This window comes from Patiria miniata, unplaced genomic scaffold (genome assembly GCF_015706575.1).
Source record: "Patiria miniata isolate m_02_andy unplaced genomic scaffold, ASM1570657v1 HiC_scaffold_29, whole genome shotgun sequence".
Taxonomy (NCBI): domain Eukaryota; kingdom Metazoa; phylum Echinodermata; class Asteroidea; order Valvatida; family Asterinidae; genus Patiria; species Patiria miniata.
Genome location: NW_024037068.1, coordinates 18,813,110 through 18,885,198, shown reverse-complemented (window position 1 = coordinate 18,885,198; position 72,089 = coordinate 18,813,110). Strand labels below are relative to the sequence as shown.

At 39.2% G+C, this 72,089-nt stretch overlaps 3 protein-coding genes across 9 annotated transcripts in view; 1 reads left to right on the top strand and 2 right to left on the bottom strand.

The window, feature by feature from the left end:
• Positions 1-28,710: 28,710 nt before the first annotated feature.
• LOC119735943 (serine/threonine-protein kinase Chk1-like) lies at positions 28,711-42,766 on the bottom strand. Of its 7 annotated transcripts, XM_038209903.1 has the most exons (13): positions 42,701-42,766; positions 41,872-41,951; positions 40,571-40,670; positions 38,143-38,266; positions 37,796-37,930; positions 36,853-37,041; positions 36,172-36,276; positions 34,869-34,955; positions 33,765-33,864; positions 32,682-32,865; positions 31,672-31,803; positions 30,581-30,682; positions 28,711-30,097 (listed from the first exon to the last, which is right to left on the bottom strand). In XM_038209903.1, the coding sequence occupies exons 4-13, from the start codon at positions 38,249-38,251 to the stop codon at positions 30,002-30,004; spliced, it is 1,239 nt and encodes a 412-aa protein (XP_038065831.1). In that variant the 5' UTR covers positions 38,252-38,266; positions 40,571-40,670; positions 41,872-41,951; positions 42,701-42,766; the 3' UTR covers positions 28,711-30,001. The 7 variants fall into 7 exon arrangements, with proteins under 7 accessions (XP_038065831.1, XP_038065827.1, XP_038065833.1 ...); XM_038209899.1 differs by lacking the exon at positions 41,872-41,951 and having other exon boundaries at positions 42,701-42,747; XM_038209905.1 differs by lacking the exons at positions 41,872-41,951; positions 42,701-42,766 and adding an exon at positions 41,454-41,472 and having other exon boundaries at positions 40,460-40,670.
• Positions 42,767-46,426: 3,660 nt separating this feature from the next.
• On the bottom strand, positions 46,427-47,626 carry LOC119736283 (alpha-N-acetylgalactosamine-specific lectin). The gene has a single exon (XM_038210329.1). The coding sequence runs from the start codon at positions 47,521-47,523 to the stop codon at positions 47,017-47,019; it is 507 nt and encodes a 168-aa protein (XP_038066257.1). The 5' UTR covers positions 47,524-47,626; the 3' UTR covers positions 46,427-47,016.
• Positions 47,627-69,040: 21,414 nt separating this feature from the next.
• Positions 69,041-72,089, top strand: part of LOC119735685 — a 5,593-nt gene continuing 2,544 nt past the window's right edge. The window contains exons 1-2 of the mRNA XM_038209539.1: positions 69,041-69,354; positions 71,852-72,089. The exon at positions 71,852-72,089 is cut by the window's right edge and continues 2,544 nt beyond it. Of these exons, the coding sequence (XP_038065467.1) occupies positions 71,905-72,089 (185 nt within the window). The 5' untranslated portion in view covers positions 69,041-69,354; positions 71,852-71,904. The remainder of the gene's footprint in view (positions 69,355-71,851) is intronic.

The window sequence follows — 72,089 nt, the reverse complement described above, 5'->3', positions numbered from 1 at the left end:
TGCACATGATTCTTGTACACGCCACTTTTAGCATTGAACTTTCTCATACATCATTCAAATTAAACATATGCATTGTTCTTATGGCAAAGTTGTGTCCCGAAAAGTGACGTCATGAGAACGTAATCTTGGGTCACGTGACGTCATCACAAACGTGCATATTTTTAAGCCCTATATCTACAGAAAAGTCCGGTTGGGTTGAAACTGGGTGAAAACATGCGACATTCAAAATTATATTTGTATTTGGTTTGTTAGGTATTAATTTATGCACAAAACGTTTGAAAAATTTGAGACATCATCATGACGTCATCAAAAATGTAATTTTGTAAAACGCATATAAGGGAAGGTCTGATCGTCGTGAAACTTTGTGGGTTGGTAGATAATGGTACTAGTATGCAAAGTCCGAATGACGTAACGATGACGTCATAGGTTGATTTTTATAATCTTTTTAAATTTCAAAAGTGTATTCTGCTTCCAAAATTGTACACCTCTTTTCTTTGATTGACTTCAAATTTGGTACAAACCAAAATCACAATGACAAAATGTGCATTGACATGTGTTGTCAAGATATCAAAAATCTTCATTTTTTGAATTATTCTAAGTATTTGAACAACATTTAACTGTATCAAGCACTCTCAAAAGTGACTGAAAAAGGATAAACATCACATAAACATTTATGCGAAAAAGCCCTATGTTCTGTTCGAACAGTCATAGCTCTAGTTTTTTTTTCCTTTTCAGTCATTTTGCCCATAGCATTTGTACACATTTTTTGTTACTGGCACTTTGGGCACTAAAATCAATCCAATTGACGTTATACTTGGCACAAACTTAGACCAGCATCTGAAGTTGTGTGCCGATCATGGACATCATCGTGACGTCATCATGAGTCACGTGACGTCACATTATATTCGATTTTTCTGTTGTGACCATTTTCTAGCAGAATTCAGCTAGATCTGACAGATTGGGCTATATCTCCAGAACTACAGGTCCGATTGGGTTGAAAGCTGGTATGTACCTAAACCTGAAAGTGTTACAGATGAATATGTAATGGCGTCACGATGACATCATCATGCGAAATGTGACGTCACAATATAGTTGCATATTTTGAAGGCCAATATCTACAGCACTACAGGTCTGATTGGGTTGAAACTTGGTATGTACCTAAACTTGGATGTGTTATAAATGAAAATTTAAGTGACGTCGCGATGACGTTATCACATGACATGTGACGTCATATTAAAATTTGCATAATTTAAAGGCCAATACCTCGATGACTACAGGTCTGATTGGTTACAAACTTTATATGTACCTCAACCGGGGTGTGCATAAGATGAACATTTAATTGACGTGACAATGACGTCATCACGTGACATGTGACGTCATATTAAAATTGCATATTTTGAAGGCCAATATCTACAGAACTACAGAACTACAGGTATGTTGAATGTTGGTGTGTACCTAGACCGTGATGTGTTATAGATGAAAATTGATGAAACGTCATCATGACGTAATCACGTGACATCTAACTTCATAATTCAAAGCCCTATGAGAATGTAATCACCTATTATATGCCATCATTTATTACAAACAGAAGTACACATCCTTCCTTGATGGAACTTATACTTGAAATTTACATGTCACATCACAAGTCACAAAAATTACCGAAGCAGCCCTATGTTTGTCCACAAACATACTTGACATAAATCTATTTGGCTTTTTCGCCATCAGCGAAAAAGCCTTTGTTTTTGTTCTGATTTGTTTTCTTACTTCTTCGTCTTCTTGTTCTTCTATCCCAAATCCCATTGACTTTGCACATGTTTCATTCTGGGACCCCACATCAACATCAACAATCACCATCAACTTATCATCAATCAACATCAACGTCAACAATTAACAATTAACATCAACAATCATCATAAACAATCAACATCAATAATCAACATCAAGAAACATCAACAATCGACATCAATAATCAACATCAAAAATCAACGTCAACGATCAACATCAACAATCAACATCAACAACAACAATCAACAACAACAATCGACACTGCGAAAAAGCCATATGTTCTGTTGATTGAACGGACATAAACCTCTACTATTTCCTTTTTCAGTCATTTGCCCATAGCATTTGTACACGTTTTTTGTTACCGGCACTTTGGGCATTGAAATCAATCCGATTTACTCTATACTTGGCACACACTTAGACCAGCATCTGACGTTGTGTGTCGAACATTGACATCATCGAGACGTCATCATGAGTAAAGTGACGTCACATTATATGTGCATTTTCTGTTGTGACCCTTTTCTAGCAAAATTTGGCTAGATCTCCAGAACTACTGGTCCGATTGGGTTGAAAGTTGGTATGAACCTAAACCGGAATGTGTTGTAGATGAAAATTTCAGTGACGTCACGATGATTTTATCACGTGACATGTGACGTCACAGTACAGGTGCATGTTTTGAAGGCAAATATCTCCATGACTACAGGTCCGATTGGATAGAAAGTCGGTAGGTATCTAAACCGGGATGTGTTGTAGACGAAACTTTAATTAAGTGACGTCCCGATGACATCATAACGTGACATGTGACGTCACAATATAGGTGCATATTTTGAAGGCTTTTATCTCCATGAAAACAGGTCCGATTGGGATGAAAATTGGTATGTGCCCAAACTGGGAAGTGTTTTAGATAACAGTTTCAGCGACGTCGCGATGACGTCATCACGCGACATATGACGTCATATTAAATTAGCATATTTTTAAGGCCAATATCTACAGAACTACAGGTCTGATAGGGTTGAAACTTGGTATGTACCTAGACTTGGATGTGTTATAGATGAAAATGTAAGTGATGTTACAATGACGTAACCACAGGACATGTGACCTCATATCAAAAGTGCATATTTTGACGGCCAATATCTACAGAACTACAGGTCTGATTATGTTGAATATTGGTGTGTACCTAGACCGTGATGTGTTATAGATGAAAATTGATGTAACGTCATCATGACGTTATCACGTGGCATGTTACGTCATAATTCAAATCCCTATGAGAATGTAATCACCTACTGTATGCCACCATTTATTATAAACAGAAGTGCACATCCTTCCTTGATGGAACTTATACTTGAAACTTTACATGTCACATGTTACAAAAGTTACCGAAACAGCCCTATGTTTGTCCACAAACATAGTTGACAAAAATCTAGTCATCCTTTGTTTTTGTTCAATTGTTTCTTACTTCTTCTTCTTCTTCTTCTTCTTCTTCTTCTTCTTCTTCTATGCCAAATCCCATTGACTTTGCACGTTTCATTCTGGACCCCACATTTGACCCTGAACATACTTCAATATTAATGAAACTTAAAGTACACATCCTTCCTTGATGGAACTTATACTTGAAACTTTACATGTCACATGTCACAAACAGTTACCGAAACAGCCCTATGTTTGTCCACTAACATACTTGAAATAAATCTAGTTTGTTTGTTTTTTTGTTATTTTTGTTATTATTTTTTTTTTACAGACGGAGAGGACTCAAGCGGCACGGCAGTGGTACAGCATACACAGCTTGAAGACAGCAGCACAGCTACGACGGCTTACAGTAGTGATCCAGCTGAACTACACGCTGCTGACAGATTCGGGAAAATGTACATGACCACAGGTACAAATTCACAAATTGTCAAATGGGTGCACGGGGACACCAGGAAGATTTTAATGCCAAAGCTAACGTTGAGTCAGGCTGGTGATAAGACAGAGGCAAGGGCAATATCACGAAAATATTTCACTCAAGAAAACACGAAAGGGCAATCCAATAAAACTGGTCATTCTGAGTGGATCAGATGGTGAGCAAAAGTCCGATATTTTGAAAAACATTGCGTAATATTGGGCAACTGGCTCCAGTCCCTCACTCAATAACTTCAAACTTGTTACCTTAATGCAAACGGAAGCCCCTGAACAAGAGTCTGACCTTGTTGGCTCGATCTATGCTCAACTGTTGGGTCAAGACACAAATATTTGACAGAGATATTGACAGAGGTAACATATATTGGGTCGTATGTATAAAAACTAGTAAATGCTAGGAAGTTTAAGCAAAAAGTAAAAGCATTTACTTTGGAGTACAAGCATTAAGGAAAAGCACATGCTTAATTTCGTATGAATAAAAGTTTTCCTTTACTGTTCAGCATTGACTAGACAACAAATAGCAAATGCTTCTTACTGTTGGATTGTTTTCATGGACGAATGATTGCCTACAAAAGGGTTTATTTTGTGTGTACGAACTGCCGCATACACACACATGGTTTACACGTGGTGTAATAGTCCAAATCAAGGTGATGCATACAGTACATGTAGTAGTACATACAATTTGATCCTCAAATCCAGCAAAACTGATGACACTTTTCGGCAGTTGCAGAATACAAAAAGTATACTTTCATCATTCATGAAAATTGTAAAGATCCACAGTGTCATGTAGAGTGGGAAAACCATACCAACATTCGATACACAAAGAGTTTTGTTTGTTGAAATATTGAAAAAAAAAATAGTTTGCAAAGATTGGTGACCTAATAAACTAAACAAATGATTTCATTTTGTTCAGTCCCCAGGGTGTCGTTGGATAAAATTTATCCTTAATTATTCTGTGCCGCACTGAATTTTACGCTAACGCTTGTTATATCGTGAACAAAATGCGAAATTATCGTTTCTAATTCTAGTAATAAAATATATAATAAAAAAGTATTTAAATTACGCATAAATGTTAGTCAAAATACAGTGTATGGTATTATGTAGTTTATTAACGTTTTGTGTCAATTTTGGGGCGATTAATATTGATAAATGCAGCAGATTTCTTGCAGAAGTATTTGCTATATATTTTCAAGGTTGCCCAAACCCAGCCTTGAAAAATGACCAGTAAATGCTTGAAATCTGAAGCATTTACTCCTTTTTATTCATGCGAAATGAAGTAAACACTTCTAGTCTAGCGAAGCTAGCAAGTAAAAAGTAAATACTTTTAGCTTACAGCAAATGCTTTCCAGTAAAAAAGCATTTGCTTCATTTTTATTCATACAAATGCAATTAAATGCTTAAAAATTGGTAGTAAAAGCAAATGCTAGTTTTTATACATACGACCCATTGATAGAGGTCACTTGGAGTCATTTATTGACACCTACTCTCACAAAGTGCTTGTCCTCTGGGATGGGATTGATTATCAGCAACCTTGATGCAAGCAAAGTTGGTTCTGTTCTCAAACTGCTCGATCGGATGGCAGCAAAGGAAATATGGGAACTTGTAACCACATGTTCCTCTGACTCACACAAATTCATTAGCGAATCAATGGTTCAGGAACCTTTCACTCATGAGACAGCTTCAGACGTCACTCAGGTACAGATTGAAGATTATGTGAAAACAGTTCTTATTTCTCGATAAACCTGGTAAGGCTGAGGATCTCTCCGATTGGGCCAATGCAGCATTACCTGAAACAATATCACGCCTGTACAGTAAGGCAAATAAATACATATTTACACGACAGACAGACATGTCAATGGAAGCAATATCCAGAGTACTGATTGTCCTTGGTAAGCCTGCATTGGAGAGTCTGGTTTATCCTCAGCAAAGGTTTACATTTGAAGAAGAAGCGTTTAAGAAAGGAGCTCTCGAGAGGGTCCTAGATGCAGGTCTCTGTACTCGCAGGCGAGTCCATATTGGTTACAAATTTGTCAGCTACTGCATAGAGTTAAGTCATACGACAATTCAAGCATTCTGCCCTGCTAAACACTGCCATAGTGTATTAGACAGGGAGTCCCATAAGCTTCTTGATCAAATTGACCGCATGTGTAATTTTCAGTATTTGTTGCGCTTTTGCTGCGGCGACAATAAGCAAAGCTGCAGGTTGACTGAATGCATGCAGATAACGATAAACACCAACGTTACGACAAATTAAAGTCGCTCATGTGACTGCTGAAGCATGTTGCGGGCAGACAACGCTCTCTGGATACCTCGCTAATATAGGCGTCGTTGCAATAGTTAGCTGTGACCTGTCAATATTATGTTAAGTCGTAGTTTCGCGTTTAACCACAATGAAGAGTCTGTTTACACTGACTTTTGATGTATACAAAATAACAGTGTGTCCCTCAAAAAAATGTCAGTCTGACTGTTTTTAGAATAACTACAAAACCGTGAGGTCAATTTTGAAAATTGTTGGCTGTGCAGATACCCCTAAGCATATGGACCTCATGACTTTGTAGCTATTTTAAAAATAGTAAGACGGACACTTTTCACGACATGCAGGATTTTACATAGCTTACATAACACAGCAATGGAATCGATTAAGGCAAGGAACTTGGTTACAGTGTCCAAAAATGTTGTAACGAACAATTGATAATTGTGTAGTGATGCTTGACTGAAATCAAGTGTAACTCATAGGGGTTTAGGCCAAGCATATAATCTACAGAACCAAACATTTTTACAATTGATCTCATGGTTTTGTAGTTTGTTCCCCCCAAACAGTCAGACGGACCCTTTTTGGCAACACTTACTGTATCTTTTCGTCTCACTAGCTTGTTGAGGGTAAGAGCTGTGGTTTGATATCAAGAAATCAATACAAAACAAAAAAAAAGGAAAAAGAATATACACAGGGGCGGATCCAGATCACCATTTTCGGGCCAAGATGGCTGGAGTTCTTTTTTCTCCAACCATGCTAACGCATAATGCAAACACAGTCGTTCCTAATGCATACATTCTAGCAATGTATTATGACACTAAAATAATCTGTACGCGCTTTAGTTATGGTGCATTGACATTTTATTCATTTATAGATACTCCACCTGAGGATATCTTCAATTGGGATCTATCTGAACAGATTGGAACGCAATGGGAAAAATTGGCCTTAATCTTAAAATTTTCTGGAGTACAGATTGGTATAATTAAGGCTGATCATTCCAACAATATCGTAAGGCAGTGCTTTGAGATGTTAAGCACATGGTGGAGAAAGCAGGACAACTACACGGAAGCACAACAGACGTTGAAGAAGGCTCTGATTGCTTTGGGCAGGAACGACATAATTCGCGGCGCAGCAGGTATGCTCAGTATCTGATGACAGTGAGTTTGGAAAAATGTACACTTACATTTAACACAGATTAAAAGAAAAAACTTTGGTGCACGAAGACAAACGTATACATAATGGTCATCACATAATGTACTTTACCAGGTGTGAGAAACTAATGGAATTTAGTGGAAAGGGAAAATAATATTATTACTCATCAGGGATATCCGTTGTTGTGATTTGAATTAAGGAATGAGATGTGAAGCAGTTTTTGTATCGAAATTGTACGTGCGTGACGATATTTTCTTATAAATAAATATCATTGCGCGCGGTAACAAGGGACGAATTTTTTTTTACAGTTATCTATTAAAAGTCAAACATTTTTGGGGGCGAACCGTTGGGCAGTTTGATTATTTGTGTTACATGAACTACCATCTGTAGGCGAAATGTGCACCAAAAACTGCAGTCTATACGAAATGTTAAACATATATAACTAACTAAAACTGGGATAGAAAAAAGTTATAAAATAACTACATCCAACTAGACTCTATGAAGTCAGGTGAAAAGCATTAATTATGACAGTGAGTAATGTTCTCAGTACATGTATCAAAGGCCTGTACACTACTCTTGATGCACCTTAACACTTTATTATTCGCAGGATCTTACGATTTGTTCTGACTCCATATAAGAAGAAACAGAGCAGTTTACATACATTGGGGAATTGTAAGGTCAGGGAACCAGTCTAGCTGGCTTGTACCCGTTCATAGGTGTGTAATCGATTGCAAACAAGTGCGATGGTCAATTGGGGCCAGTATTTGAAAAAAGCCAGTTTTTTTTCCAACGCTGGTCGGCCGACTAGCGTTGGAAATTGATACAAAAATACCACTTTTCTTGAAAATGACAGTATACCAGGTGCCATGATTTTACAGGATGCTTTACACTGTCATTCAATAACAGTCCAGCAAGGTATATCCAAATCATTTGGTAGTTTTATTTTTTGGTGTTTGCAAATGTTGTATTTTCCCTTTAACTGACACCACGCTTTAATTCAATTAAGTGGAGAAATGGTTAGGCCCTATAAAGGAAATTCACAGCTATTATAGAGACATAATATAAATGCCTGGGAAGAAAATCCAAAAAAAAAGTATGACAAAACTTTCAAAAGTAAAGTGTACAAGTGATACATTTATACGAATATTGACGATAAATGTATTGTAAAACAAAATGAGTTTCATATACAGATCAAAGCTATGAGTTTGTTTGCTAAATTTGTTCAGCACACTGAGCAGGCGCGGATCCAGAGGGGGAGGGGGGGGGGGGCAACCCCCCCCCCACAGTTCTGTTCATAAAAAAATGTTCATACAAATTCCTAAAAAATAAAAGTCACCCCCCCCCCTGCTGTGACACCCCAAAAACATTATACTGGTATAATGTCAGCGCGTTTAAAATACGGTGCACCATTCTGTAATCTAGTGTTACAAATTGTCGAATTTGAACAGCGCCGTTATTGAAATATGGTTCCAGCCCCCCCCCCCCCCTCTTTTTGATTTTACGGAGGCCAAGTGTCCGGAGAAAAAAACCTGTGTACATTTCAGATTTTTTTGCCGATGAAACCCCCCCTCCGAAAATTCCAGGATCCGCCCCTGCTGAGTGTGTTCATTTATGAAAATGTCAGTCGCACAAATGAACAGATAATGAAATCATTTCAATGGTTTTTTTTTTTAATACAAAATACAAAATTACGTTGTTTCCTATTGCAACTGCATTTTCGTAAAAAAACAACAACAATATTTCTATCACATTTTCCAACTAGGTGCGAAATCAACAAACAAATTAATTTGCTTGAAAGAGAAATTTCGAAAACATGTTAATTTTAAAACTTTAAAGATAAAGTCCATCGTTTGTAATTTGTGCATTTTGTTCGTTTGAAGCAACAAAAGTGTTCAAAATCTAATGAAAGATACTGAACAACTAACCTGATGAAGTTTCAGCTCAGCTTCAGCCGTATATTCCAAGAAAAACAGCATTCTAGGATCTCAATTTCAAATCAAAAGTTGCTGAGTCATGTTTGAATTGTTTTGAATTGCAGCTATACGCGATGTCGCGCACTGATCCTACGGATTATAGCAACCGCGCGCCTGTGCGTCGTGCCAATGCTTGCGCTCGCTGCGCCGAATGACAAAACGAACTATAAATTTAAATTTTCCTACGGTGCGTCTTAAGACGCACCGTTGGAAAGGCCTTCTTTCGTTGATTACTTCTAAATGATAGCTTGCCAGAAAGATTAATTTCACAGGGAGTTTAGTCCACTTACTATCTTTCAACCAAGTATGTTTTTCAACAATAATACACCAGTTACTTTTTCGGATGGCTGCAAATGATGGACTATAGCTTTAAAAGAAATCAAATGCTCTAACTGTGAAATATAAGCCAAATCTTAGCCAAATTTCTGAAAGCTATCGAAAAGGGATGAACAATTGGTGTAATCGATCAACAGTTGCTAAAAATGTTTTCGCTACACACTATATGGTACTCAAAGCCTTACCAACCTTGCTGCCATAGCAATGCATCATGGTCATCTATGATAAAAAAGCAAATCGATTAACGCACAAACAAACGGGGGAAGTGAATTAGTCAAGGTTTAAATCATTTTTGATGTTGATTCATAAATTGATCATGAATTAAGATATCAAGAGTGGGTCCCCGTAAATATTTCATATTTAGTGTTCTCTGCATTTTTTTTATTTTTTTTTAATATGAAAGGACTTTGCAAGTAAGTAACCAAATAGAACTTGAACTTGTTTCAATGGCCCGTTGCCATTGTAACAGGCCATTTTGTGTTATGGGAATTTTTTTGCCAGTTTGAGGCCTCCACAACTTTGTTTGTCTTATTTAAAAAAAAAAAAAAAACCAGCCATAATGCAAAATGATATCACAAAATCCACTACATCGTTACAAAGTATCATCCTTGCCTTTACTTTAGAAAAAAAATGATTTAAATGTCACCCTTAGGCTATCTTGAAAAAAAAAAGCTAAACAAATTGTAAGTTTCTGGCTGGGTGATGTTAAAAACAGTTTTTGGCTAAGATTGCCACTAACACAAAATGGCCTGAACCATGGCAACGGGACATTGAAAAAAGATCTCTCCTTTGATTATTTGCTCACCACGTCCTTTCATATTAAAAAATATACATAACACATAATTATATACAAAATGAACGTGGATACCCACTCTTAATGCATATAATATATATGTGAAATGTATATAAGAAACCTAATAATGATAAATAAGATTGTTATATAAATTATACCAATGTAAGAAGACAATAATCTTACAATTCCCTACAAAGTGCAAGCCATCACGCTGCGAAGGTTGATTGTGATAGGGCAACGTTGTAGGCGTGAGCTTGAAACTTGATTTTATTGGTCAATATCATAATTTCCATATTTTGTCATTCAAATGCCTTGGGGTCAGTGTCAATCCAATGAAACAAGTTTTATACCTGAAGTTACTACCAGAGGGCGCTATGTACCTACTTTTTGGGCACAATCATCTTCATTTGGGACTTAGTTTAAACTTAAGTATCATGTAATTTACATAATTAATACTGCTATCCCATAACCAAAGCCTGAATTTGATACGACACTAGCGTGTCGAAGGTTAAGGCCTATGTGCGGGTGTGTGTGTGTGTGTGAAGGATTGAAGTTGACTAAACTTTCAAAGCTTCAAAAGGTAAAGTAGGGCCCAGGCTATTAATACGTACAGAATCATCTTTTGTTTATTGTAATAAACACTTCAACTAGATAATGCTATCAATAAATACCTGACTGTGCTATGAGTCAGTGTGGCGTGATCTGTCTCGTGTTGGGTAGGGCCTAGGTGGAGAATCGCGTAACCTGTTTGCATCAGAAGATCTTGACTTCTTACGTTTTGACTTAGTGTACTCACTGGAATATCAAAGATTTGCATAGAGACAACACACAATTCAGAGGATTTGAATATAGAAAACAAACAAGACTGTGTTTCAAGAAAAACCCAACTTGTGGAATAATGCATTGTTGTTGGTCACTTGACCATTAAATGTATTGGTTTGGGCAGACAAAACATAGTATGACCAACGGTATCACAACCCTCTCTCCTCACCCCCCCCCCCACCCCCCAAAAAATAAAGCAACGAAAAACATTGATATAAAATGCCCAAAGTTCACTTCAACTATTGTTTTTAAATCAGCTTCTATGGTAACAATTGACACCCCACGGAATTTGTTTTTCTGCCATACTGACCCTTGAAATGGATTTTGGAAAGTGGTTTCACTTGAAGTCGATCGACCGAAGCGTTATAAATACGGGGCTATCAGAACAAGTTTTACAAAGGAGCAGATTTTGCACCCCGTTACAAAAACAAACAAACAAACAAACAAACAAACAAAAACACTATAACGCATGCACGGGTGAAGAATGAGGATTTTCAACAAAAAATGTGTTTCATATAGTTAACCCTAAAAGGGCCAGACTATTTGTTCATCTCTCAGCCGGGGGGATTCCCCATCGAGTGACGGGAAATTTTGAAACATGGTACATGCATATCACAACTTATCATAAACATATACCCAAGAAATGTCATGACTATATGTCAAAGGGTTTTGGAATTATTGCTTAATAATCGTTCATATGCATGAATGGTGATTCTGCTTTGTGTACACTACGTATATGGGGAAATTCAGTTTTCACGGCGCGGCAAACCGTTGTCCGATGTTTATGTTTTGTATCTTTTGTAAAAAAAAAAATGAGTTCTATGTACATATCAAAGCGGCCAGTTTGTTTCCTGAGTTTTTTCATTTCGTTGAATTTCTTCATTTCTCAAAATGTCGCCCAAATGAAAGAAAATGATATCATTTAATTCCTTGATTTAAATTTGGTGTGCGGTGCAAATACAAAATTAAGTTGTTGACTATTTCAAATGCATTTTCGTTGAAATGAAAACTGTTTTTTCGCATTCGCCTACTCGGTGCCAAATCGAAAACCAACAATAAAATTGAATTTGCTTCAACGAGAAATGTTGAAAACATTTAAACGCAATCAAAATAATGCTCTAACTGCAAAAAACAAACCATATTCTGACCCGCCATTATGAAAACTGTCGAAATGGGGTATAAATTGAATGTTTTAATTGCATGAAACAGTTGAAAAACGTTGGATTTGAAAACCTATGTTTTCGCTACACACTAACCTTTCTGACATTCGCATTGCATCATGGGTATGGATGACAAACAAGCCATGCGGTTTATGCACAAGCCAATGGGGCATTGAATCAGTCAAGCTTTAAATAATGTTTTGGGGTGTAAATCAAATTAGGTTTTGCCCTTCACCGACGTTTAAACACTTTATACTCAGTGTGTTGATTTATATCACCCCGACGCAAAATTCCATCTTATAAATAGTTCATGCGGTACCCGCTGCTGTGTACATCAGATTCGAACCAGCCAAGCGATACCGTTAGCTCGGTGGTCAAGTGGTAAGACATCTGCACTAGAAAGCAGGAGGTCGTGGCTTCGAGTCCCACCCGAGTGATTTTTTTTTCCATCTTTCACTCGGGAGGTAACACAGTGAGTATACAGTGCTTAAACGTCGGTGAAGGGCAAAACCTAATTTGATTTATATCACCCCAAGGCAAAATCCCATCTTATAATAGTTTTGGGGTGTGTTTTTCCAAGTTAAATGATTATACATTAAGATATTAATGCAATATATGAAATGTATAGAATATAAGAAACGTGATTTATATATAAGATTAAGTGTTATACATTTTTGAAATTGTAAGAAGAAAATAATCTTAAAATTTCCTACAAAGCACCAGCCAACAGGCTGCAAAGGTTGATTATGATTGGTCAGCATTGGAGGCGTGAGCTTGAAATCTTGATTCTGATTAGCCAACATCATAATTTCAACATTTTGTTTTCAAATGCTTTCGGTCCGAAACATTTTGTTACCAGAGGGACTTAATGCCCACTTTTTGGGGACACAATCATGTCCTTTTGCGGTTTAAATTAAACTTTAAAAAAAAATAGGAAATTGGAAATAATCCATACTGCTATCCAGTAACCAAGACCTGGATTAGATACGACACTGGCGGGTATAGTACGTTGATGTGTGTGTAGGATCGAAGTTCACTCAACTCTTAAAGTTTCAAAAGTGAAGTACGGCCCACGCCATTTAATCATACAGAATTATCATCGTGCAGTGTAGTAAACACTTCAACAAGATAATGCTATCATTAAACCACTAATTGGCCTATGGGCCACTGTGGCATGATCTGTCTCATGTTGGATAGGGCCGAGGTGGAGAATCGCTGTTTGCATCAGACTATCTTTACTTCTTACGCTGCGTCTTAGTCTACTCACTAGAATATCAGATACTTGCATAGAGACAACAAACAATACCTTAAAGATATTTGGATGCGTTCACAGGTTGATCGTTATTGATGAAACGTTGAATAATATAAATAATGTAATATATGAAATAAAGGAGGGGCCGTTCAACAGTTATGGGAAGTTAATGTTGCATGTTTGTATTTTCCCAAATGGAAGCAATTTCCAATAAACTATTGCTGAACGCAATGCTTTTTGATAAAGTGTGAGGTATTTTTCCGTAAGTACAAGTAACAAAACGTCGCACAAAATTTAAGGTAAAATAGTTACCTTTAAGTTGCTAAAGTTTTTTTTTTCAGTTGAAAACGGGTTACCAACGCAAAACCATTACATGACGGTCAGTTACGGGTACCTACAAGATGAAGGTGACCGTAATTCCTACATAAATATCCCGTTATTTGATGGTAATTTGCCGTACGCCCTACTTCAACGCAATGGGAAAATGGGGATGGTGTGAGGGGCAGGGGTAGGGGCTGGTGGCAGGGTGGTGGGGGTAAAGTGGAATCGGTACCATTTGGGGCTAACACGGGACAGAATAAATGCACATCAAAGCACTACGAATGTGACACAGCACAATATCAGCCACGATACACAAGTCTTTTCATGGGTGACGTTAAATGTGTGCGCATTTCAGTGCATTGTTTTGTCACGTGCTTCTAAGGTTCAAAATTAGCATTTTCACGAGCAAAATATCTAACCTTTCCTAGCCTTAAACAGGGTTTTAAATGAAACAACCTTTGATAAATGGTTACAAAGTAAATTCACAGTGATTTCAGAGACATAATAAATACATTTCTGGGAAAAAATATTAAAAAAACATGACCTCAATTTCAAAAGTAAACTGTGCAAGTGATAAATTTAAACAAAATATTGACGATAAACAAAGGATAACATGTATTGTAAAAATAAAAATGAGTTTTATATACAGAACAAAGCGGCTAGTTTCTTTTCTGATTTTTGTTCATTTCGTTGAGTTTCTTCATTTCTAAAAATGTCGCCCAAATGAAAAGATAATGAAATCATTTAAATCCTTGATTACAAAATTATATTTTTTACTATTTCAGCCGCATTTTTGTTGAAATGAATACTTCTATTTGCATTCGCCTACTCGGTGCAAAATCGAAAACCAACAAAAAAATTAGATTTGTTTAAACGAGAAATTTTGAAGAAAAAAAAATGAATGCAATCAAATGTACTATTCAACTGCGAATAACAAACCGTATTCTTACCTGACATTAAGAAATCTATCGAAGTTGGATAAAATGAATGTTCTAATTGAATGAAGACTAAACGTATTTTGACAACCCCCCTTCCCGCTCCCGAACACACACAAACCCACACTAGAACGTATGTTTATGATGTAAATCGAGGGTTTTCTTTTGTTCCTCTTCCATTTTCTTTTGTTTGTACTTTTTCGCAACAGCTCTCATTATTGTTTATGTACACGTTTTCTAATCGTGGTCGACCTCCAGTGCCGTAATCTGTGCCGGCGAGTGGGGGTGGGGGGGGGGGGGGAGGGTGGGGAATGATCAAAACAAAACATTTGAACGCAATCAAATGCACTATTCAACTGCGAATAACAAACCGTATTCTTACCCGACATTAAGAAATCTATTGAAATTGGATAAACATTGAATGTTCTAATTGAATGAAACAGTTGGATCTGAAAACCTATGTTTTTGCTGCACACCATGTGTAACACAATGCCTATTGAACCTTTCTGAAATTCGTATTGCATCATGGGTATGGATAACAAACAAGCCATGCGGTTTATGCACAAGCCAATGGGACAGCGAACAAGTCAAGCTTTAAATAATGATCATAAATTAAGATATTAATGAATAGAATATATGAAATGCACATAATATAAGAAACGTACATTATGAATAAGATTAAGTTTTATAACTAATAGAAATGTAAGAAGACAATAATCTTAAATTCTCTACAAAGTACCAGCCATCAGACTGCGAAGTTTGATTGTGATTGGTCAGCGTTGGATAACGCTAACCAATCTGTGAAAACTCTTTCACACTGTAAAAACTCTTTCAACCCAATTTTTTTGCTATGATTCCCTTTACTGTTTCTCTTCATTTTGCCACAGATAAATCTAACCCCAAAATGCCTTTAAACCTGTTTTCAAGGAAGGGAAACACTTTGTGGACGTGGGCAAGTCCACACAACACAACATCGCTGCTACACCGAGGTCTTTTGTTCGGAGGTCCTGCACGGTGAATGTAATGCTTGTACTCCGCACACACAAAAAGCAGTAAATACATCATTGATAAAAAATGCCCAAATTCCATAAAAAAGACCCGTTTGTTTTTAAATCCGTTTCTGTGATAACAATTGACACCTTACGGAATTTGTTTTTTTCTGCCAAACTTACCCTTGATAAAACATTTTGGAACAGTCGTTATACTTTAAGCCGATCGACCGAAGCGTTACGGGGCTATTATGAGGAGCACATTGTGCGTCCCAGCCCGGCCGGATATGTCAACTAAAAAAACATCAAAAACAGGGTCTTCCCGATGTTCCCCAATACCTATGTTCCCCAACACCGATGTTCCCCAAAATCCTTAGTATTGGGGTTAGGGTTGGGGTTAGGGTTAGGGTTAGGGTTAGGGTTGGGGAACATCGGTATTGGGGAATTTATATAGGTTACAGTATAACACATGTATGGTGAAGTGTTAGGGTAAAAAAAAAGGTCATTTGGCAACAACACAAGTTAAAGATGACAGAAACATACCAACAAAGAGTACGTGTTCAATAAGCAACCATATCACACCAAGGTCCAAAATACACATTGAAGTACGCCAACTCAGTGAGTAAATACAACGCAGTAACAAACAAAGCACTTGAGATCAGATTATCTGTACAGTGTATCAGCCTATTGGGTGCGCGTGATTTGTCTGTTCAATTCACACCGCCCTTAAAGTTGCGGTCCCGTACTCTTCATGAAACACGTGCTTTCCCTTTTAAAAGAAATATTGCAACGAGAAAACATGACTTTCACAATTATAACAAATCGTGATCATGAAAATAACATTTGACTTGGTGGTCCTGTAAACTACGACCAGTTAAATATCAATGAGTGAAATAGCATGAACGAATCAATGCTCAACAATGACCATCGAAAACCTAGGTTCAAAATACACATTCAAGTACGTCTGCTCGCCAGTGAGTAAAATAACACAGTAAAAAAATACACAACGCAAAGCACTTGTGATCTGATAAGCCTATAATCAGTGCGAGAAATTCGTCCGTACACACCCCTTAATATATTATGGGGGATACTTTCGTATTCCTATTCCATGTTCTTAGCACGGAAATAAATTTACGCGTATGACGCATTGTTGAAGACGAAAAAGAACATGAAAAATACTGTAAGCGGATACGCAATTCGCAAAATGTATGGCGAAATCAGTTCATGTAAATATAGTTAAGGAAATACATTTCTTCCAACCTGAGTGTATTTAAGACAATACTTTTTTTTAAAGAAAAATCAACACCGAAGAATTCCAAGCGGACAATCTTGCGATAACTTCAACAGAACGATTACATTGCCCGATATATATTATTCATTCAGTTATTGCGCTCGTGAGTGGAAAACAAAGTTGTTATAGCTTTGGCTTTGTTGTGGGGGGGGGGGGGTTGTTGTTTTTTTTTTACTTTTTTAATTTGTTTTATTTGCACATTGAACATCAACTTACTTTGTGAACATCAAATTAAGAACATTCATCAACAATTCCACCATTCAACTTACCGACTGGTTAACAAAAATAACATTTCAGGAAACATATTTCTTGTTAGCAGCAGAATCAAGAGACTTAAGGATATTGCCAAGAATTTGTCAGAAGCAGAGCAGAAAGAAGTTAACGCGACGATTATTAATATGGCAGGTAAAACATAAAACCAGATTTACGTCTGCATAATGTCGCCGCAGTATACACTTGATACACTGAGTAACTGAGTAGTACAATGTTATCATTACCCTGGAATTGACTGATCTAATAAGCAATTATTTCTCAGGTTGTAAAGTCTGAAAATTATAGTCATTTAAAGCTATAGTCCATCATTTGCAGCCATCCGAAAAGTAACTGGCGTAATTATTGTTGAAAAAACATACTTAGTTGAAAGATAGTAAGGGAACTAAACTCCCTGTGAAATTATTCTTTCTGGAAAGCTGTCATTTTGAAATAATCAACGAAAGAAGGCATTTCCAACGGTGATTCTTAAGAAGCACCGTAGGAAAATTCAAATTAGTAGGAAGGATTTGGCTGATATCCTGTCAGGTAAAGATGAACGCAATGTACACCCTAGCCATCTCCTCTAAAATGTGATGGATGGTAGTGATTAATATAAAAAATCTGGTCAAAGCTCATCCCACATTTTCAATTGAAAGATTCTAGTTCTCTGTATTCAAAGGAACTTCATATTATGGGGATAATAAAGTTTTAAAAGATATAACATCTTACCTCAGTGTATCCACTGTCCCTTTCATGGGCCAATGGATCGTCACCCACAATGAACACATATAATCCTTGCAGCCAGTTAAACATTGAAATTAAAATTTGAAGTAGTAAAATTTGAACTGACATTGTATTCTAAAGTTAAGATGAAGTGGCAGGATCACCCGTATAACCTGCTCTTAGCAGTATTATGAACGTGGCCACCTATTTCTCAAATGGTGCCCAGCCTCCCCAACGGTCGTATTCGCAACGTCTGGGCAACTTTAAGGATTCGGGGGCCTAACATTTAATACGTGTCAAAAAGTAAAACACAGTAAATATAACTCCATCTGTGATTGTAATTAAAGTATATGTAGCGGATATTTCCAAAATGGCCGCCACGCATCTGTAGATATTTACCTGAATATTATCAAAGAGATTATCGCATGTGTCACTGCAGTGTGTTTGTTTCCAGAGTCGTACTTTATTTATCAAAACATTACATATTAAACAATGAGCCATCTTTTTGGTCCCTTGGTGGAATTGGATGATTTTTTTTGTTTCAAATTTAAGATGAAGTGGATGGATCACCCGTTTCATACATTAACCTATACATTAGTGTCTTGTTTGTCATGGCACGTTATATAATGTTGTGTTTTCCTCTGTTAATTGTTCAGCGCATTGGGACCCCGTGTACAATGCGCTTTACGTACAGGATGTGTTATCAAATCGGCTTTTCATGTCTTTGTATTGGTAAACCTTTTTCGAGTACTAGGTTGATATTCTTCCAGATATTAAACAGTAATTCTAATGTATGCTTGTAAATTCTGGATATATTTAATTCACTGTCAAGTTAGTTTTTGGTTAAATTGTTTTCGTATCGGTGACTTTCCTGTTTTTGAAACAGAAATACAAGGTCTTGAGCTATCTCTACAAGATATGCCTGCAACTAAGAAGGCTTTGAGCGACAACACAGCAAAGGCTCGACAGAGGGTGCATGACAGAGCAGCCGAGGTCATAGCAAAGGTCAAAGCTGAAGAGAAACGACTCCTGGATGAGATCACAAGCCAGGAACGGGAGCAAAATAAGCGACTGGATGAGCACGAGAAGACACTGGGTACCAAGCTGCATTCACTTTCCCAATATTCCGCGATCAGCAAAGGCATGGAGAAGCTCGGAGTTCAACCAACTCCCAAGGCTGCGGGCTTGAAGTCGCATCCCGTGTTCGTTAAGAGTCAGAAGCTTGACATCGATCTGGGTCAGGTGATGGTGGAAGATACATGGGAGCTGCACCATTCATTTGGCGTGCAGGGGAGTGGTGAAGGGGAGTTTGAATTCGCCAGAGGCATTGCTGCTGCTGCTGACCCTGACGAGATTGCAGTGGCTGACTGGACGAACAAGCGAGTTGTAATCTGTAACAACCAGGGACAAACCAAGAATACCATTCCGATTGACCCAAGTAAGTAATTTGTGTACATATCTTCATAATATAATTATACTCAAACAAAAACGAAAGTCCCACATCTCCAATGTGTTTTTGTCCAACTCAAAAACTACTGAGCACCTCTTGCGCCAATAACGACTACAAATTCCGTAGCAATCCAGCCATACTCTTTATTTGGCCCAAAACAGTGATAATAAGTACGAATTTATGAAATTTATGACAAATGGTACCGAAAACAGTTGCACTTTTGTAAACGTGCAAGTTGTGGTTCACACTTACCTTGCACGTATATAAAAGTGCAACTTTTTTCGGTACTATTTGTCAACAATTGCATAATTTTGTACACATTATCACTAGTTTGGGCCAAACAAAGAGTATGGCTGGATTGCTAAGGATTTTTTTGTACTGATCAATCGTAATTTGAGCAAGATGTGCCCAGTATTTTTTAGTATTAAGGGGGGACTTTCTTTTTTGAATGAGTGTATCATCCCGTTTTAACCTCCAATGAAAAGATACACAGGCATAATAACTCTTATATTCTTTATTCACATTCCATCATAGGACAGGGATTAAAACAAAAATCCGGGTCACTACTCTCTTTATTTTGTTTAAATGACTTGCTATGAAATTTTGAATAAAGAGACCCACTGGAACAGAAACAATACTGGTCCTTTCAATCAGCCTCATCCCCAATGCCTTCCATTGATCATATTCATTATACAAATCAGTTTTATGTTCGTGCCGTTTCCGTCCTGCGTAAAATCACAGTTATTTCGTAGGAGGCATTAGTTGCTCTTTCATGTCTCCCTATTTGTTTCCATCCCACCACCACTTGATACTTCGGTAGACATTTATGTCCGTATGGTATAATTTCAAGTCGAACTTTTGGAGACGGTCATGGAAGGATGTTGCAAGCTTTAAGAAATCGTGAAATGCATTTTAGAAATGGATTTTGTGGTTCACTGCAAACTGTAATGCAACTGCCCAGCCATCCAATTACATCGCAGTCGTTGCCCTTCAGGAGAGATAAACTTGTAAAATAATACGCCTAACCACAGTAAAGTTTAGTCAGTCGCTGGAAAATTCGTCATAGTTTTCACGAACAGCCACCTTATTTGGATTCTGAACAAAAAACCGTTTTCACGATAATCTCAAAAGAAGTTTGTTTTATTTCAGAACTGCAAAAAAAAATACTAGTTTGTTACAACTTTGCGCAATAAGGAACCCTTCACATGATTCTTTGAGAGTTAAGTTTTACGTGAACCCAGTAGTTAGAATTAACACAGTAGTTAATGAGAGTAAATTAATTAGTAAAAATATGTGTCTCTTCGTGAAAACGAAAATGTAAGTTTCCTACATTCAGGCCCTTTCTGTTCAATGTGTTGTTCTATAATGGAAGGGGCGCGCATGTACACGAGCGCAGCTGAGAATGTAACAAAGATATGCTCTTCGTGAAAACGAAATTCTGAGCTACTTTTACGCCTTTCCGTGCAATAGGTTTTGTACACGTTCAAGGGTCCGAAATGTATTTGTCTTTTCGTGAAAACGCAAAATGCAATCATCGAAATGTCTGCCCCTTGCATCATTAATGTAATTTGGAAATTAATGATGTTTTCTTAAAGAAACATGTCAAAATAGTGAAGTACAATGTTTTAAAGCAAAATAGTGAAAAATCGTTAAAAAAATGTAATTTTTGACATATGAGTCTCTTCGTGAAAACGGTGACGAATTGTTTGCGCCGTTTGCGAGTTAGCCACGCCCCGTAGACAACCCTATGGAATTTGTGTACGTTAAGTTTTGTTTGTCTCCGATGTTGTGCGTTCCGCGTCCATTTGTTTATCATGTAATTGGACAATGTAATGATCACAAGCTGCGTTGACGCGATTCTAACGAGATTCTACCGCGATAGGTCAATTGACATAATACCATTGATTCCTCGATCCTGTTTGGTCGATCCATGGCAACAAGCCGTGCTACATTATACAAATAACGAATGTTTGTGAGTGCGATTCGCCTCGTGGAATAGAACATTCAATCTGTCACCTCATGAAATTATTTTTTCCATCGCACGAACGTAAAACATTCGTTATTTGTTTTATACAACACCAGAATAAATTCTCGTCATTTGATTGGTAAATTATAAACTACAATTTATTTTGATTTTAAAGATGTTGAACTACCCCTTCACGAAAATGTTTGAACCCAACGCTGTAGCGCTGGCTCTTTGGAACAATACGCGCTACGCTGAACGCGCACACCAGCATGCATTTTGCACGCAAATACCGCGTCATGGAACAAGCGCAAAGTGAAACGGTATAACGCATGGGTATAACGTATGGTCGCACCGTGCATTATACCGAATAATAATATGTCACGTGATCTACAATTCACCAATCAGATGACGGGGATTTATTCAGGTGTTGTATAAATAACCATACCGCACGACCACGGTCCATACCGCACTCCGCGTATTGCGCTATTCTAAGCCTACGTGATGCGATTAGTGCTGCACAATTCACTGTGAATTCAAAAGTTGCGCGTAGGTTACACAGCATGCGTGTTCCAACTTTACTGTGCGTCAAGTTTGCTTGAAGATAAATTCGTGATCACGCTCGCGCTCGTGGAACACGGTAAATGTAGTGCGTCTGTGTCCCACATACCATTCGGCCTTCGGCCTTCTGCCTAGGACAAGTTCACGTCTTTATAGACAGCATGATTTCTTTTGTAACATCGCGGTTCACTTGACTTATATTTTGACCACCACCTCCGACCAAGGTTTACAATTTTTCTAACGTCGTGGTTTACTTTTTTAATGCCGCAGTTCACTTTTTCGGCGTTTTGGAAATAATAATCATTACGGAAATGTGTCCTTTTTAGAACATCATAATATGTGTACGTGACCAAAATGCGCGTCAAGTTGATACAACGCGCGCTGTGTATACGCGTAGAACGTTGGTATTATACGCGGCCATCTTCGTGAGACCGGGGGCGAATTGGTCAATATGCAAAGTCTACTGTGTGAATGGTGTATAGAGATCAGTGGATACAGCCTCGACTCAAGGGTCGCGTGCTCGTTCCTTACACTAACCCCTGGCTGTGATGATGACGTAAATGACGCTGAATGGCTATTCACAGCGTACTGCGCGCGCATTTGGAAGATTGCACGCCGGGCGCGCCCTTAATGCGCCCATAATTACGCTTTGCACGTAACGTCACGTACAAAAAAATATTATGATTCAAAGTCGCGATGCCTGTACGATATGGATTATGTCAGCCGCGTTTTTCGCTAAAAAAAACCCTGTATCTGTGGTTGTAAAGGCACAAAAGGGGTACGTACATTCAATACAAATCTTTGCTAATTAACACAATGTCCAAACGTTGTGTTTGAAAGGATTGATTCTTCAAAATCACAACTTTCAACATTTTAAAGATGGCGTCGGCACGTAAAACGGATAAACTGCAGCCCTAATTATAATGTGCCGTATTTTGGCACATTTGAATTACATAATTTCAGTGGTTACGATCGCGCAAGGCATGATGGGAAACAACATGGCGCTGCAAGATCGTACCCACGGGGCACGAGGTTGCAGTGGATAGGACATCGCGCCATGTTTGTACACGAATGCGCGGCCGAACAATTGCGGCGCGTTTACTGTCAGACGGGTAAACGCTCAATCTGCATTCACTTTGTTTACTTTGGAAATCGAAAATGGATTATCGAATGAGCTGTTTTCTTACAGGAGGGAGTTGAAGCGCTCCCCCAAAAAATTATTAAAAAAAAAGACATTAAATGAACGACATAAAGAGTTACCTCAATCCTTTCAAACAGCTTCTCCACACTTGATGTGTACCCTCTTTATACATTTTCGAAATTGACGAACGTTTTCCTTTTTTTTTTTTTTATAAATCCCTCCTCCCAAAAATGATAACAAGTAAATTGCCATTTTATCTTTGCCACATTGGTCGTTAGAGCACATTGAATTACTCCATCAATTAAATGAATAATTGTATTGATAATATGCTGAAATGACATTATATATTTTTTTAACACTCACACTCACACGAGAAATTGTATCGAGATTCATTCAAATACATGATGCATTTATTAAAAAAAAAACCCAATTAGAATAAAAGGTAAAGAAAAAAACCTTAATTTTAAAAAGAAATCAGTAATAAACAAGTCTTCTTCCCGTCCCCAGGTACAATCTGACAGATTGATCAGGGAATGACATCGTTCACCTACTGTGATATTGTGTGAAAGGAGACAAATCACAAACCAAAAAAAGTTTTTGACTAATTCTGTCAAAGAATAATTAAAGCTACAGTCTTGTTTATAATGATTATGTTTAGCTGTACTTCTGAAGAAAACAATAGAATGATGTGTCAGTGCAATGGGAATCGTTTTTCTAAGCGAATAGCTGTGTATTAATAGCTAAAGCTGGTAATATTATATAACGGCGCGTATTTATTGCAATTTTAAACCGTAAAAGTACTCTTATTGCTTTATTCACAACACAAACTGATGTCAAATCTAATGTGACACTCATCTTGGGAGCGCATTTGCGTTAAAATCCACAGCTTCTTTCCAAAAATAAAATCATACAATCAATGTTAACAGTTCCACATCGCAGTCATTAAATTTAAGTAAAAATTGATCCAATTAAAGTCAAACTCTGTGAGTGTGGATGCCTATCACATCGCATGTTCAGTTCAGTGAATGATACAGTCGATTCCATCCATCCGTAAAGTTCTCCATTTTCGTCTGTCTCGGATACCGTCCTGCAGCTGGTGGTTCGTCCTTGTGGCTTTGTTTTGTTTGAAGGTCAATCCGAAGTTGTGCAATTACGCCTAAACCATCTCCTCGGCTTATCTTTTTAAAGCAAAAGAATGGGCACATTTCGATAAGCATTAAGCAGAAGGCAGACATAATTCAAAATTTGCATGTAAAAGTTATTCGAATACACTATTATCATTGCCATTGCCAGCTTAGTCGGTTACGTACGTCTTTAAAATAAAATGATGTCGACCAGCATGACAGGCCTAGATCGCATGGAACTTGAACAGAATATCTCGCTACCACACAGTATGCCTCCATCCCCTCCGAACGACAAAATTAACGATATTATAATTTGCTTTGTCATTCCTAGTAGTAAACACATATTGTAGGCCTATCGTAAACGAAGGCGGTTTACCGATTCGTTAAAAGAAAATACTTACTTGCGAATAATTGTCCTATTCTTCAACGCTCCTTACTTCCCGACTCCAGCAATCTAATACTGCGCACACCTTGACAATAATCCTCATCGATTTTGATCAATTTAGATCTCTGTTCCTTTTATTCTTTCAAAAATAACAAGGAAACCGAAGAAAATCCAATTGCTTTTTTTAATCCTCCTTTCCAAAGTGTTATGGAGGACCAAAAGTGGACAACCCATTTTCTCAAAAATCTGCCAGAACAAAAACAGAATTATTGTGGAAATGAAGTCCTCCTTTTGAATTTTCATTTTTATATCGTCAAAAATTTGGATTTTTTTATTTTCTTGTACACAGGCGGTCCAAAAGTGGACAAACCAAATTTCCGAATTTCAAGGCGCAGAAAATCAGAAAGAGCGTTTACGTGCAAACCAAATTTTCGCATTTCTGCCAGCAAAAAAAACGGAATGCGTTTACGACCAAACCAAATCTCCGAATTTCTGCTAGCAGAAAATCGGAAAATGCTTTTACGACCAAAGCAAATTTCCTAATTTCCGATTTTCTGCTAGTAGAAATTCGGAAAGTTGGTTTAGTCGTAAACGCTCGTTCCGATTTTTTTCCAGTAGAAATTCTCAAATTTGGTTTGTCCACTTGTGGACCGACTATGTACACGAAAATAAAAAATCTAAATTGTTGATCACAGAAAAATGAAAATTCAGAAAGAGGACCCCATTTCACCCATAATTCTGTTTTTGTTCTAGCAGATTTTTGAAAAAAAAGGGTTGTCCACTTTTTGTCCTCCATAAAAGTGTACACAACACGAATGCAATACTTCAACATCGCGAGTCATAACCACAGAAACACATAGACTGTAAAACAGGCGATCAGCAGCACCCGATCTCACGAGCGCTGCGAGGACGCGTTGCATTTCGTGACGCGTCGTATCATCCATTTCACGAAAGTTGCGATGTGTTGAACGCGTCGTAAGTTCCTTGACAACGGCTTAAAACACGTCGCAAGCTACGACGTGTCTAATGGTCATCGCAAAATAAGAAGAGTCATTTTCTAAGCCAGTTTTATGCCATAAACATTACAAAAACAAGATTATAATACCGAGGTTATGTGTGTAAAGTTGTAAATAGAAAATTTATTGGATAATTATGAATTAAACCGGAATATTAGAGGTGAAATTTCAGAGGTGAAAGTAGCTATACAGTCCAATGAGAGCTTGTTTTCCTTCAAAATTGCATCGCACGGCCGCCATTTTGTTTTACGTTTTAACAAATTTCGAGCTGAGATCCGATAACTCTTTGTTGAATATCAGACGATTATATACGCTGACTTAATACATAAAACAGTCACAAAGTTTTGCTATAAATACACCTACGACGCGTCGCACTTAAGACGTGTTTCGTGAAATGGATTGCAGGACACGTCGCAGCTGCAACGCATCGTAGAGATACGATGCGATGCGTCGCATCTCTGCGATGCATCGTAAGTTACGAAGAGTTTGATGAAATCGGGTGCAAGTCCAACCTCGTCCCCAGGGTGTCGAGCAGTACGCGCCCACCACTACCTGCTCTCTCACCCTGGTATTGGATCATTTGCATGTGCAAGATTTTTGCACACGTATGCAAATGAGGAACAGTCTGGTGCCTGGATATGCGTTACACATTAGCGTTTGTTTTTGTATGCGGTGTCTGGGGTAAAAACAGAGTCAATTCGTGGCAGCGCGAGCACGGCGTGAGTTACGAAAACACGATTTTTGAAATCAAACTGTTACGATCTTATCAAGACAACATGCAGTATCATATTTCATATTAATATGAGCAAATTGGAAAGGAAATTAGTATTTTCGAGAAGGCGTGGACGAATGATCGCGAAAACACGTACTGCACGTTGTGAATATATAGCACCAAGTACACGATAAAAATCCATTACTAGCCAATTGCAGTATCCAATCAGGATACAGAAAGAACGTTTCCTATCCAGGGTTTACTATTGGAAACACGGTTGGAAATAAAGTTAGCACTGGGGACGAGGTTGGGTGCAAGTCCTATTCGGACCTACACTCGCATTACTTTCGTGATTTCGCGGCGCCCGACTAAAATCCAAACTATGGGCAAATTCACCTCTCGGTATAGGGATTTTACACACACCCAAACTATTCCATTAAAAAAATTCTATGAAGTTATTTTTCGATTGTGAAAAAAAACCCTTGTGTACTTAATATGCATTAGGTAGATTAAAAAACAATAACGTGCACAACTTTTTTTCAATCGGATTGTGAATAAAACAGCCTTTTTTTAATTCAGTAATTGATGTTCTGTATGTAAATGTGTGTAGTGTACTAAGAGCGTATCTGCATTGAACGCGCGTCGCGCGATTACGCACGCTGTCAACAAGCGTTTTGACCATACTTTTTCAAATCACAGTTTTACGCGCACGACTGGCGGTCTATGCGTTTATATTATGTCTGTGGTCATAACCCCATGTGACATGCACACTTTATGATGGTCATTAGCTTTTTGAACAACAATTATCATTGCACAAATACATATCTTCGTTCGTTCACTTTTATCCTCATTCTTTTATTTTTCCATAATGCGTTTTAAACAATATTGCTCCTAGTTAATTGAACATGTCAAGGTCTGTATAGTGGATCAGGATCACTTGATTCTCAAATAATCAGATATATTTATATTCATTATTTTAATCATTTTCTTCTTACTAGGCAGCAGTAATTACTCGAAACTTGTTCGGTTATCTGAATGATCTTATTCGAAATAAATTTTGTTTTGCAGATGACGTCGTTGCTATATCGAATCAGTGGGTGTGTGCTCATCCCCGCAAGGTGATGGTTTACCATAGGGACACCACGCACAAGTTTGATTTCCACACTGTGCCAGGGGATGAGGTTGGCAAGACAGACGTGACTCTCGCGAGCGTGGCTGTCATGCCCAACGGTAACATCATAGCGGGCGATAAGGAGAGGAAGGTGTTGACTGTGCACAATCCCAGAAATGGTGAGATCCTACACACCATGCCAGTGAAGATAAAACCTGACTTCTTGGCTGTACTGAGCAATGGTAGGATTGCGATCAGTGACGGGGAGCAGGGACTAGTGGAGATAGTGGATGTTTCTAATGGCAACGCCGTGACTGTTACCAGAATCCAGCCAACCATCGACGGTAAACCGGTGAAACACTGTGGGGGTGTATGCAGCAACAGCTCGGGTATCTACCTTGCAGTGATCGCAGAGTACGTCAACACAGGTCACATACACCACTATAACTGTGCAGGTCAGTTTGTCAGCTGCGTGGCCCAGGGGCTGTACAACCCCTATGGAATCACATTCACAGCTGACGGCCAGCAGCTGGCAGTGGCTGACCTGCACTCAGTGAAGGTATATCACAAGGTGTGATGCCAACGATGTCATCCAGCATAAAAACCGCCTTCCCTAACCCGCGCTGGTGGTCGGTTTAAAATCCCAATATGACCTTGAGGCGGCCTAGGGATAACACATAAATATAAATAAATACAAATAATAATAATAATTTCCACCGACATCCATTCCGCACACGCAAGCAAAGCCTTTGTACAAGACACGTTTCGGTCCATTAACAGCGGTCACCCCCACACCCGGTCATTATCACGCAGTGAAGACCGGCTCCTCACACTGTTATTCCCTTATTATTAGATGTCTATGGTGCAAATGCATTATGCATACAGGTGTGTGCTTTGCGCGTTGCGCGTATTGTTCCCAAGCGCTATCGCTACAGAGCTGGGTTCAAACATTTCGTGAAGGGGTAGTTTGGAAAAGTGCAGGTAAATTTGTAACTAATTTCGTATTCAAATAGAAATAAATATTTATTGTATTCAGATTAAATTAATCAGTTATCGCTTAAAATCAAGCAGAATCTGTGGGAGAGATGTCAACAAATATTGACTGCTTTATCCAAGTAGTAAAACTAGCCTCCCTCGGTCATCCATGGAGCATTCTATAGAATGCTTCATGGATCACCTCGGGAGGCTAGTTTTACTACACCACTCGAAGCAGTCAATATTTGTGTAATATTCACAGGACCTACATTTTAAGCTGAGAAATTCACTCCTTCAGAATTGCTAGACAAAGAATTTTTTTTCAAAGAACTCAAGGAATATTTTTTCCAGTGGATCTTTAATTAACTTTGTAACAATGTGGTTTTTTTTCGAAAAGCTTCTTTTAAGATTACAAAAATATATCTTGAAACGCAAAACGTTAGCAAACGTGATGATCGGTACAAAAGATTAAAGAAATTGTACACATGAAAATCCAATCATTTTTGTTTGGCACAGTGAAGAAGACGAAAATATAATTAACGGTTCCCTGTTCCAGATAAGCTGAAAATTAGCAAGGAACTCATTATTTGGCTTCTAGATATTCAGAGAACAGGCTACACAACCGAAGGAACATGAAATAGCAGTAGAGTTGACGTCAGTAAGTCCTCACAAGTCAGATCTACAGAGTGAGTCAAAAGAAGTGGAACCAAAACCTCAAAAACTTACATTTCATGTTTAAAATAAAAATAGGCAACATTGACATTGATTGGCTTGTGATGGACTTTTGACAACTTGCCTTCAATAATAATATATATCCAGCTCAACAGTTGTAACTGCTGTTTTCTATGACGCTTTTGTAAGGTATGCAGTGCATTCAATGCATCAGTTTATATAATACATTATACCTTGATAAAATATGGGGGAAAACACCCTTTTGTGTAAATTGTAAACCTTAAAATACAGGATCGTAATTATAAATGTTGCTTTCGATTCATTTATTGAAAAGAAAGTAAGTTGATCAACATTTTCTGGTCAATTCTCTCCTCCTAACTTGTCAAAGCTTGTGCGTTGATTGTCATGGACAATTCAATTTTATAAAATGGTTGGTTTATTCATCTTGAATCAGGAAAATGATGGGAAAATGCAGATTTAAAGGTATCTGGAGATTTATCATCATGCCAAACTTAGCAAACACACAAATTGGCAGTCAAGCAACCGAAGGCATTGTCCACAAAAATCGGCTATCCCTGGACACATGTGTAAATTGGCAGTGGCACCCATGCAATTCGCATGCAGTGTAACTGTGCCAAGTTTGAATTGAAATAACTCAAGTTTCTCAAACAACAAGCCTGCCACATTTGACGACAAGTTGACGTCGTTCACAATGAATCACCACCTGATCGTGAGTAAAAGGCCACAATTCCTGAAGTTCTAAAGATTGCAAGATTTTTTTTTAGGCACTGTGGAGTGTGGAACAGGCTGATCGTAGGAACTCATGATCGCATAAAACCCTGACAAAAATAGAGATACAAAACTACCTGCATAATTAATGGAAGAGTTGGTATTAATACTGCGACCCTCAATTGGGAAATGCTGAGTGTTGTGACCTCTGACCCAGCTGGGTCAGGCCATTCAGACAAAAGGGGAGAGCAGGGGTACTTTGGTGGTGATGTGCACCAGTTTTCCTTTTATCTTGAGGAAGTGTCGCTTGAACTCGATACCATCTCCCTAAAAAGTGGAGGAAGGTTTTGGAAATAAAGACGATTCAGTGTTTCAAATTAGACTTTGGGAAAATGTCCTTCAAAAACAACCATGATGGGAAACTGACTAGGTTCCCTTTTAATTGAAAGTAAACATTAAAGCAACGTTCAGCACATGAACCATACCACACAATTCTCCAGGTTGTGTTGCAAAATACGTTTGTTAATAAACGCGCAATCCTATTTCCCGCAAATATGCATAACCAAAGGTTTCCTGGGTGCTAAATTATGGGCATTTATATGTGGTTCACCCAAAAAGCTCTGCATCAAAAACTACTGTCCTGAATCGAGAGTTCTTGGTTTCATATTCCGCTTTTATTTCATTTCTTTTTTTTTTGGGGGGGGGGGGAGTCTCACCCTGTATAGGCTACTTAAAATACAAAATCAGCGCCCAAGTTGAAATAGAGGCACTCCAGTGACATATTAAAGACCGGAACCGTGAATGTATTACCTTTGATAGTCTGAAGTCTACAAGTACTTTGTCATCCATCTCGTGTAGGTGAGCTTTGAAGATCAGCGGGTTCTTTCGTCGATCCAGAGATGTGATTGTGACCTGCGTCAATCAAAAACACAAAAAGTACTCAGTCACACAAAATTATCAAGTCAATCTGGGCGATTCCAGGTTAGAGCCGAATAGAATCGAATCGATTCCAAATTTGAAATCAGAATCTGTCTGAAAAAAAAAAAGACTTAAAGCTATAGTCCATCATTTGTAATTTGTGCATTTTGTTCGTTTGAAGCAACAAAAGGGTTCAAAATCTAATGAAGGATACTGAACAACTAACCTGATGAAGTTTCAGCTAAGCTTCAGCTGTACATATCGAGAAAAACAGCATTCTAAGATCTCAATTTCAAATCAAAAGTTACTGAATCATGTTTTGAATTGTTTTGAGAAATGCAGCCATACGCGACGTAGCGCACTGATCCGACGAATTATAACAACCGCGCGCGCGTGTGCGTCGTTCCAATACTTGTGCGCGCTGCGCTGAATAACAAAACGAACTACTAATTTAAATTTTCCTACGGTGCTTCTTAAGAATCACCGTTGGAAATGGCTTCTTTCGTTGATTACTTCAAAATGACAGCTTCCCAAAAGGAATAATTTCACAGGGAGTTTAGTTCCCTTACTATCTTTCAACCAAGTTTGTTTTTCAACAATAATTACGCCAGTTACTTTTCGGATGGCTGCAAATGACGGACTCTAGCTTTTAAGTCTGCCACGAGCCAATGTGGGCCATCAAGCCGGCATTTATCTCTGGTTTCAGTAGCATGCAACGACTGAGAATATTCCCACTCCCCTGGATGGGATGCTAGTCCATCGCAGGTTGCTCCCCAGCTAATGCCAGTACCCATTTATACTCCTGGGTGGAGAGAGGCATGTGAGGTGGCTTGCCCAAGGACACAACATATGGCCAGCAGCTGGATTTGAACCCCTCGCCATCTGATCACGAGTCACGAACCCTAACAACTAGGCCGCACTCCCCACTCAGCAGGCAATGCCCAATAAGTATTCTTTTAGTTATACAGGCTAACATATCTGACCTGTCTTGCTGTTGTCGTTTTCCAGCTGTAGCCCATCTTCTCTAGTACGGCGGTGAGTTTCTTGATGGTTTCGTCGGGGCTAAGTTTGGTGAAAACCCTGGTCATGCGCTTAACTAGTCTCTGCATAGGTGTCTGTCGGGACAATGGGAAAGAACAAAAACAAAGTAATTATAGAAACTAAACAACAACAAAAACATTGCTGCTTGTGTTGGTCTTTAACCTTGTGAGGAAACCAAAATAGAGCGCGTCCCAAAATACCGACATTTTTGTCCGCGAGGCTCTAGCATTGGCACAGAAACACGTACATGCACCGCCATTATTGTTACACCGTTTTAAAGCTTGGAATCTTAACTTTATTCCTAGCGACTATAAGTTTGATATGGTCAGCCTGAATGATGTGGTACTATTTGAATACAAAAGGTTGTGATTAAAATTTGGTCTTGAACTTTACTCTTTATGTCTATTTTTTTGCTCTGTTCTCATTATCAAACTGAAAGCCATTTCAACGCAAGACAAAATGGCACTCCATACCTGAAATCGTGCATGGATACTTCTGAAGCATTTATCTCCAGTTTTTGTAACATTACCTTGAAGAAACTACATAATAGAACAATCTGAAAAGACTCTTGCAGTCTATGTAAGGTTGATGTATGGTCAGCAAAACACAAAAACATGCTAGCTTGTTGAAAAGCAGTGAATTACATCTGTGTTGAGGGTGTTTGGCGTGTGGTTTCCTGGTCAACTTAAGTCACCTATGGATAGCAGCAGGGGGTAGTTTCTTGTTGACAAAAGTCGTCCATAGTAAGGATAGGGTTAAAAATCCACCTAAACCTGGACTGTTCGTTCCTGGGGGATATCCATTGGGATGGATCGACTTAAGTCACCTATGGCTAGCAGCAGGGGGGTGGTTTCTTATCGACAAAAGATGTCCTAGAAAGGAGAGGGCTAAAAATCCACATGAACCTGGTCTGTCCGTTCTTGAGGGATATCCAGCCAAGTTGTTGACTCACCTGTGAGCTACCGGGCGTTGACTGTATCTGACTACTCAGCAGCAAGGAGTCAATGTGGACCGGCTGTGAGAAGCTGACACCAAGGATTAACTTCTCCACGGATTCTTTGGTGGTTTCTGGTGTGGGCGTGTCATGGACGGCGTGCGGTATGGGCTGGGAGCTGGAGAACGTGGCAGAGTTCTCTCTGTTTTGTTTTGACAAACGGGGAAGACATGAAAAGGGGGAGGATTGTAACTGGAAAACAGTTATGACTATAGATCTTTATCATGCTGCCACCATTTTCAGTCATGTTCCCTGTATCAAATAACGTACTCATGATAATGTTTTGGTGCACAAAGATACCAGACTATTCTTCCTTCCAGCCTCGCTTTGGTTACGTTGACTTGAATTGGAAAAATCCAAATGACTGCAACATGATTATGGTCTATTGGTTAAAGGTTTTCTGTTCAAAACTGAAAGCAGAATAATTGTGAGTTGCTTTTTTACCAGAAAGATGAAGTAACAATTAACAAGGGATGAATGAGGACAAAGAGCATTTCAAATGAATAGATGGTTTATCGTCTAGAGATTTGGAAGACTTGTGATTGAAAGTGCCCAGCGTGAGCGTGAACGTGAATGCAAATTTGTGACATCACGGCATATTTCCATGCTGTGAACTTGCAAAAACTTAACAGATTTCAACTCCAGCAAATTTCGAAGTGAATGTTTAGTGACGTCAAATTCGCATAGCATTCACATTCACGAGACTTATGAAACAGCCTTGCCAAGGACTGAATTACAGTTCTGTATCAAACTTTTGTCCAAAATGCTTAAGATGAAGAATAAAATTGGGCTGCTGTGTTTACCAGCATGATCATGAGTTAAGAAGCATTATCTTTATTCCCGAAGAACATTTTCTTGAAATCACATTTTCATTTCTCTTTTTTATATTATTATATTTTTCTTTTGTTTTGTTTTGTTTCACTAGTTTGTGCTTAAGCTGTACATAGACACAAATTATAGCCAAATATTTTTTCGAGGTTTCAGCGCTTGCGACATTTCGACAGCAAAAGGCAAACAACTAACAATACTCTGCACTCTTACCTTCTGATAGATGACGTAGGTGAAAGGTCATTGCCTGAGCAGACACGCTTGAATGAACCGGAACTTGTTGGAGAACTGGATGGGGGTCTGTGAGGCCAAGCTGGGAAGAAACCACAAAAATGTTTTTAAATAAAGAAGTAAACCAGAATATTGCAGAATTGTCGTGAAGTCCATTACATGCGATTATTAATACAAGCCAGTCACAAATCACACCACGAAACCAAGACAATCCTTAACCCTAACCACCCCAACTCCATCAAAATCCATCCCCCATTTTGGTGGATTTTGGGAGGCTTGGTCCAGAAGGCCTGGCGTGACTAAATATTGATGGAGTATGATGGACTTTGGCCTAATGGCCTGAAGCAGTGCTAGGGGTATCTGATTGATTTTGGCTAGCGCTTCCTGTACTACTATTGTGATAAAAGCCATGTTTAGCAAGTCCATATTGCGTCAGTGGTGGATTCCATTATGTCATGTACAGTTTTATACTTGAAGCACAGTGATTGATGGATTTTGATGGACTTGGTTCAGTTCCTAGTCACAGACGCTAGGGAGTTAGGGTTAACAGCCGTGTTACAAGTCTACCAATTAGCTATTTACGAGTCAGGCCACGAATCGAATCACACGTCTGTCGCAAGTCATACTACATGTCATTTACAAGTCAAGTCACTAGCAAGATCTCTAGCAACCGGAGATGAACAGCAACAAAAGAATGCCTTTGTTGCAGTTAATTCGAATAGCTTGTGAGCCGACTAGGGACTGGGGGACTTTGTGATTTGACTTGTGATTTGACTTGAAATAACTGAACAACTCTAGAATATTGACATCCATTTCTTTGTTAGTGACTGGTCTTACATCAATGATTTAACCCAGACGAAGAAGTTAGAATGCTTATAACAATTTTTGTATGGCAATCATGCAGCCTGCTAAAGCAGCTTTTCTCTTTGTCAAAAAAACATTTTCCAGGACTGCGCAGCAACAACCAGAAAAAAAATTAACAACCAACCCCTCCCTCCGTAATGATAATTGTTGGCTTTGAATGACACAATCTATCATCTGTTTCAGTAATTTGTTCATTGATCTTAAAAACAAATTGGTACTTTCTTTTGCCATTGTACCATCTGTCTTTCCTCAGTGTGGCTATTGTGCAGCGCTTGGTAGGAGACTCCGTCAAGATTTTACGGAGTAATGCTGAAAAAAAGACAAACAAGAGATGAACGAGATGTGCTTAAAATACTAGGAAATCACTGTCAGTACAGGGCACTGAAATAAATAATACATTTGTAATGCATAAACAGGGTAAGTTAAAAAAAACACGAAAGCCAAATGTCAAGACTATTGTTTTAGTGAAGTTCTGCATGTAGCACTTTCAAAATCTGGGATATGAAAGTCCATAAGCTTTCTTTTAGTACAAGAATCACTCAAATAACTCATGTACTTTTCAAGTTACAGAATTTTGAACACAACCACTTTCAGCAAAACGAAACAGTTCAAGCACATCCCTATGTGATTTGTTTTCGTTTTGCTGCACCTTTTTGTGATCAGTGGCCAGAACTTTAAAACGGTGGTTGTGTTAAAATTCCATTACCTTGAAAATTACATGAGTGATTTGAATGATTCTTGTACTAAAAGAAAGCGTATGAATTGGGCTTTCACATACTAGATTTTGAAAGTGCTACATGCAGAACTTTACTACAACAATAGTCCCGACATTTTTTGTTCACCCTGTATAGCGCTTTCCATCGGAACAACAATCTCAAAGCGTTTTTCAAAGCACATTTCCACACTATACAAAGATACACAACAATTTTGTGCACCGAGAAGTAACAACAAAAGAGGAAATTCTAAGCTTACAAGACTTTATACCGTGTTTCTCAATTTTTAACGGCACAAGTGACAAACAAGAAAATCACCTGATCTGATGAAAAGCTACATGCCTTTAAACAACTGAGCATGCAACCCAAAAGTCACACAACTAAAGAGGAAATACCAAGCATTACAAGTCTCTTTGCAGTCTTTTCACAAGGGAATCAGAAAGAGAGAAAACCAGTTAATCCAAGGAAAAATTGCATACCTGAAGCTAGCTAAGCAACATTCTGACTTCTAGAGTGGTTTCTTCATTTTTTTCTTTTAACATGTTTAACAGAAGGACCATTATCCAGCCTTTTTTGTCTCGTTGAGGCATGCAACCTTCGTCAGTTAGTCCATGGAGCCCATACAGTAACAACAGTAATGGAGGTATTTTTTTCAGCTCAATCTCCACCTCAATGTAGTTCAATTTTTTGCGAAGGCAAAAGCTTTGATCCGTTGCCTTTTGTATCAAAGGGGAACATTATGGAAATATTTCCAAAGATGAAGATGGAGTTTGAGACAAAGATGGGCCATGGAAAACAGCCGCCGAACCCACCTAATGGCAAGGGATCGATCTTCTTCCATGGCGACAGGTGCATCTTCTTATCCAACCAATCACGGAACTCCTTACATTCGTACGTCGGTTCATCCCACGGCAGTTCTGTTACCAAAATAGAACACAAACAATTCACATGGGCAGCAACACGTGTGTCTCTTCAATGCTATACTATACACAAGGATATTAGTGGACACTTGATAATTTTTACACGTGTACATATATTTTAAATTTTTAAAAATATGTAGTTACAATTGAAAAAAACACAACTAAAATCAGCTGAATTTGGAGAGTCTAATCTCTGCTCCCCTTACTGAGAAACCCCCAAAAAGGACAATTATGTTGAAAACATGCCAATATGTCTTCTAACTCAGGCATGCAACTGGGAATTTAGAGAAAAAAAACAAGGGAATTACAAACCACACAAGACTTTGTTTGTATAGTGTTTTCCAATTTGTAATGGCATTCATGAGAAGTAAAAAACAAGGAAATCAGGGGATCTGAGAAAAACTTGCATGCCTGCTAACGCTCCCCCCCCCCCCCCTTCCTGGGAGATAAACACCCCTCTTGATCCAAACCTGGATCCGCCCTTGGCCTAGGTTACATTGCAAATCAACTATTTACTTTTGGTCTTTGATCTAACTTGCTCTTGATGAGGACCGTGTGATTTTAGCTACAAACCTCCGCCCAGCATGGCCACAAGAATGATCCCACAGGACCAGACGTCAGCCGGCTCGGCAGGAAACTCCTCCTTCTTCATGACCTCTGGAGCGACGTAGGGAGGCGTCCCGCAACACTTGGCCATCAGACGCTCTTTGCCCTGGTGCCGGAAGACCGTGGCTAGACCAAAATCTGAGATCTTTAGGTTATCTGGAAACAAGTTACAAAGACGAGAACATTAGACAATATCGGCATCCGGGAAAGAAAGTGTCATGTATCCGTATGATGATGACTGATACATGTAAGCATACGCGAGGTCGTGTTCAAATTAAAAGTTTGGCACTGTGCCAATTTTATGCGTGTACGTACAGCTGCAGAGGAAGCAGAGTCATGATTTATGTCACAAAAATGTGCAAAAAAACGCCATGAAAACTGCACTCTTAAAAGCTTCCAACTGCAATCAGACATATCTGGTACATTATTACATTAAGAATTAGAGGTTGATATCATTATTCAATCGAAAGAAATTTTCATCGAAAACACGGTAAATTCATAGGTACAGATCCCATGTCAATATAAAGCCAGTTTGGCATGCGCACAATGATATGAGACACGGGTCATTTGGGATAATCAAACACTCATGGAAGGCGCATGAATGCGCACAGCGACGGGCGCACGACGCTCGCGTGTTTATTACAAGCAGAATGGGCGTCCGCGTAACATCGCGTGTCATCACGTCAACGATTTTATCCCGAATGACCTTTGACTGCTTCATCGAGAAACCGAACTGGCTTATTGGCTTCCATACGTAGTTCCATTGCCATTTTGTCATATCACATATGAGAAGAACACAGAGAGTGATGATGTCACGCGTTGGGCCATCAATTCTGAGACAGTGGGAGCTAGCCCCATTGAACAAGTGCCTGTAATAGTGTGTGTTAACACAAAAAAATGTTCATCTTACCGTTATCATCCAGGAGTAAGTTTTCTGGCTTCAGATCTCGATGGGTCACACCCTTCTTGTGTAAATACTCAACGCCGGCCATCAGTTGAACAAAGTACCGATGGGCCTGCTTGCCTGGCATACCAATATCAGGCTCTGTGAGAGAAAACAAAAATTCCTTCAATTTTATGGGTGAGTTACTCAACAATTTGGATCCAAACACGTAACACCAGCAGTTTCTGTTCATCCAAGGCAACAGGCTGTTTGTGATTTATGGTAAAATATTCACGTTCATATACTCCAGGAAAACCTTACCAATTATATCAAACAGAGCTCTCCCCCACTGAAACACTCCAGGAAAACCTTACCAATTCTATCAAAGAGCTCTCCCCCGCTCATGTACTCCAGGAAGAGATACTGAATGTTGCCTTCTTTGCGTTGGCCGTAGAAGCGAACAATGTGATCGTCGTTCATCATCCTGTGGACGCAGACCTGTAGAGGGCAAAGGGCAAAACTCAAACATTCATCGGACATAACTGGCAAAGGCCAATTCATGCTTAAAATCTAGTTGAAGCCACACAAGTCACAAGAGAAGAGGTGTCACTGAATGGGATAGTGCCTTCCTTTTCCAAACACCAGCGAATACAGATAGTTTCTAAAGTCCAGATTTGTTGCAAGACTGGATATGAGAACAGGAAAACACCTTTGAAGTTTTTGAAATCTTATTGGTTGCGAGCCTTGATGATGCATACTTCTATACAGTCTGACTGGCCTACTCCAGCACACTAACACCTCACAATGCATCTAGTGCCCTATTCGTTCACACAGTTATATTTAAATTAGATTGACCCCATGTCACTAGTCAATCAGCTTACTTTGCTCTGCCCAGACTCAGACTCCATGTCTGCCGTGGGAGATACCGAGACAGGTTTAAGACCCAATACACCCTCCACTTTCAATTCGTAATCCTCGCCGGCTGATAGTGTGGCGTCACGCCCTTAGCGTGGAGCGGTGCTCGAAAGAGGGCGCCCTCTCCACAGGCGTGGCGCGGACGGCACGTACCGGAAAGTCCCTGAGCGGCTAGAGACGAGTCCGTTGGGATGGAAATATACCGTCCCGGTCGGAAAGCTAGTTGTTTTTATGTGACTGGGCAGCGCGCTTTAATCTGATTGGCCTAATCCTTAACGACGTAACTGAGAGGGAGAACCAATGAACAGCCTTGTGACACCAGTTTCAATTACCAAGAAATAATAACCACTGTTTTATTCACTTTCCTCTTGGAATCACAAAAAGGCCCACTCCGATCCAAGAATTGAACAGTAAGAGATCAACAGAGAGCGCTGTGAAATGCAACACTTTTATACAGGGGGTGCAATGAACTACGGGATAAAAGCAGTGTACGATAATCCAGTGAGGGGGGAGTTCCAAATTCCTTCGCAAGCGCAATATGCGTGAGACTAATGCAAGTCTAGGGCCAGATATTACGCAAGTCCCTATAAGGGACGACTCGAACCGCACCACAATTAGGCCCCTTAACTTACCCGCTCACATCCACAGCGCGCAGTATTAGCAATGTACCTATTGTTTCCTATTAGCCTAGCGCACGCAGGTCCGTATAGGCAGACCGTGCCGGAGTCAGTTATCTCGATCGAACGCACCACCAGCCCCTACTCGCGGAGCCAAGATCACAACGAAACCACGCCCCCAAGAAGGGACAATTGATCCCGCAGCAACCCAGCACCAGCCCGAGGAACCGTAACCGACCCGTCACAATACCGCCCAACAGCCCTACCACCTAAGTACAGGAGGTATAATGCCTTACCACACGCCCGCAAGTGCCGGCGTTTCGAACCAGAAATCAGGTCCCCCGATTTCGCTTTTCTGCGCGCCTTATATAGCCTACCGAGCCGGCCGCTGGCCCATATGCGCCTGCGCGCGCGTGCTGCACGTCACTGAGCGGTGACCCCACTGCCCAATGGCGAACGCGCGAGGCGGAGCCTAAGCGCTGCGCGCGCCTAGCCCACTGCTATGCACTAAAAGTATATGCGCTAATTTTAGCTACAGCGCTCCACGCAAAAGCGCCCTCTGTCACGTTACAATAGCTATAGCCACGGCTTGAGGAAAGGCTATGTGCCGGAAGACAGCTAGAGCCGCATTCCCGAATGTACACATTTCATTCATCATGCAATTGCACTTGATACAAGATTGGCATTGAATGGTGTATTTTCTATGAGGGAAAGTTGGGTGAACTTTCCTTAGTCGTGAAAAGTAAAATCTATTCAATGACACCACTTTCTGTTTTGGGTTGAATAAAAAAAAATTGAGCACAGTACACAGGCTTTCGTTCAGTGTAAGTGCGCTCATTATTGATGGCTACGCTCGGCTGATCACACTGGGCTACCTGTACAACACGAATGCACCCTCAGTGTGAATACCAGCGGGCCGGCAAGATATCGAAAAAAGTATAACATCCTAGACAGGTTAAAGTGCAAACTAATTTTAACTGAACACACAAAACAGTCTGGATAGCACTGTTGTTGTACAGTTAATCACAAGTCAGTCACAAGTCCATCATTATTATACGTCCAGCAACATGTAGATCACAAGTCACTTTAAAATTCTGGTGACAAGCAACCGTGAGTGAATGCAAGCGCGAGTGAATAAATTACAACCGAATGCGCTTACCACGGTGATTTAGCTGTGACTGAATGACTTGTGATTGACCTGGGAGACTAGGGAAGGACTTGTGATGCACTCATCAACTACAAGACTTCTGGCGATGGGATTTACAGGTACCTCTTTGCGGACATTCTCTATGGCCCCTTTTGCTTTGTCCAGACTGAGTATCTTGACAGCTACAGCCTCCTGTGTGCTACGATTGACCGCAAGCTTCACCCTGGGGAGACACAACACAATAAGCATTATCCATTAAATGCAAACATACAATTTTGCTAAATTTTACCTCGTACTCTGAATCTGCTGCGACTGTGCGAGCATGGTGCGAGGAATAATTTATGGATTTATAAAAGAAATAACAGTAAACACGTTTGTACACTATCTGGTCTCGATTCAACAAACTTTATTCGTATTCTCACTCACTGGTAAATATATGCATGAAATGAGTATTTTGGTGGCTAAAAAAGTTACATGCACGTCGTGCATGCTCAGTAAAATAGCTACGTGCACAAGCAAAAATCTACATGCACTGGTGCATGCGTGCACCCGGGTAAATCGAGCCCTGCACTGATCGTATGTCTAGATTCTTGCATATGTCTTCACATTCACAAATTGACATACTATATGTTATCCTGCGAGCGCGAGTGGAATACGGAATAATATAGTGCATCTGGGAAAGATTTCCATATACGAAGTTCACTAATTTTCCTCTGTATTGACTAACAAGCCCCCAGATAGCAATTTCATGTCATCAAAGTCAATTTCAGCAGTGAGAAAATACAAGCATTTTCTTAGAAAACACTTAACATTTTTCAGTCCAATCTCATAGGGTTTGTACACAGGGTGTTGAGTGAACTTCGTATATGGAAATCTTTCCTGCGTCTGTGTCCCACAAACCACGAGGCCGAAGGCCGAGTGGTATGTGGGACACAGATGCACTATATTCCGTGTTCCACGAGCGTGAGCCTGATAACAAATTTATCTTCAAGCAAACTTGACGCACAATAAAGATGAAACGCACGCTGTACACAAACTTCAGCGCCTTATCCTATACACGTTTGTGTTTGTACAGAATGGCGCGCGCATCTTGGAATAGCGCAACACGTGGAGTGCGGTATGGACCGTGGCCGTGCTAGTACATGGTTATATGTAGAACACAGACGCACTTCATTATTCCGTGTAGCACGGCTTGTTGCCATGGATCGACCAATCAGGATCAAGGATTCAAGTTTACTTGAAGATAAATGTCCTTATGCCTTCAAAATTTACAGGCATGGTATGTAAAGTACTATGGTGAGATATTGAAGACATACTTTCCATGCAGAGACACTGCAAAACTTTCCTTTCTTGAAAGATATAATTACAAAATACAAATGAAAAAATAGATTACGAATATGAGACGCGAACAGTTCCTGACTTACTCTCCGTATGCCCCTCCCCCAGTGTCTGCACAAAGTCCCAGCCTTCCACAAATGCAGTCACCATCTTGGACTCATTCTGTCTGCAGAAAAAAAAGTAATAGTATATCATCAAATGGGCAGAAATGCGCGATTGGTCAATCCTGTAATCTGTATACATAATGGTACGAATGTCGCCGTCAAAATCCCCGGTACTATCCCCTGAAACTAGGCCTAAAACATGCGAGGCGACTTGTCTCAACGGTCGACTTGTCTTTCCATTTATCGCACATACGGTCAAGTTGTCTCAACGGTACAGTTGTCTCAACGGTCGACTTGTCCCAAGTCGAGTTGTCTCAACGGTCGACTTGTCTGACCCCCAATGGTAGTGGTACTGTTGACGTGCCCATTCTTGAAAATCACGCATTCTTAAGAATGTGCATGCACATTCTTAAGAATGTGCAACTGGATCCTTGCGCAATCTTCGCAAAAAATAACTCTTCCAGATTGAGGCGCTCATTCTTAAGAACGCGTGCTCGTTCTTACGAATGGGCGCTCATTCTTAAGATTGCGTGATTTTCAAGAATGGGCACAACATAGACCCGTGAACGTGGCGTTGTTTACAAGCCACGTTCACGGGCAAATGACGGGTCTAGGCACAACAGTACTATCATGACTATAGGGAATCTCAGACGTTACTTTCCCTTTTTCAAAACAATCCTCCAGCGAGTCCTGAGCCAGAGCCTTGAAAGTTCAATTAAACAATTGGAATTGTTCAGACCAGTCTCATAGGGGTTGGGGAACAGGGTGTCAAGTGATGTCTAGGTATGAAATTTGATTTGTTTTTACTAACAAAAATATCAACTCATCGTCGACATGATTGGCGAAATACATAAATCCCGCGGCGCGGCAAGCATGCACTTGTGCTGCATGCATGTTGTTATTGGACCGCTACATTTTACATACTGGGAAAAAAGGTAATTATGGGAATTCAATTTTCTTTAAAAATATCAGTTACTAATATGAAATGAACATTAGAGAAAATAATGAAATATAAAATGACTTACACTTTCTTTCAAAAGAGAATGCACTTTAAAAGTATATAATAAGACTTGTTTTTCTAAAAGCGTGAACCTCCTGTCACAGAATAGAATAGTCCCTTATAGTCAAATACCTGTCGTCGTGTTAACGGTCTCTGCACTAACTTACGTACATTTATAATAATCGGAGTCCAGTTACAAGACGTTCGTTTGAGTATTTTTATATCTATTGCTGTCTAATTATTGAAAGGTTTGTTGCCATTGAGAGGGCGCTCTTCACAATATCTGTAGATTAAGAGTACAGTTGTAGGAATGAGGGCGGTATCACTGCATTAAGGTGTGCATCAGTAATAACAATATTTTTAAAAAGGGAACAAATAAGTCTGGTTGTTTGTTGGATTATTTACATTAAAAGGGTCTATGAGATGAATTTGTATTAAGACCGCATTGCATGTATGTACAGCTTTCTACTCCTTTAAAATTTACATTTCTTGTCTTATCTAAATGTATTGGTAAGTGCACTTCTTCAAACGTTTCTTAAGAAAAACTTTTCCGGACAACTGATGGTGCTGTTGCTTTGATTGCATTTTAGGAAAACAACACTAAGCTTCGGGGTTTTCTGTTCAAATTGTGAACCCAACTTTCTTGTTCATGGAAACATTTTTGATAAAATTTGCTACCTGGATTACTGCCATGCACTAACACAACAATCGCATCACCACAGCAAAGAAAAACGTACAAAAGCAAATTTTCCAAAATGCGGACGACTGTTTGTGCTGAAATACCAGTAACCGAGGTTTCCATCTGCCCAGAGTGACATTACACTTTTGCCCCTAGATATGAACATTTTCATGAGCATAAAAAACCACCAAAAATTGAAAATAAGGTGAAATGGGACACAAGGGTACATTTTCAAGGATTACCTTAAAAACAATTATTTGTTGAGGCCCTATAAATTATCTGATGCGCGATATGCGGACAGCCTTTTACTTATTTATATCTTTGGGGGGGGGGGGGGGGGGGGGGGGAGTCCCGTGGGCGGAAGGGGGGGGGGCGGAGGGACTCCAAGTGTCATCCATGTAACGGAACCGGCCGCGAGCTTCACGACGAACTGAATCTGCGTGTCCTTTTATTCTCAGCACACTTTGCGCAACCCTGCGCGAAGTAGAGTTGAATTTAGAAACTGTGACTCAGTCTCAACGGCTGTCTGTTGCTCGATTGCTGTCAGCACCAGGGCCTCCCCCCCCCAGCAAAAATGGTCGTCACCCCCCCCCACCCCCCCCCCCCCCCCCCCCCACCCACCCCCCCACCCCACCACCAGTCGCCCCCACTGGTAATTTAGCAACGGCAGAAAAGTACAGTCCAATAAGTCACCATAATTAGCGCACGCAACATAAATTGCCTTTATTTGGCACCTGTTCTCTGTATTTTTTTCACGAAAAGCCTGTTTTCGCGTGTGGCCTTTTATTTTAACGTCGCGCAGAAATTTTGCGACACCTATGAGCTCCGTGCGCCACCGAAAGAGGGCGCATTTTTACCTAGCACCGACGTCCTTTTGGGGGGTCCTTTCGCTGGTTGACGCGCACCTCAGTGTGTGTGACGCACGTTCAGCAGGGAATTTGTACTACGCACACGCAGTGGCCACGCTTCGCGGCAGTCAGGCAAGATGGCGTCCGTCGGTCACTCCCATTGATCTCCATATACACAGTCTGTGTATATGGAGATCAATGGTCACTCGCAACTGTACTTCCTTACCCGGTGAGGGGGTACGTGAACGGAGCGGATAAACATTGAGAACTGCTTGTTATTCTACAATGGAGAAATCTTCGGTGGCCCTATAGCCAAATATCTTTCTCATGACATACTCTGATTGTGCGCCAATACCATGCTTGCATCATCAAAGGCGCACAATTCCCCCAAATGTTTCCCTTATCTGCACCACTAATATTACCAGACGTTTGACTGTGGTTATACTCTGTGGCTATGTGTTTGTTCACCTAACCAGTCTTTCTTTCAAGAACGACATCACGGGACAGTGATAATTTGTGCCCGTATAAATTAAAGAAATTTTTGATTCAAAATAATAATAAAAAATCACTCCAAACAGCACAACGTTTCATTCGACATTTTTAATCTACGATAATTCAGGATGAAAGAGAAGATCAGTCATGCAAGATGACAACGAAAATTAAACCAAAAAAAAATAAATAAACAAACTGAAAGAATGATAAAAAAAAAGTAAAATGCACAAATTAAGAAAAAAAATGAATTTTTTTGAGAGCTTGCAATCGAGGCTATAACGATGAAGGGAAATGTAACATTTTCAATTTCAAATTTCACGAAATCAATTCAACATTTTCTGTCATCGTTACAGTGATAATTTGTTGGGGGGAACGTCAAGCACCGTCAATTAACATCAATTCTTATGAATCTCGTTTCAAAAGATTAACCCTAGTTTAGTCTGTGTCATGTAAAATTAACTGGATTTGTTTTATTTTAGGAAGCAATTTGCTTTGAATTAGTCCATCAACATCTCAGCTTTTGAGTTTTGTTGTTGTACTTTGACGTCATGAACAAGAAATGTTATAGAAACTGCAAAAGAAATATCCTGGAGCAAGGGCGGATCCAGGGGGGGGGGGCCAAAGGGGGCCATGGCCCCCCCCCCCCCCAAAAAAAAACGAAACCGATTTTTTTTTTTTTTTTAATGTGACATCACAATAAAGGCAGGCAATGAGTACACCACCATCTTTTCCTCAAAAAAAATTGGTTAAAGTGGTCAGAAATTGCCTCAGATCGCACCACAGAGCATCTAGAATCAAAATTTTTTCGGGGCCCTACCGGGCCCCGAACCCCACGCCGTAATTTTTTAGACCCACTTTTTTGGGGGACCAAAATTTTTTGGGCCCCCCAAAAAAATTATGTTCTGGATCCGCCCTTGTCCTGGAGATAATTTCAACAAGAAATTAAGGAGAAATTGAACATTAAACAGAAAAAAGATATAAATTAAACAGTAAATGAATTACAAAATTTAAATAAGGTGTCCAGTAAAGTCAGCTTGCTATTTCTATTGGAGTCAGTAGCATGAGGAATCGGATTTTGAATTGAATGATTCTTTGTGCGTTGTAGTTCCAAGACAGTTCGTTGGTTCCTTGCTTTATGGAGATAATGTCATTGGTGTTCAAGGTAAGAGTAGATCATTTGCAGCTATCCAGAAGGTAACGGACACCTATGACCAAATTAATGTTGAAAAGCTTACTTTGTTTAAAGATAGTAATGCCACTCTTTCGGGCATACTGTCATCTTGAATAAAAAGGTAAAAGAAAGTCATTTCCAAAGATGCGTCTAAAGACGTATTTTTGAAATATCCGTTAGTAGTTGGTTTGTAATTTGGCGAAGCCATGAATGGGTGCGCTCCGACGTTGACAGGACGCACTCGCGCCCTCTGTTGCTATTATTTGTCAGTTCAGTGTGTGACATCGCGTAGCTGCAATCGGTTGAATGAAAACGTGTCCCGGACGTTGATTTTAGGCCCAATGCAAAACATGACTCGGCAACTTTTGAATTTGAAACCGAGATCCTAGAGAATTGTTTTCTCGGAATAAGCATCATTCACAGCTCTAAAAATGTCACCAGGTTAGTTTAGTTGTTAAGCTCCGTCTTAACATTTTCAACACCTTTATTGCTTTAAACGAAACCAAATGCACAAAATGAATATTTGATTTACCCTACCTTTTTAAATTACAACAGCTGATTAGTTCACCGTTGCGTATGTTCGTCGTCCATACTTCTCAATATTAAACCTGGACACCTGGTAAAACGAGCAAAGGCTAAATACTACTTGTTAAACTTGAACGCATGCAGGTCCGTAAACGCTACAGCCAAGAAGATGCAAAGTGGGTTACGTCTTAAAATGATTTCTTTTTCACCGTGCATAGCCTGACAGCAGTGCAGTCTATACAACGAAATTCAGCCTTTACGTTTTGTAGTGATTCTGTTTGTGAGTGTCAGTTTGGTGAGACAGTTTGGTGAGATCGTATATAGCCGATGCCATCGATTGCGAGGGCTTTGCAGGTTTGGTGTGGCAAATATGTTCTGACGCATCTCCGTGGTCTTCCATTGTGGAGTCGATTTAATTTGTAGTTGACATCTTGCACATGTAGGCGAACGCTCTGCTGCATACGATGTCATTCCATCTGTCATCGCCATCTAGCTCATGCCGCATGTGAGCACAGTCCTCGTTTTGATAGTTGTCGGGCTGGGTTGTAGCCCAGTCGGTGAAGGTAACCGCTGATCCATCTGTCCAGATGAAGTTCCCTTCCTCTGCCTGGTCATTCAAGCCGATCCACAGGCCGCCTGTTGTAGTTGTACGGACCGACTTCCACATCGTCAGGAGCAGATTATTTTCCTCGGCGCTGGCTATGGACGCAAGGTGACCCTGGCCGACTTCAGTGAACTCCTGGCAGTGGCTCTCAGCTTCATCATAGGTCTTGCCAGTGCCGAAGTACCGGTAGCAGTTGCCATTGTAGAAAGTCCACATCGGTGGACACTTAGGTGGGCACTTCGACGAGCAGTCTGGTTGACATGCCGTGGCAAAACCCACCAACAGGACGAAGCACAAGGCCCGAACGAAAGCCATGCTGTTTACAAGTTGTCTTCTTTCTCCGTTGACTGTCACAAGCCAAAATGCATGTGCAGAGTGAGGCTAACAGATGAGATGGCACCCTTTATTAACCCTCGATTGGTCTCAGTTTGGTATAATGCACGCCCGACATGAAGGCTTCAGTGTCATCGAGCGTCGCGTGGAGCATTTTGATTGGCCAATGAAGGTTGGAGGTGTGGCCATCAGGGCCATCTTTCCCCAGAAGAAACAAATGTTTAACATGTATCACTGGAAAATACGTCTCACGTCAGATTCATATAGTGCCATGATTGGACAGTATTTGTCACGATTTGTGAGTTTCATGCACGAGACCAGATGGAATTCCAACTGATTGTCAGGTGCATTTACAATGAGAAATACGAACAGGGCTGTTTTTTTTATAAATTGAATGGTAATACATTTAACTGTGAAGACTTTTATTTCCTTAATATATACCATTGTTACCTTAGCAGGTAAAGCGCTTTAACGCCGCAACGGGGCATCAAAACGCTTTAAAATTATTATTATCCCTGTTTCAACGGGCAAACACACCTGAAAACTTATCAGCTCCCTGGGGAGTATACAGCTCGATGCTGCCATTTCGGCGCAAAGCAGCTAAATCAACCACAATAACCATCTCTGCCCTCACAGGTATACCCATCTGATCTACTCCTGTGTGGAGACACAGTGCCAATGAGTGACAAAGCGCCTTGCCCAAAGCACCCAAGACGAACGCTTCAAACGCTTTTGAATTAAAATAAAAGGAAAAGTCAACTCTTCTGTTGTTTTTTTGAAACACCAATGGCGATTTTTGTCTGTTTTCCTTTGTAATATTAAAAAAATGCTGATGAATCTGCGAAAACGTCACTTTTTCGTTATTTAATCCGCCCTCTAATAAGAAGATCGCCAGGCGAGTCAAAATTATTGAGATAAGGCATGATTTTTTTCCTCGTATTCTCTCTCTCTCTCTTCACTGCCTGTTAAAGTGGCGCATGACACACAGTAGTCACTAGTCGTGTCATTCTCCCTGTTTAAACGAAATAATGCCTTAAAAATTGGCAAAATGAAAGTAAAATGATAGGGTTAAATGGGACACAGAGGTGTCTTTTTCAAGGACTGCATTAACAACAGTTTCAATACAACGAAACTAAAACTAAATTCCAAACGCTATCGGTAATGAATATGTAATTGATATGATAACATTACCGCATCATTTCACTCGGTAACGACAGGACAAACACATCATTCATTATTTATAGGTAGGGTAACTTTAAATTGATACTAACTGGTATTAGTTTTGTTTTAAGTGTTGCTCAAACTTGTTGAAATACAAACATATGAAACCCCACAAAAATAACTTAAGGTATCGGTAACGAATACGAGAAGGCTATTGTTGTATCAGTTGAAATTAACCATATGTCATTCGGTACATTGAATCAACTTAAACGTAAACGTAACAGCTTGTGTTGCATCTATTTCCATAGAATGTTTAGACTATATTTCGTCACCGAATACAATTCCACATGGCTGGAAGTTATTGGTGCCCCCTTTTGCACGCACGTTTTCAGCAGACAACACATCAGCTTACAAGCATATGAAGAGAACATCATATTTAAAAATTAAAAACAACATTTGTTTTTCTTGTCCGTGAATTATCAGGGAGAGGAGGTGCAATTTTTGACTGATCGTGTCCTGATTGAATTAAGCGAAGACAATAAGTCTGCAGGTACAAACACGCATATATCCAATCAAGAAACAGGGAATTGGCAGTTTTTGTAATTAAAGTTTGGATTTCAAGACAGCTATTTCTCTGCAGCTGAGTATGTTCTTAACATAATAGGTGTTAGCTTGTGTTGGGGCAAACTAGGAAAAAGTTTCAAAAATAATGTTAGTCGTCTCTAGCTTCAGAAGATGATTTTTTTAAAGATTTATATCCAGCTTGAATGATTCGACATTGGAAGATTGATGAAAGATTGGAAGCTTGACCACAACTATTAAAAACACAGATGAAGTAGGCATTTTGTAATCGAGATTTGTAATCGTTGGTGTCTTACTTCTTTTTTCTTCCAGGCAGTTTCCAGGCCGTTCAATATTATTGGTAAGCCGGCTGCAGAAAGCACACCCATAGCAGCCGAAGGTTTTCAGTGGTACGCTGTAGACGGCGCTTCGTTAGACTTAAAGACAAGATGTTAGATTGTCGTATTTTGTCCGTGAACTTCAGTCGAACTCCATCCATGGCATAGGCGCGGCGCGGCTGGTAAAATACTTGTACGTAATTGACCGGGTTGTGACAATTCTAACGAATCGACGATTATGATCTCGCACCGTTATTCATATATGCAAGCAGTGCAATACATATGCAGTGCATTTTCGCGGTGAGATCCAATCGCGCACCGCTATGCAAAAGATGACTCGTACATGGGGAGTTCTTCTCAATACGTCAGGGACATGTATCAGACTACACTGTGAAAAAGAAATCGTGTACGAAAACGCACTTTGCATCTTCGTGTCTTTGTCGTTACGAACCTGCATGGTTTCAAGTTTCAGTAGCAGCGTTTAGCCTTTGCTCGGTTTAACAGGTGTACGCTAGACTATGACGACTTAGCACCAAGTCTAGCACTTTCTTCAACAAAAGGCGCGCATTGTTCGTACGGAGGCGCGGTAAGATAATCAACTTTGTTATATGTGAGTCAACGAGTTGGGGGACTGGACACTGTGAGTGGGACTGGGAAACATCCGACCAGGAATGAGGCGATCATGTACACTCATACAGCCATATTTAAGTCAAATGACTCGCTAGAGTAAATCCCTTACTCTTACAAAGAGGAAGTTGACTATAATGTGGTGTCAATTTGACTCCGCTACCAGAGTCGTTGGTTTCAAATAACTCGTCAAACAGATTAAAATGGCCCCTTACTCGATATAAACAGTAAAGTGGACTTTAATAAAAGAGTCAATTTGACTCCCCTCCCAGATTCATTGGTGGCCGGCTTCGCGAATTTTAACATCGCATCATCGTTGGAATCGCTCATTCTCCTGACGACGGTCAGAGCATACTGTTCGAAACGTTGAGTCCCTCCGGTTCTTTTCAGAACCACACGCACTCACAAAAGAGATTTATTCACATGGCGCTACCGCAAACTTATCTTGTCTTAGTATCTTTCCACCATGCAGTTAAGGATAATACAAACAAAAAAGCTTCTTGTCCTTTTTGCCGCCCGCCTTTTTCTTTTTGTCATTTATGTATTTATTTATTTGGTTAATTCATACATTTGCAATTATATTTTACAGGTATATTTTCTATTGATTATCGTTTCATTTCTCCCAACAAAATTACACCAAGTAGAAAGGGTTAGGCCTATGGCTCCTTTGGAAACAATTTTGTATCAGCAAAAGAGTCGAGAAAATGGAAGAATCCATCCGCCATCTTAGACAATCAACATCTTGGGGGGAAAGCGCCAGCCCGGCCCCCATAGTTTTTTTTCTTCAAAAAGCGTGAACATGAAACCATTTTTTTAAACCTCGGCCTTATGACACATAGAGAAGGTATTTTGAAAAAAAAAATAAAAGCGCCAAATAAATTTTTGGCAATCACATTTCATTATGGAGTACAAAGTTTCCCACAACCAGCATCGGAAGCCATCGCAGTTGACATACCTACCAAAAGTTGATTTCAATTTCACTGCTATTTTTATGGTCTGTATTAAAAAACGAAGAATGATTTGTGAATGTTGTTTTCCCAGACTACATCCATTTTACATGGTTGTTTAGCGCCCTCTACGATACTTTTATGATACGTAAGCAGGTATCTTTATTTTCCCCAGGAGTTGGTAGGGTGCCGATTTTGTATCACGAGGTTGTGGGTTTTGTACTCGATTTTTTATTTCTTTTCTAATCTGAAGCTTCGGAGGATCTTTCTAATTTTATATGTTCTTCTCATGTTTTTTGTAGAGAAGTAGAGTCCAAAACGCCATAGCGTACACCTCATGCGAATGTCGTTTGGTGAGAAAAAAATCGCAGCCCGTATCTTTTGCCGAGTAGTTCAATAAAACAAAGAAGTATATTTGTATTGAACTAATCATTCATGTATGTTGCCTAGTCGCTACAGTTAGATTTTTGTTTGGCTGAACGTCATCGGTAATATTTGCAGGGTAGCAGTGTTCAGTTTCAATCATACTCTTTGTATACACTAAAGAATGGAAACATGTATTTCTCCTGTAATTATTGGAGACAATTCTGATCATTCTGAAAAAAAAATAATCAATTACATCTTGCCAAATGTGGCTTTGATTGTCTCATTCCATGATATCAACTCATGACGAGCTCGTTTATATAAACAAATCTGGAGAGAATACGCACTTGGCATCATTTAGCCAACTATATATAATAGGTGCGGCTGCACTTTTATTCAGATATTTCGCTGTGAATAAAATAGACGACCAGACACGACACAGGTGGGCAGTATAGGTTTATGTGTGTGAAGGTTCAAAGTTGACTGAAATCTCAAAGTTTCAAAAGTCAAGTAGAGCCCACGCGTTCTGTTCAAATACAATGATCATTGTGCAGTGTGGTAAACACTTAAACTAGACAATGTTATCAATAAACCACTGACTGTGCTATGAGTCACTGTGGCGTGATCTGTCTGGTGTTGGGTAGGGCCTAGGCGGAGAATCGGTTTACAAGTTCGCTTCAGAAGAGCTTTACTTCTTGCGCTTCGTCTTAATGTCTCACTGGATTATCAAAGGATTTGCACAAAGACAGCAAACAGCAGTTTAAAGGTAAGATATATGGATTCGTTCACATGTTGATCGTTATTGATGAAACATTGAATACATATTATAAATAATGTAATATATGAAATAGGGGGGGGGGGGCTGTTCAACAGTTCTGCAAAGTTGACGATGTTCCTATTTTCCCAAAGGAAGCGAATTCCAATAATTATTGCTGCACGCACTGGTTTTTTTTTTTGTTAAACAAATTCAAGGCAAAATGTACCTAAAATTTGCTGTCATTTCTTCTACTTTTTTTAGTTTAAAACTGGTTACCAACGAAATACTATTACATGATGGTCAGTTACGGGTACCTAGAAAATGACGGTGACCGTAATTACTACACAGATATCCCATTATTTCAACGGTAATTTGCCGCACGCCCTACTTCAACGCAATGGGAAAACTGGGTGGGGAGGGGGGGGGGGAGCGGGGTGGAGGCAGGGTGGTAGAGATAAGGTTGGATCGGTACCATTTGGGGCTAGCTCTGGATGGGGCACACCTTGTAGCTGTATAGGCAAAATGAATGCTACATCAAAGCATTACGAATGTGACACAGCACAGTGATCAGCCACGATACACATATCCAAGCCTTTTCATGGGTGTCATTTAGTTTGTGCGCTTGTAAGTGAATGAATTTGTTGCGTGCTTCTTAGGCTCGAAGTTGGCATTTTTATTAGCACATAATTTGACACTTTACAATCTTAAACATGGTCTTAGATGACACGACTTTTGAGAAAAGGAAAAGGATATTTCAGTGGAAATATATATATGTATGTGGAAAGAACATTTTTAAAAAAGTATGACAAACCTTTAAAAAGTAAATTGTGCAAGTGGTAAATTGAAACGACTTTTGACGACCAATGTAAAAGAAAGAAATCATTGTAAAAAATGCGTTGTATATACAGGTGAAAGTGGCGAGTTTGTTCATGTTTATCCGATTTTCTGAAAACTGTCGAAATTAGATGAAAATATGGTCTAAGAATGAAAAAATTGGTTACAAATTGGAAATGAAAACATCTCTTTTCATAACACACTATGTGTGACTAAATGCCCTTATAAATCTTCATGTCATTTCGCATTCAAGCTCTATGCTATGAATGCCAAAAAAAGAATAATGCACAAACCAGTGAGGGCAGTGAAACAGTCAAGCTTTAAATAACTTGTTTTAGCATTTAGTATTTTTTTGTCTAGAATAAAATGAACATAAATTTAGATATTAAAGCAGAGTTTATTAAATAAACTTTATTTAGATGTGTTGAAAAAATTATAATAAACGTTATTAATCAATTATGTGTTATACGTTTTAGAAATGTATAGACTTAGAAAAATAATCTTAACATTTCCTTCAAAGTACCAGTTATATACAAGGCTGCGAAGGCTGATTGTTATCGGTCAGCGTCAGAGACGTGAGCTTGATATCTTGACTCTGACTGGCCAAAGATGATCATAATTTCTACATTAAATCTTTCAAGTGCTTTTGGGTCAGTAGCCATCCAAAGAAACAAGTTGTATACCTTACGTTACTACAAGAGGGCGCTGTATACGCACATTGGGGGCACAACCTTTTGGGACCTAGTTTAAAATTTATAAGTAAAATATAATTAAAAAAAATACACATTACTTTGGAGACAAGGCCTAGATAAAAATTCGACACTGGCGTGCAGTAGGTTAATGTGTGTGAAGGATCGAAGTTGACTAAACTCTTAAGGTTTCAAAAGTCAAGTAGAGCCCACGATTGCGTTTTATGCCTGTAAGAAATGTAAGGAGAAATAATCTTAAAACTCAGTACAAAGTACCAGCCATCAGGGTCCGAAAATGTATTGTGATTAGTCAGCGTTGGTGGTCTGAGCTTGAAATCTTGATTCTGATTGGCCAATATCATAATTTCTACTCTTGTCATTCAAATGCTTTCGGTCATTGTCAATCCAATGTACCAGAGCGCGCCATATACCTACTTTTTGGGGCAAAATCTTGGGGGGGGGGGGATTTAGTTTACACTCTAAAAGTAATATACAGTTAAAAAAATCCATACTGCTATACAGGAAACAAAGCCTGTATTAGATACGACACTGGCGTGCAGTAGGTTAATGTGTGCGAAGGATCGAAGTTGACTAAACTCTCAAAGTTTTAACAGTACAAAAGTAGGGCACACGCTATTAATACGTACATAGTTATCTTTTTTTTTTAATTGTAATAAACACTTCAACTAGATAATGCTATCAATAAATAACAGACTGGGCTATGAGTCACTGTGGCGTGATCTGTCTCGTGTTGGGTAGGGCCTAGGTGGAGAATCGCTTTACCTGATTGCATCAGAAGAGTTTTGCTTCTTGACTTCGTCTTAGTGTACTCACTGGATTATCAAAATATTTGAATAGAGACAACACAAACAACTGTTTAAAAAGTACCCAAGTTGTGGAAGAATTAATTGTAGCTAGTCACTTGACTATTTCATTTATTCTGATTGTATAAATTATAGGTTCGGGCTAAGAAAATATGGTTTTGACACCCCACCAACTCCCAAAACAAAGAATATTTACATAAAATGCCTGAGGTTTTATAACAACTACTGTTTTAAACTGTTTTTTTTTCTACCAAACTGACCCTTGATAAAACATTTTGGAAATGTCGTATTTTAGGTGGATCGACCGAAGCGTTACGGGGCTTTTAGAAGAAGTTTCATAAGGGAGCAGATTGTGGCATCCCAGTTCGGTAGAGTTAAAAATATATATATAACAAATAATTTCCACCCCCCCCTAAAAAAAACCCCGAAACACATGTACGGTGAAGTGTAATTATTTTCAACAAAATTGTTTTTCATCCAGTCGCCTTGGCAATAAGATTAGTTAAATATGAAAGAGAAATAGCAACAAAGAGTCCGTGTTCAATATGTGACCATATCACTCCCAGGTCCAAAATACACATTCGAGTACGCCTACTCGCCAGTGAGTAAATATAACACAGTAATAAACAAGGTACTTGAGATCATATTATCTGTTTGTGGTATCAGCCTAATGGGTGCGCGTGATTTGTCTGTGCTCTTCAACAAAAACATATTTGTCCTATTAAAGAAAAATATATGAATTGTTTTCTAACTTAAAACCGTTTTGTTTTCTTTTTGAAAGTTATGAATGAGAAATGAGGTTGGTAAAAGTCAGTTGTCGGTTCAAATTATATGTATGGCAAGATCATTCTATTTGAAGAACTACATTTCTTAAAACAAGAGTGTTTTTTACAGCAAATAATTGTTACACTGACTTGTTGAGGTTTTGCGTTCGTAGATGCTGGAAAAACCAAGGAAAACAAATCATGTTCCTGTGGTCTGGTTCCTTGACCCCACTTAAGATGAAACAGGGCAATTTATATACGTCGGGGAATTGTTATGTAAGGGAAACAGTCTAGCTGGCGTGTACCCATTCAAAGGTATATACATCGATTGCAAACAAAATGCAGACTAACTAAATAGGGTTAATCGGGGCAGTATTAAAAAAGGACCAACGTTAGAAATTGATACAAAAAGACCACTTTTCCTGAAAATGGCAACACACCAAGTGCCATGATTTTGCAGGATTCGTTAGACTGTTATTCAAAAACAGTCCAGTAAGGTATTTCATAATAATTTGGTTGTTTTGTTTTCGATGTTTGCAAATGTTGCATATTTCTTTTAGGCAAAGAAGACTTCGGGGAAAAATCAACTCCAAAGAATACCAAGGGATAATTTCGATACGACGACACAATTGTCGACAGTGTGCTGAATTAAGTATCTGGTATGAGAGTGTTCTTAGTAAAACGTCTATAACATTTTAAAAAATGAAATTGAACCAACAAAATGATTACTGTTAAAAGATTAATTGTTACTCATTTTCTAATAAAAACCGATAACATTTTCCTTTTTTTCTCCTCAGGGGAATCTTATTTATTGAGAAGAAAAGTTTCTCTTGTGTTTTACAATAAGTATAAACAAATAATATATTAATCATTACATAAAAGAGAGAATGGATCCCATTTCGCATCAAAATTAGCAAGATCACCATTTGTAGTAAATATAAATTTTTCCAACACATAGTATCGTTTTAGCTCATTCTTAAATACTAAAAGAGACGGTTTACTACCATTTATCTTCATGTTGTAAATGTGGTAACGGCATAGGAGAAGACTTACATTAAGGGCGCTCCAGTTTTTGTTAGGTATGCCAAATAAAATCATCTCGTTATCTACAAACACATTAATATTCAAAGTCTCCTTAATCCAATCACTAATTTGAGTCCAGAACGATAAAGAAATCTCACAAGTGCAAAATAAGTGAATCAGAGTTTCCTTTTCTACATGACAGAAGGAACACAAGTCGTTCTCCCCTTTACCGATCTTTACCAAATAAGAATTGACGCCCAGGATTCTATGGACCAATCTGTATTGTAACCATCGTAATTTTGTATCACAAGTAATCGTAAAGGGCATACTGCAGAAAACCGACCATTTAGTGGCAGGGAAATTGATACTCAATTTTGTTTCCCATTTGTCAATGAACTTACTCGCAACCTTTTTCACTGAAGTAAAAATATGATAAATACGGGTAGAACCTTTTTTATCTGACAAAAGTATCTCAAAATTAAATGAGATAAAAGGAAAGCAAATATTTGACTTGTGACGGCCTTGACAACTCCACCATACTCTAGAAAGTTAGTCCTAACACTGAATTTTAACATAAAGCTTTCCAAGCTCAAAAAAAGCACCTTTATCGTCAAGTAGGTCAGACACAAAGTTAGCCCCTTTGTTTGCCCAGTGTTTGTAAAAGAAAAAATGCAATTGTTCCCAATCGTAATTCTGTGGTTCTTCCACAAAACATTGTTAAGAGGATCATTCTGATTAACTGGCACATGGCATTGCACATAAGAACTCCAAGCATTGAGAACGTCAATCCAAAACTGGGTTGGATGAGCTGTCCTCTTAAGTGAATGTACAATACTAGAATGACCGCCTTCCAAAAAAAGCACATTCTCCATTTCAGTAATCTTTATAACAAATAGGGCCAAGCTGAGGCCTTAGTGTTCAGTAATCTACGGATCCAAGTACACTTAAGAGCACTGATGTGGGATCGCAAATCAATCATCTTAACTCCCCCATGACTGTAATTTTGAATCATCTGATTCCTGGCAACTCTATCGCCACCTTTCTAGATAAATTTATACAACATAACATTTAGATCCTTAATTAAATACAAAGGTGGGTCAGGGAGTGACAAAATAAGGAAAGTAAATTTTGATAAAATAAGCGACTTCACTATGGTAACACGGCCAAGCAGTGGCGTCGCCAAGGGGGGGCCAGGCACGTGCCCCCCCTGGAAAACCTAGTGCCCCCCCCCGAGTGCCCCCCCCCATCAAATGCTGGTGCCCCCCTATCCTCTGCAAAATTCTGCGCGTTGTTAAAATCATTACCTCAAAAATAGCAATTTCTTGAGATATCTTCAGATCGAATTTAGCATCAAATGTGGCACCATTTTGCATCTAGCCCATCCTCCGTATGCGAAAATTTTCCTCCCCTTAGACCCCTCCCCAGGACGGCGATCCGTATCCACCTAAGTGCCCCCCCCCCATCAAATGCTGGTGCCCCCCCCCCCTGTGCCCCCCCCCCCAGACTGAAAAGTCTGGTGACGCCACTGCGGCCAAGAACGGTTAAATTTCTTCTAGACCACTGTTCAATTGAACTACAAGTAGAATCAAAAACTCTGTTATAATTCACAGTCGTCATAATTATCAAGGTTGGTGGAAAATTAATACCAAGTGCCCTAAAATAATCTTGAGGACCGACCCACTTCACATTAATATGAAACAAAAGTAAGACTGCTGCAAACTGCTTACTGACTGGATGGACCTGAAATATATAAATCTAAAAATTAATGTGGCCTGACGTTGCGAACTAAGCAAGTTCTTCTTCAGAGGCTAAAACAGAAATGACCATCAATATCACCTTGTCGACAGCCACGCCCTATTTTAAAAGATTCCGATGAGAATCCATTTACTAACACCGAGGCTGTCGCTCCAATATAAAAAATCCGAAACCATTTCTGTATAGAAGGACCAAAATTAAACTGGCTAAAACAGAAATGACCATCAATATTTACTTTATCAATATTTACTTTAAGACCAGAAATGCTTGCAAAATCGCCCAAAATCTTGAAGGCGCTATCAAAAGAACGTCCTGAACCGTCTAAAAATTTCTGTTTTAGCCTCTGAAGAAGAACTTGCTAAGTTCGCAACGTCAGGCCACATTAATGTTCACATTAATATGATCACATAGACCTTTCTGTCGACCCTTATTACCACCAATCCACACCGCATTGTTTTTTTCAATATTTACTTTAAGACCAGAAATGCTTGCAAAATCGCCCAAAATCTTGAAGGCGCTCTCAAAAGAACGCTCTGAACCGTCTAAAAATAATACTCTATCATCAGCATACTGAGAAAGTCTATATTCTCTGCCATCTTCCTGAATTCCCCTTCACAACGAACCATCATGCCCATAATTTAGGCGCACAAAAAAAATAAAAATAAGGGCTCAAACCATCACCTTGTCGACAGCCACGCCCTATTTTAAAAGATTCCGATGAGAATCCATTTACTAACACCGAGGCTGTCGCTCCAATATAAAAAAGTCCGAAACCATTTCTGTATAGAAGGACCAAAATTAAATTGGTTCAAAATTTTTAAGTACAAAATCATGCGAAACAGAATCAAAAGCTTTCTGAAAATCAATCAATAAAAACATACCAGGAATCTTATGTTTTTCTGTATAATTAAGCAAATCATACATTAAACGAATATTTTTACCAATATAACGCCCTTGCAAGAAACCCTTGTGATTTTCATGAATAAGAGAGGAGAGGCATGTTTTAAGTCTCTCTGCTATACATCCAGAAGCTAATTTGTACGAAGTGTTCAATAGTGAGATCGGTCTCCAGTTCTTTAAAAATTGACGAGGTTTATCCCCTTTAGGCAACGAAGTAATAATACCGTACTGCTGAGTACCAAGTGGAAAGAGGTTTATTATAACCATTTTCTTATAATCAGAACGTGAAATACGAACCTCTATACTATAGGCACACATGCCAATTGTTCAATTAAGAAGGAAACTTTATCCGAAAATTGAAGAGGTGGGAGGGTTTGGGATTGGCTCGGTTCCAATTGCATGGCTGAATATCATTTGACAATCGAGGGCGCTGTTCTTTATAGAAAGTTTAACGCATATGAAGGTGTCAATTTTTTACTACCCTTGTTTTGGTTTTTGCCTTGCTTTTAAGTTTTTGCCTTTTGTTTGTTTGTACCTTTGCCTTTGCCTTTATCCTTGCCCTTGCCCATGCCCGTGTCAGCTCCATTTCTGCAGTCTCAACTGTATTAAGCGCATACGCACTTCGCAAAATGTATGCCAATATCAGTTCATGTAAACATAGCGAACGAAATAACATTTCTTCAAACTTGGGTGTTTTAAGACTAGAAGTTTTCTTTTTTTCAGAAAAGAAACATCAACACCAACGAATTCAAAGCGGACAAACTTGCAATAATTTTGACAGAACGAAAACAGTTCTTCCTTCTCTTATTGCGCTCGTAGGACGCCAACAATTTTGTTTTAGCTTCGTAGATAATTTTCAATTCAATTTGTGAACAACAATTTAAGGACTTTCATTAACAATTTCACCCCTCAACTTACGGAATGCTTAAAAAAAATAACATTTCTGGAAACATATTTTCTTTTTAGAAAAATCAACAGACTAAAGGATACCGCCAAGAACTTGTCGGAAGCAGAGAAGAAAGAAGTTAACTCGACGATTATTAATATGGCAGGTAAAAATACAAAACCAGATTTACGTTTGCATAATTTCGCTGTAGTACACAAATGATAGAGGTGTACTGTACTGAGTCACTAAGTGGTACAACGTTATAATTACCCTTGGATTGACTGGTCTAATAAGCTATAATTCTTAGTTTTAAAATCAGATAATTATGGTTATTTAAAGGTAATATACGACATTTGCAAGCATCAAAGAACAAAACTACCAAATTATTATGAAACACCTTACTGGATTGTTGGTGAAAGACAGTCTAAAGCATCCTGTAAAATCATGGCACCTGGTGTGCTGAAATTTTCAAGAAAAGTTGTATTTTTTTTTATGAATTTCTAACGCTGATCGGCCGACCAGCGTTTGAAAAAAAAGGCCTTTTTTTCTTCAAATACTGCCCCCTATTTACAATATTTAGTTAGTTCACATTTTGTTTGCAATCGATTACACACCTATAGGTGCAAGCCGGTTAGACTGTTTCCCTAACCTTACTATTCCCCCAACGTCTATAAATTGCTCCGTTTCATCTGAAGTGGGGTCAGGGAACAATACTACAAAAACACAATTGGTTTCTCTTCGTTTTTTTAAGCATGTAAAACCTCAAACAAGCCAGTGCAACAATATTTACTCTAAAATACCCCGAGATCCATCCATTTCTGAAATTACAGCAAAGACAAATCATGTATATTCCCTTTAACGTAGATCCTTGAGAGTAGACATCTATATAATTTGTATATTAGTCTAACATTATTGTACATGGACATGGTTAGAGAGTCATATGGTCTGCGGGCATTCACTTGGGCCATGAATAACAATGTCTGATTTATGCCTTGTTTTTACTCAGGCCATTTTATTAATTTTCAATTTACAGCTTTGAATGAGGAAGGTCTCCGTAATCTTGCCGGTCAACTCGGTCCAGAATGGGAGGCGCTCGCCACATATCTGGGCTTTTCTAAAGCACAGATTTACAGCTTGAAGACAGACTACTCTGGAGTGCGGAATCAGATCTTTGAGATGCTCGTCGGGTGGAGACAACAACAAGGTGCAAGCCCTAATCAGGTAGAAACCTTGTCAGAGAAACTGACACTGGCCGGCAGGAAGGATTTGGGTGATATCTTGTCAGGTAAAGAAGAACGCAATGTACACCCTAGCCATATCCTCTTAAATGTGATGGATGTTTGCGATTAATATAAAAAATTGGTCAAAGCTCATCCCACATTTCAATTGAAAGATTCTAGTTCTCTGTATTCAAAGGAACTTCATATAATGGGAATTATAAAGTTTAAAAAGATATTACATCTTACCTCAGTGTAGCCACTGTCCCTTTCATGGGCCAATGGATCGTCACTCACAATGAACACAAATAATCCTTGCAGCCAGTTAAAAATTGAAATTAAAATTTGAAGTAGTAAAATTTACACTGAAATTGTATTCTAAAGTTAAGATGAAGTGGCTGGATCACCCGTATATAACCTGCTCTTAGCAGTATTATGAACGTGGCCACCTATTTCTCAAATGGTTCCCAGCCTCCCAAACGTTCGTATTCGGAACGTCTGCGGAACTTTAAGCATTGGGGGGCCTAACATTCAATACGTGTCAAAAAGTAAGACACAGTAGATAAAACTCCATCTGTGATTGTACTTTAAGTATATGTAGTGGATATTTTCAAAATGGCCGCCATGCATCTTTAGATATTTACCTGCATATTATCGAAGAGATTATCGCTCGTCCCACTACAGTGTGTTTGTTTCCAGAGTCGTACTTTATTTATCAAAACATTAGATTTTAAACAACGAGCCATCTTTTTGGCCCCTGGGTGGAATTGGATGATTTGTGTTCAAATTTGTCACTATTTCATACATCAACCTACATACATTATGCAGGATGTGTTATCAAATCGGCTTCCCATCGTCTTTGTATGTAAACCTTTTTCGAATACTCGGTTGATATTCTTCCGTATATTAAACAGTAACACTTATGTATGCTTGTAAATGCTGGATCTTGTTATTAACTGTCAAGTTAGTTTTTGGTTTCATTGTTTTCGAATCGGTGACTTTCCTGTGTTTTAAACAGAAATACAAGGTCTTGTGGTATTTCTACAAGATATGCCTGCAATTAAGAAGGCTTTGAGCGACAACACAGCAAAGGCTCGAAGAGGGGTGCAGGACAGAGCTGCTGAGGTCATATTAAAGATCAAAGGTGAAGAGAAACGTCTCCTTGATAAGATCACAAGCCAGGAACGGGAGCAAAATAAGCGACTTGATGAGCACGAGAAGACACTGCGTACCAAGCTGCATTCACTTTCCCAATATTCCGCGATCAGCAAAGGCATGGAGAAGCTCGGAGTTCAACCAACCCCCAAGGCTGCGGGGTTGAAGTCGCATCCCGTGTTCGTTAAGAGTCAGAAGCTTGACATCGATCTGGGCAAGGTGATGGTGAAAGATACATGGGAGCCGCGCCATTCGTTTGGCGCGCAGGGGAGTGGTGAAGGGGAGTTTGAATCAGCCGTAGGCATTGCTGCTGCAGCTGAACCTGACGAGATTGCAGTGACTGACTGGAAGAATGATCGAGTGGTAATCTGCAACCACCAGGGACAAACCAAGAGCACGATTCCGATAGTCGCAGGTAAGTTATTTGTGTACATATCTTTATAATATATACTCAACCAAAAAAGAAAGTCCCACCCTCCATTGCTTTTTTATCTAACTCAAAAACTACTGAGCACCTCTCTCTCGAATACCGACTAATCAGTACAGAAATTCCGTGGCAATCCAGCCATACTCTTTATTTTGTATTATCACAAAACAGTGATAATAAGTACGAATTTATGAAATTTATGACAAATGGTACCGAAAACAGTTGAACTTTTGTAAACGTGCAAGTTGTGGTTCACACTCACCTTGCACGTATATGAAAGTGCAACTTTTTCGGTACTATTTGTCAACAATTGCATACTTTTGTACACATTATCACTATTTTGGGCCAAACATAGAGTATGGCTGGATTGCTCAGGAATTTCTGTACTGATCAATCGTAATTTGAGCAAGATGTGCCCAGTACTTTTTAGTATTAAGGGGGACTTTCTTTTTGAATGAGTGTATTATCCCGTTTTAACCTCCAATGAAAAGATACACGGGCAAAATAACTCTTATATTATTTATTCACATTCCATCATAGGACAGGGATTACAACAAAAATCCGGATCACTACTTTCTTTATTTTTTTTAAATGACTTGATATGAAATTTTTAATTAAGAGATCCACTGGAACAGAAACAATACTGGTCCTTTCAATCAGCCTCATCCCCAATGCCTTCCATTGATCATATTCATTATACAAATCAGTTTTATGTTCGTGCCGATTCGGTCCTGCGTAAAATCACAGTTATTTCGTTATGTCGAACTTTTGGAGACGGACCTTGGAATGATGTTGCAAGCTTTAAGAAAATCGTGAAATGCATTTTATAAATGGATTTTGTGGTTCACAGCAAACTATAATGCAACTGCCCAGCCATCCAATTACATCGCAGTCGTTACCCTCCAGGACAGATACGCTTTCTAAATAATGCGCCCAACCACAGCAAAGTTTGGTTAGTCGCTAGAAAATTGTCACAGTTTTCACGAACAGCCACCTGCGCTGAATAACCACACGAACTACTAATTTAAATTCTCCTACGGTGCTTCTTAAGAATAACCGTTGGAAATGCCTTCTTTCGTTGATTACTTCAAAATGACAGCTTCCCAGAAGGAATAATTTCACAGGGAGTTTAGTTCCCTTACTATCTTTCAACCAAGTTTGTTTTTCAACAATAATTACGCCAGTTACTTTTCGGATGGCTGCAAATGATGGACTATAGCTTTAAATGTGTTGTTCTATAATGGAAGGGGCGCGCGTGTATACGCGCGCAGCTGAGAATGTAACAAAGATACGCTCTTCGTGAAAACGAAATTCTGAGCTACTTTTACGCCGTTCCGTTCAATAGATTTTGTACACGTTCAAGGGTCCGAAATGCATGTGTCTCTTCGTGAAAACGCAAATGCAATCATCGAAATGTCTGCCCCTTGCATCATTAACCCTAAAGGGGCCGGGTTATTTTGACCATCTCTCAGCCGGGGGGGGCGCCCCCCCCCCCTAAGATCTCGGCCATCGAGTGACGAAAAATTTTGAAACTCAGCACTTGCATAGAGCAACTCTTCCTAAACATGCCCAAGAAATTTCATGACTATAGGTCAAAGGGTTTTGGAATTATGGCTAATTAATTATTCATATGTGTGAATGGCAATTCTGCTCGGTGTACACGACGTATATGCGAAAATTCAGTTTTAACTGCGCTTAGCGCCGGAAACTTTTTCGCTACGTGCCAACCCAAGGTCCGATTTTTATGTTTTTGGTATCAAAAGACGCGCAAAGCTCGAGGCTAAAAAGTCATAACAGCTCGGGTCGGTTTTTTAGAAGCTATCGCGGAAAATGTTGAGGGGGATTCCGCCCCCCCCCCCGGCCCCTTTAGGGTCAATGTAATTTGGAAATTAATGATGTTTTTCTAAAAAAAAAAAAAAACATGTCAAAATAGCGAAGTACAATGTTTTCAAGCAAAACAGTGAAAAATCGTATAAAATTGTAATTTTTGACATACGTGGAAGTGTCTCTTCGTGAAAACGGTGACGAATTGATCTATCGCCGTTTGCGAGTAAGCCACGCCCCGTAGACGACCCTACGGATTTTGTGCACGCTAAGTTTTGTTTGTCTCAGATGTTGCGCGTTCCGCGTCCATTTGTTTATCGTGTAATTGGACAATACTTCACAAGCTGCGTTGACGCGAATCTAACGAGATCCTACCGCGATATGTCAATTGACATAATACCATTGATGTCTATATTATACAGACTGGATTGGACATCGTGCCGTGTTTGTACACGAATGCGCGGCCGAACAATTGCGACGCGTTTACTTTCAGACGGGTAAACGCTCAATCTGCATTCACTTTGTTTGCATTGGAAATCGAAAGTGGATTATCGAGTGAGCTATTTTCTGACAGGAGGGAGTTGAAGCGTTCCCCCAAAAACAAATTATTCTAGAAAAAAAAAAGTGAACGATATGAGGAGTTACCTCAATCCTTTCAAACAGCTTTTCCACACTTTTTTGATATGCACTCTCTTTATACATTTTCGAAATGAACGAACGGTTTCCTTCTTCTTTCTTTTGGTATAAATCCCTCCTCCCAAAAATGATTATAAGTAAATTGCCATTTAATTTTTGCCACATTGGTCATTAGAGCACATTTAATTACTCAATCAATTAAATGAATAAATGTATTAATGATATGCTGAAATGTCATTATTTTTTTAAAATTAAACACTCACACGAAAAATTGTATCGAGATTCATTCAAATACTTGATGCATTTATTAAAAAACCCGAACATAAATCAATTAGTAATAGACAAGTCTTCTTCCCTTCCCCAGTTACAATCTGACAGATTGATCAGGGAATGACATCGTTCACCTACTGTGATATTGTGTGAAAGGAGACGAATCACAAACCAAAATAGTGCTTGACTAATTTTGTCAAAGAATAATAAAAAAAATAGTTGTTTAGCTGTACTTCTGAAGAAAACCAATAGAATGATGTGAAAGTGTAATGGGAATCGTTTTTGTGAGCAAATAGCTGTGCATTAGTAGCTAAAGCTAGACATTTTATATAATGGCGTATAGTTATTGTAATTTTAAACCTTAAAAGTACTCTTAAGTTATTGCTTTATTCACAATAGAAACTGATGTCAAATCTAATGTGACAGTCATCTTTGGAGTGCATTTGCGTTGAAATCCACAGCTTCTTTCCAAAAATAAAAATCATACAATCAATGTTAACAGTTCCACATCGCAGTCATTAAATTTAAGTAAGAATTGATCCAGTTAAAGTCAAACTCTGTGAGTGTGATGCCTATCACATCGCATGTTCAGTTCAGTGAATGATACAGTCGATTCCATCCCTCCGTAAAGTTCTCCATTTTCGTCTGTCTCAGACCCCGTCCTGCAGCTGGTGGTTCGTGCTTGTGGCTTTGTTTTGTTTGAAGGTCAATCGGAAGTTGTGCAATAACGCCTAAACCATCTCCTTGGTTTATCTTTATAAAGCAAACGAATGGGCACATTTCGTCAAGCTTTAATTAAGCCGAAGGCAGACATAATTCAAAATTTGCATATGAAAGTTATTCGAATACATTATTTGAAAAAGTCTCACCTCAATTTCTTTTCATTGCCATTGTCAGCTTAGTCGGTCACGTACGTCTTTAAAATAAAATGATGTCGACCAGCATGACAGGCCTAGATCGCATGGAACTTGAACAGAATATTTCGCTACCACACAGTAGGCATCGATCCCCTCAGAACGACAAAATTAACGATATTATAATTTGCTTTGTCATTCCCAGCAGTAGACTCATATTGTAGGCCTATCGTTAACGAAGGCGGTTTACCGCTTCGTTAAAAGAAAATACTTACTAATTGTCCTATTCTTCAACGCTCCTTACTTCCCGACTCCAGCAATCTAATATACTGCGCACACCTTGAAAAATAATCCTCATCGATTTTGATCAATTTAGATCTCTGTTCCTTTTATTCTTTCAAAAATTATAAAGAAACCGAAGAAAATCCAACTGCTTTTGTTTTAATACTCCGTTCCAAAGTGTTACGGAGGACCATAAGTGGACAACCCATTTTCTCGAAAAATCTGCTTGAACAAAAACAGAATTATGGTTGAAATGAAGTCCTCTTTTTGAATTTTCATTTTTCTATTGTCAACAATTTGGATTTTTTGTTTTCTTGTACACAGGCGGTCCAAAAGTGGACAAACAAAATTTCCAAATTACAAGGCGCAGAAAATCAGAAACAGCGTTTACGTGCAAACCAAATTTCCGAATTTCTGCCAGCAGAAAAGCCGAAATTGCGTTTACGTCCAAACCGAATTTCCGAATTTATACTAGCAGAAAATCGGAAATTGCTTTTACGACCAAAGCAAATTTCCAAATTTCGACTAGCAGAAAATTGGAAATTGCGTTTATGACCAAAGCAAATTTCCGAATTACCACTTGCAGAAAATCGGAAATTGCGTTTATGACCAAAGCAAATTTCCAAATTTCTACTAGCAGAAAATCAGAAATTGCGTTTATGACCAAAGCAAATTTCCGAATTTCTATTAGCAGAAAAATGAACGTGTGATACCATCAACCAAATTTCATTTGTTTGTACTAGTAGAAAATCAAGATGGAGATTTTTTGGGGACTACTCCATAGGTCGTTTAGGGTGAGAAACCCTCATCTGAGTCGAGCAGGTCGATTGATTGTAATTGTGTGTGTACCAGACCGCGACCGTAATTGTGTTTGATGATCTAGCCAACAAAAGTCGGAATGACATAAAAGATATTCTTCTTTTTTTATAAGCCAACGTTAAGGGCGGATCCAGAACACCTTTTTTTCGGGGGGGGGGGGGGTAAAGAAAAAAATGTGGACCCTAAAAAGTGGGTCCCAATAAAAATTAATAAGGGCTTAACGGCCCCGAAACATTTTTTGGATTCTACATGCTCTGTGGTGCGATCTGATCACTTTAACAAAATCTTTTTGAGGAAAAGATGGTGGTGTGCGCATTGACTGCCTGTACTGCCACGTAATTTAAAGCAAAATTAACATTAAATTCGGTTTTTTTTGGTGGGGTGGGGGGGGGGGGCATGGCTCCCGTTGGCCCCCCCCCCCCTGCTTCCGCCCTTGGCAGACGCCAACTTGTTCTATTATTAGTAGCCTATATTTAGCGACTAACCAAACTTCAGCCGCGTTCGCTCTGGACTTTTTTGTAAGGAGACTGAAAACAACCCCTAGTTTGCTAAAGGTTTACTAAGATAAAAAATCATTAGTCAAGTTCCTCCGCTATATATCGTTTTTAAATATTAATTTTCTTTAAGGCCTATGAGAACACTTCTGCTGATGAGCGTTTCTTACCCAAACGACTAATGGAGTAGCCCAAAAAAATCGACACCTTGATTTTCAACTATAGTACAAACAATTGAAATTTGGTTCTTTTTTTTGCTAGTGGAAGTTCGGGAATTCGGTTTGGTCGCACAAGCATTTCCCGATTTTCTGCTAGCAGAAATTCGGAAATTTGGTTTAGACGTAAATGCTCTTTCCCATTTTTTCAAGTAAAAATACACAAATTTGGTTTGTCCACTTTTGGACCGCCTATGTACACCAAAATAAAAAATCTAAATTTTTGATAATAGAAAAATGAAAATTCAGAAAGAGGACTCCATTTCAACCATAATTCTGTTTTTGTTCTAGCAGATTTTTGAAAAATGGGTTGTCCACTTTTGGTCCTCCATAAAAGTGAACACAACACGAATGCAAAATGTTCTTCTTTACCCTTTTCAAAAAACACGTGCGTGGACGGCGTTCGGACGCACTGTCATATCCCGTCTGTATTATATGGAGATCAATGCATAAGACTTAGGCGCCAAGGTTTCACAGGACAGTAAATGAGTTATTTTATAACAATTTGACTTTTACGTTTTCGGATTTGGAAAGAGAAGAAACTAATTAACCATTGAAATTGGAAACAGCTAAATAGTGTTGGAATACTTCAACATCGCGAGCCATAACCACAGAAACACATAGACTGTAAAACAGGCGATCAGCAGCACCCGATTTCACGACGAATGAATTGTCCAATTCGAAAATCGCAACGCGTCGCAAATCGCAGGGCAAAGTCACAGGATTTAGGGGGTGTCCACAAAGAAATATATGCCCAGGGAACACGAATACGGATACACTTGTGACCAACCATATTTTTTCTTGTTTACCCATCCTATAAGGGTTGTAAAAAGTGCAAACAGAATACGACGGGACCATTATGGAGAGACCTGTAGCGGCGAGTTGTGAAATTTAATTTGGGTTTAATCATAGTTGTTATTTCAAAGTGTTTTCTAAACTTTAATTTATGATCACGCATACCTTTGATTGGAAATAAGTTTGTTGCGGTAAAACTGTTCATTAATTGTTCCCGTACTTTCGTAATAGCGCCCTCTTGTGATATGGTGCATTTTGTAAGGTCAAAGTGTAAATTCTTCATGATTCCGATGATTCGTAAACAATGAACGTGTACCAAATTTATCTCCCCAAATAAATGTAAAATTATCAGGTTTTTTAAGTCCAAATGTTGTAGTTTCGGATCCAGCACAATCGGTAAGCCTTGTTGATTTATTCATGGTTAAAATTTATCATATTCTGAGTGATTTAGTAAGATTAGTTGTAGCTTTTCAAAGTGAAGATTTATATGTTTTGGGGGTGTTTACTTACACGTACAGGGATAATGTACGTGTCACGCCCCAACTATCGCATTGGTCCCAACTATAGTTGGGCCGGTCCCAACTATAGTTGGGCCTGTCCCAACTGTAGTTCCACAGTTGGGCTGGCCCAACTATAGTTGGGCCTGTCCCAACTATAGTTGGGCCTGTCCCAACTATAGTTGGGCCTGTCCCAACTGTAGTTCCACAGTTGGGCTGGCCCAACTATAGTTGGGCCTGTCCCAACTATAGTTGGGCCTGTCCCAACTATAGTTGGGACGGTCCCAACTGTAAGACTGTTGGGCTGGCCCATCTATAGTTGGGCCACTCCGATCTTTTTATTTTACGGTGTCCCAACTATAGTTTACAATCCATTGATGTACAACTGTAAAACGTTCCCTACAGCTCTGATACACGTCTGACTTTACTGGGGACCACTGAAATTAGTTATTGATGGGGCGAATCTATAGTTGATGGGCCACTCCAATCTTTTTATGTTGCGGTCCCAACTATAGTGTACATTGTTGTACGATTGTAAAACATTCCCTACAACTCTAATACACATCTGACTTTACTTGGGACCAATGAAATTATCTATGGGTGGGGACCATCTGTAGTTGGGCCACCGCAATATTTTCATTTGGCGGTCCCAACTATAGTTTACATTGATGTACGACGACTATAAAACATTCCCTACAGCTCTGTTACATACTGTCCGACTTTACTTGGGACCTTTGACATTAGCTATGGGTGGGGCCCATCTATAGTTGGCCGGCCATGGCAATCTTTGAATTTTGCAAAATGTTGCTGGACAATCAACCCAGCAGCTGGACAATTAACTCATCCAACTAGGCAGTACCACGTGACCGGCCAGCCTTGCGGCATGCATGCACGACGAATACACGGTGCCAGCGCCGCGGAACATTTAATCCAACAAGATTTATCAAGCATGAAGCATCCGGCGCAACTCCAGTCCTAACTATAGTTGGGCCGACCCAACTGCCGCACTATAGTTGGGACAGTCCCAACTATAGTTGGGACCGATGCGATAGTTGAGGCGTGACATACGCACTATGTCAAGTGAAGGCTCAAGCTCAATTGCATATATATTTGACTAATTAATCTAATGGTTTATTATGTTTTTCTGTAATTGTTAATACTAAAGTTAAGTATTGTAATTTGGGTAATCCTTACTTTTAGGACCCCGTTCCTATATAGGAAGGGAAAGACTCACCAAAACAGTTGACTAAATGACACTCAAAATTGACATTCTGATACTTCTTGGCACATCTGAACAATTGCCAATGACACCTTCTTGACTTCTAAAGACTGCTTTAGCCTGCAAAAGTCACTTTGGTACTGGACAGACATCTGCTAAAGTCAGTTTTGAACAGAACTCGTAAAAAATAGAGGTGTCCTAAAAGTAAGGATTACCGTAATTTGTGTATTTGTGTAATTACAGTGAACCACCACCACCACCACCTCCATAAGAACCAAATACAGCAGCAATAAAGTACTACTGCCTCAGGGTGCGTTCAGAAAGGGACCGAATAAAAAACACTTGTGTAGCAAATGACGTTTGCAAGGCTACAGAGCAGAGGCCCAAAATACGATTTTAGCCGTTTCTAAAAAAATAAGCCCCCAAAATATCAGTTTTTTTGGAGCTGGAAGGCAAAAGTACCAGCTGTACAGTTTAAGAACACCGTTTTCGAATGTCCCAAGGTACCCTACAACAGAAAATAACATTAAGATTAATCATAACATTTTGCGATAAAATGGCCCTATCCCAGGGACTATATAGGGATTTTACACACACCCAAACTATCCCATTAAAAAAAATTCTATGAAGTTATTTTTTGATTGTGAAAAAAATCTCTCGTGTACTTCAACTTCATATGAATTAGGTAGATTAAAAAACAATAACGTGCACAACTTTTTTCAATCGGATTGTGAGTAAAACAACCTTTTTTTTAATTCAAAAATTTATGTTCTGTATGTAAATGTGTGTACTGTACTAAGAGCGTATCTGCATTGAACGTGCGTCGAGCAATTACGCACGCTGTCAACAAGCGTTTTGCCCATACTTTTTCAAATCGCGGTTTTACGCGCACGACTGGCGGTCTATGCGTTTACATGTCTGTGGTCATAACCCCATGTGACATGCACACTTTATGTGAAATGCACACTTTAATTTTCCATAATGCGTTTTAAACAACATTGCTACTAGTTAATTGAACATGTCAAGGTCTGTAGTGGATCAGGATCACTTGATTCTCAAAAAAATCAGATAAATTTATATTAATTATTTTAATCATTTTTTTTGTAGACAGCAGTAATTACTCGAAACACTTTCGGTTATCTGAATGATCTTATTCGAAATAAATTTTGTTTTCCAGATGACGTTGTTGCTATATCGAATCAGTGGGTGTGTGCTAATCCCGACAAGGTGATGGTTTACCATAGAGACACTACGCACAAGTGTGACTTCCACGTCGTGCCGGAGGATCAGGTTGGCACTGCAGACGATAGCCTGTACAGCGTGGCAATCATGCCGAATGGTAACATCATAGCGGGTCTCAAGAAAAAGGTATTGGTTGAGCTCGATCCCAGGAATGGTGAGATCCTACACACCAT

Excerpts from the sequence above, each read along its gene's own strand:
- LOC119736283 (XM_038210329.1), bottom strand. The coding sequence starts at position 47,523 with ATGGCTTTCGTTCGGGCCTTGTGCTTCGTCCTGTTGGTGGGTTTTGCC.
- LOC119735943 (XM_038209899.1), bottom strand. The coding sequence starts at position 42,741 with ATGTATTTCGCCAATCATGTCGACGATGAGTTGATATTTTT. Across the intron at positions 32,866-33,764 it reads CCTACGTCATCTATCAGAAG|AGAGAACTCTGCCACGTTCT; the intron begins GTAAGAGTGCAG and ends AAAACAAAACAG. Across the intron at positions 31,804-32,681 it reads CAACGCCCGGTAGCTCACAG|ACACCTATGCAGAGACTAGT; the intron begins GTGAGTCAACAA and ends TTGTCCCGACAG.